Below are 72,089 nucleotides of genomic sequence, written 5' to 3' on the forward strand. Positions count from 1 at the left end.
ATATTAAAAAGGGATCCACATTTGAGGCAAATGTTACCTGGTCAGCCCAGATTAACTTTCAGGAGGGCCCAAACCCTTAAGAATGTTTTGGCCCCCAGTAGACTAAGGCTACTTTCACACTTGCGCTTGATCGGATCCGTTCTGAACGGATCCGATCATATTAATGCAGACGGAGGCTCCGTTCAGTACGGATCCGTCTGCATTAATAACTTAGAAAAAATTCTAAGTGTGAAAGCAGCCTGAGCGGATCCGTTCAGACTTTCAATGTAAAGTCAATGGGGGACGGATCCGCTTGAAGATTGAGCCATATGGTGACCTCTTCAAGCGGATCCGTTCCCATTGACTTACATTGTAAGTCTGAACGGATCCGCTCGCCTCCGCACGGCCAGGCGGACAGCTGAGCGCTGCAAGCAGCGTTCAGCTGTCCGCCTGTCCGTGCGGAGGCGAGCGGAGCGGAGGCTGAACGCCGCCAGACTGAGGCAGTCTGAGCGGATCCGCTCCATTCAGACTGCATCAGGGCTGGACGGAGGCGTTTGGGTCCGCTCGTGAGCTCCTTCAAACGGAGCTCACGAGCGGACCGACGAACGCTAGTGTGAAAGTAACCTTAGACGCATACCCTCACAACATGTGAAGCCGACTGTGAGCAATTTAGTCTCAAGACCTTTGGGGAGTTATAAATGCAATTTATCCAGGTGTTTATATTGTTTGACCATCAGTACGACATCGTCCTTTCGCAGTAAATCTACTGGGGATTCCTTTTCCATAAAAAAACATCTCAGTTGTGGCTCTCAGAATGTCATTTACCTGTTGGAATGCCCATGCGGCCTACAGTATGTAGGTTGCACCATCCAAACTCTACGTAATAGGCTTAACAAGCACAGATCTAATGTAAAAAAGAAATTTTTACAACATAGTATATCCCGCCATGCGACAGAACATCACGATGGGTGCTTTTCCGGGTTTAAGGTCACACCCATCGAACAGGTAAATGACAGCTGTCGTAATGCCATTCAGACCCTTCGTAAACGTGAAATGTATTGGATTTTTAAACTTGATTGCCTTAATCCAAACGGTCTGAATGAGGCTTTCGAAATAAATTTTTAGGGTCACATGATCTTTGTACGGAGAATGGATTGAGTGTATTATTGTCATTAATATTATATATTATCAATTTTTTAACCATCAATATTTCTATTTCTATTCTATTTATTTTTTATATTTATTTTTTTATAGATATGTATTTATTTCCATATATATATATATATTTATACATTATATTCTCTTATTGTGTCAGCTTTTAATTAATCACTGAATCAAGTAAATAGATTTTTTTTTATGTTAAGGAAGGACAGATCTGATACCTCCCACTCTGATTTATGGTAAAGTCCTGCAGGATTGATGACATTTTTTTATATACTATATATTTTATATTTATATCAAATATATTGCCTCTAGAGTGCATTTTTTGCATTCAATGAATTATTTACATTGAATTGATCATGCATATTATAGGTATATGTATAACTATGTACCTTGGACCCCATTGTCTATGTATTTATTTATCCATTTATTTATTTTCTCTTGATCTATTTGATAATGATGTTACTCTTAATATCTCTAGTTAAGTAGGGCGTCACAAGCTTCCCTCCGTAGCGCTGCCGATCGCATTATGAAGGCAGCAGGGCGCAGGATTCTTCAGTCTGCCGAGCCTCCTTTCATGCCGGCCTGTAAGCGTCACGTTACCCAGCAACAAGTACTGCATCATAAGTCACATGATCGGAGCTGCGATCATGTGACCCTGTGTGACGCCGTTCCTCCTCCCCAGCAATGGGCTGCATCTTAAAGCAATGTTCCTTCCTGCTAATGATTAAAAATACATTTATTGAGTAGCCTGTAAGCCCAATGGGCTAGTTTTTATATGTATATATCTTATTTCACCAGTTTGTGTATTGACCACTTTGATTCTAGTTTGGGGATTTTTTGAGGTGACGCCCACCTTCCCCCTGACCTTGTTTGCATGTGACCATTTTGTGTGTATATATATCCAGCATGTTTGTCCATCTGTTATGCAATATTCTTCACCTGATGAAGGGGACCCTTTCCCCGAAACGCGTTGTGTGATTGCAATAAATGTAAAATTGTAGTACAGGTCGGCTCACCCCTGATTCCAGATGGCAAGGTGCTCCACCCTGATGTCGTACCCCGATCACCAAAAATAAAGCAATAATGGTTGAAAGGGTGGGCACTCTAATATCTGGGTTACAGAGTAGGCATTGCCACAGTGTTTAATTAACAGTGATTTATTTAAGTAACAACCAAAACAGATCAAATCCTATTAAAACACGATGTATCTATAAAATTAATAAAAGGGTAAATATACTTGATAAAATATGCTGTGGTATGTCCACTGGTAATACTATAAAATGGCCTGAGTATACTGGCCAAGGATCATGAATATGGTAGCCGTAAGTTCTGATTATGTACAGGCTATGTTATCAAGTATATTTATTCTCTGGAACTATGAACTGCAATCTGATTTTGACTCCACATTATCGAATAAAATTTGAAAATATGGAAATAAGTGACAAGTGCATAAAATATAAAAAATAAATAAAAAATTAAGTGATAAACATACAAATGTTATATTTAAGTGCAATTTACTATAAGTGTTCAAATGGTTGCAATGATAAGCAACCGTGCAAGAATATCTGTGGAGATTTGTCCTCAAGCTCAATCTTTCTAGATGTAACAGAAAAGTTCCTGAGGATCGGCTTATTATTCCAGCATCTAATCCGAAATGTATACTCTGTTGTACAATGTATCAGTCCGGCAAATCTCTGGTTAGTACCGCTATAGAGCGCAGCAGCGATGATTAGTTATTTCAGCAGTGAAGCTATTGAGCGGTATTATATGCATATATAATCAGTTGGTTAATTATTTTGTTACTCACATGCGGGCTTTCTGCCGTCTTCACCGTGGCGTCCCACGTGGTGGAGATTCTAGGTAAAATGTATCACTGGGCCCCAGATAGCATACGGCCTGGCTGTTTTAAATGCAGGTTCCTCTGGTATATTACCGTGTTTTTACCAGGTCCGGCTATGAGTAACAGTGCTGGTGGTATTCGTTCAGCTCCGCTGCAGGTTCACCTAGGTGTCCTGAATTGGGATACGTGCTCCACCTCTCTTTTAGTGCGGTCACGTACATAGGTGTCTGCTCGATAGCCATAAAGCTTTAAAATCCTAGAAAGCGCTTTCTTCTGTCCAATATCAGATGGCAAACTGTTGCGGTTTATAGTCAGGTCCAATTGGTCCACGCCAGATGCGTTTCGAAGGATATCCACCTTCTTCCTCAGTGGCTCTGTTGGATCTGACTAGTTTGCCTACTTTTTATTCATTGTGGCTGACAAGGAATGTTCCATAGAAAACCTGGAGAGGATCAGGGGAATCTGAATGTCTCAGATCCAAGTAATCATCAGATGCGGTATTAATGCGGTTTATATGCGTTTTTTTGTATGGTCCTGCGTTTTCTTATCCAATAGAGGCCGAAGTTCTTCTCAGCCATTATCCATACTTAGTTTTATGCATAATTAGTTGCATTGTCCTTTTATATTAATAAAAATGCGTGATTTGCTGCAGTATGGAATTGCATAAAAGTGAACTATAGAATCCTATTATCACTTATTCTTATTGTGATTCTAATCATTATATCTTCATAAAATATCTTATAGATATATATAAAAATAAAAATAACATAAAAATAAGAATAAAAATAGAAATGAAACATTTAAAATATAAACATATAAAAAATTTTATTAAATCAGGTCCTATCTAGTGGACAGCTGTTTTGGATCAAATTATTAAAATATTAAATTATAAATTTTAAAATATCCTATAGTTTAGGATGTATGCTTCCATATCCAGCAAGGTCCATCCAGGGAGTGACACCAAAAGACCTTTTTGACACAAATTTTTTTTGGGGGGGAATTTTTTTTTTCTAGACAGAGGAGGGAACTGGAGATGGATAGCAACCTGGTTAAATAGTGCCAGAGGCCTGGTTGTAATGTGCGGGTTATGAGGTGACTAGATGGACCTTGCTGGATATGGAAGCATACATCCTAAACTATAGGATATTTTAAAATTTATAATTTAATATTTTAATAATTTGATCACTTAATTTTTTATTTATTTTTTATATTTTATGCACTTGTCACTTATTTCCATATTTTCACATTTTATTCGATAATGTGGAGTCAAAATCAGATTGCAGTTCATAGTTCCAGAGAATAAATATACTTGATAACATAGCCTGTACATAATCAGAACTTACGGCTACCATATTCATGATCCTTGGCCAGTATACTCAGGCCATTTTATAGTATTACCAGTGGACATACCACAGCATATTTTATCAAGTATATTTACCCTTTTATTAATTTTATAGATACATCGTGTTTTAATAGGATTTGATCTGTTTTGGTTGTTACTTAAATAAATCACTGTTAATTAAACACTGTGGCAATGCCTACTCTGTAACCCAGATATTAGAGTGCCCACCCTTTCAACCATGATTGCAATAAATACTTTTGAAGATTCATCATCTGCCTTTGGTTGGTTCCTTGCGCCGAGGGATGCTCCTTCTCTCCATTTCATTTCAATCCTCTGTGTGGGCCTAGGCACGCTTATCCGAGGACATCTGCATCCGTGGCTGCATACCAACCTCTATATTGGGGATTGAACTTATCTCCGACATGTCTACAATAGCGTTGTGCCTATAATTGCGCAACCCTATAAGGTGAGCCTCCTAAATTGGAGTAAAATCCGAATTTTCAAAAGTTTTTACCCTATGGTGCGCCCTTTTTCTCTGTTAATACAGTAAACAACTTGCCTCTATACGTAAATGGTTGGATGGAGACGTGCTTGTAAGGGGACATGTGTGCTCAACCACGGTGTCGCCACCAATGGAGTGGGGATAAAGGATTGTTCGGTTTGAACCCACTGTTTATGCGAACTAAGACGGTACCAGTCAATGATGTGCATTAGGTGTGAGGCTTTGTGATAGGCCACAAAGTTCGGTAGTCCCAGACCTCCACTGTGTTTAGGGCAGAACAGGAGGGAGCGGGCAATCCTTGGGGCTTTCCCGCCCATATGAACTGTGTGAGCATTTTTAACAGTGTATGAAAGAAAAGTCTGGGAATGTGTATAGGGAGTGTTTGAAAGAAATAGAGTATCCTAGGGAGGATGTTCAACTTCAAGATCGAAATTCTCCCGATCCAGGAGGAAAACGTACCTGTATGCCACTTATCAAGATCAGTTGGTATCTGGCAGAGCGGGGGGGGCGTAATTTTCTGTGTAAAGATCGGCCAATGTGGGGGTTAGGTGGATACCTAGATATTTTAGAGATGATCGCGCCCATTTAAAGGGAAAGCTGACTGACAGATCCCTAATCATTGCAGCAGGTAGTGTGATATTAAGCGCTTCTGACTTCTGTAAGTTGATTTTATAGTTCGACAAGTGGGCGTAAGTTTTGAGAACTTGCAAGAGGTTTGGGATAGAAATTCTGGGGTTAGAGAGGAAGAAAAGCAGATCGTCCGCATAAGCGGCAACTTTGTCGTGGGTTCCCCTTATTTGTACACCCGAGATATCCGGAATCTGATATGCCCTAATAATGGTTCTAGGCAGAGGATGAAGATTAGAGGAGAAAGGTAATGGGAAAACTGGCCGTTCACTTTAACCGAGTCAGAGGGGGTGGAATACAGGTTATGAATTCTTGCCATCATGGTGTCCCCTAGGCCTAAGTATCTCAGAGTTTCGAACATAAACCGCCAGTTCACCCTGTCAAATGCTTTGTTGGCGTCTGTTGAGAGCAAGAGCATGGGAAGTTTAGTTGATACTGCATGATATATTAGATTGATGGCTTTGGTGGTGTTATCCCTGGCTTCTCGCAAGGGTATGAAGCCAGTCTGATCTAAATGTATGATGTGCTGCAAGTATGGGATCATACGGGTAGCTAAAATTTTTGAGAATAATTTTAAATCCACGTTAATTAACTAGATCAGACGGTAGCTCTGGCATTGGGATAAGTCTTTGCCTTCTTTAGGGATTACCGAGATGTGCACTCTGAGGGTATATCTGGTGGGGTGGGGGGGGGGGGTCTGTATAGTATTAAAGCTGTTAAAAGCAGTTAGAAATTGAGGGGCCAATAGGTTATTGAACGTCTTGTAGTACGACAAGGGCAGGCCATCCGGTCCAGGGGCTGTTCCCGTGCGGGATTCCTTAATGGCTAAGGCTAGTTCTGTATCAGTTAATGGCAATTCCAATGCGTCAATCGCTTCAGGAGGGAGGCGAGACATGCCAGAAGCGGAGAGATAGGTTCGTATGTCCGTAGTGTGGCCGTTTGGATCAGTACGGGAAGCGTCAATGTTGTAAAGTGAATGGTAATATTGTCTGAAAGCATCAGCTAATTTTGAGGGCAAGGTGACTCGGTTACCTGAATTGTCAGTCAGAAATGGGACATATGTGCTCAGTCTGGATTTGTGCAGTGCCCGTGCCAGCGTCCTGCCTGGTTTATTCCCATGCTCATAATAATGTCTGCAGCATTTGACCATGGAAGCTCTCGCTTTTGATAGGCATAACAAACAGATTTGATCTCTTAAGAGACGTATTTCAGTTCCTATTTGATCAACCTGGGTGGCCTTGTGTTGTCTATCAAGGACATGTAGTTTAGAGATCAGTGCAGTCAGGGTGGCTTGTGTCCTCTTTTTTGAGGCGGGCCCCTAGCTTAATGAAGATCCCTCTGATAAAACATTTGTGCTTTATTGCTTCCCAAATAGTAATTGGGCTACTTTCCGGGGACACATTTATGGAGAAGTAGTCAGTCAGTTCCTTACGAATCTCCGTCTGCACCTGAATGTCATGTAAAAGGGCTGTGTTCAGACTCAATCGCCTGGTCCTAGGTTGATGAGTAGGCAAAGAGAGAGTGATGGAAATAAGGGCGTGGTCTGAGAACAATATTGGATCTATATGAGCCCCTGTCAAGACTTCCAAGTTGGAGTGTGAGATAAAAAAGTAATCGAGTCTAGAGTAAGTATCGTGAGGAATAGAGTAGAATGTGTAGTCCCTAGAAGATGGATGTAATGTCCTCCACGTGTCCAAGAGCTGATGTGTGTGTAGTAAGTCTTTAACCCTAGTCTGTGAGGAGCGGGAAAGGTAAGAGTGTCCCCTTGAAGAGTCCACAGTCGCCCCCCAAGATCAGGACCCCTTCTGTAAATCCTTCCAGGTCAGTGAGAGTCTTATCTAGGAAGGGCATCTGACCAGAATTGGGTGCATAAAGTGTGGCAAGTGTGACCTTTCTACCCGCTAAGATACCTTTCACGAAGAGGGAGTATCCTGCTCCACCAGCATGAACCTCAGTCAGGACCCACAGGATGGCACCGGAGACTAAAATGGAGACTCCCTTCGTCTTGGAGTCAGGAGAGGTACTGTGGTACACATATGTGGTACACAGGAATGTTCAGTCCCTGTGTGTTAAGAGAAATCAACAGGATATCAGACATGGCCACTGTAGCCAGTTGTAATTAGAAGACCCAAGAGTAAGAGAGCAAAGAAGAGAGAAGGGAGATCGGGGTGGTTGGGAAGGGAGAAGGAAGGAGAGTGGGGGGGGGGGAGGTTATAGGCAACTGGGAATTAGTGAGGGATAATCAAAAAGCAAAAACACTACTAGACGGTAGCAATATTGCTAATAAACTGATTCGCCCACTCCGGGAAACGACCAGAAGTGGTAGAGTACACAGTGCCCTAGTGGGGGAAATGGATCAACTGACAGCGGTAGTACAATTGTATAAACTCAATACATAAACATAGTGAGAGTAACCATAGGTCCCCCATCTTCAGAGTAAGAAAACAATGTGGGGAGGAAACACATGGTTCTGCAGAGTAAATCATAGCCAGCAGCCTCGTCTCTAGCAGAAAAGCCAAGGTAGCTAAATGGAGGTAACCAGGCTTGAGGGTAGAAGCGGTCACCCAGGTGGCTGACTGTAACTGCGGTCCAAGTCCAATCGAAGGTCCTGTGGGTGTCCGGCTAAATAAAGATCAGCCAGCCGTCAATCCAAGGCCATCAGCGGGGTGGAGTACGAGAGGATCTCGGCCGGGAGAGACGTTGGCGGTGGTCCCATGAGTTTTGAAGACGATCACCCGATGAACGTCGTGGGAGAGGGCGCTGAGGTCTTCCAGATGGGTCCCCTGGGAGGGACCGGGATTGGAACATGGGGAAGCAGTCCAGTCTGGGACAGAAACCGGCGGGATGCCTAGGAATGCAAAGACTTCCGGAAGATCCTCTGGAGAGCGGACAGGAAAGGATTGGCCTCCCAACTTCCTAATGATAATGTGGAACGGGTGGCCCCAGCGATATGTAGCTCCTGCCTGTTTGACGGCCTCCAGGAGTGGTCGGACAATGCGTCTCATGTACAGGGTTAGGCGGGAAACATCCGGCAGGATCAGCACCAAAGCGTCCTCAAAGAGTATTTCTTTTTTCTCCCAGGCTTTGTGTAAGATGTCCTCCTTTACTCTATAAAAATGGACCCGGCATATGACATCCCATGGTGTATTTGGATCCCGAGGTCCGGGACCTGCGGTCCTGTGGACCCTGTCTAATTCAATCTCACTGTGTAGCGTTCGGTCCAGGAAGGTGTTAAAGATAGACACCACTGCAGCGTAAAGGCGGTCGCCGGTAACGGATTCAGGTAGGTAACAGCGACCCCTGTTTTCAACGTCGTCTAGGTGGAGTGAAAAGTCTCTCATTCGAGAAGTATGTGTGGACAACACATACGAGAGAGAGGCCAGTTTAGATGAAGACGCCACAAATTGCTGTTCTAGAAACTATACACGCTCATCTATGGCTTGTACTGTGGCCTGGACAGCCTGCAAGGCCTGAGTTTGATTAGCTTCAATTCTGGCAACATGTGCCTCTAGGTCAGCTCTAGCGGGTAGAGCCTTCACCATCCCCCAAAATTCAGCCAGCGTGCAGTCTAGTGACGGCGGTGGAGGTGAGTCACCCGGTCTATCATCCGATATTTGCGGTGTGGAAGAGAATATGGCCGGCATGCCTTGGCTAAGGGAAGGGGTCTCAGCCACTACCTGAGGTGAGGGTGGTACCTGCATAGTTGAGGAGCAGGGGCCTGTCTGTGCGGATGGCTGTGCTGCAGAAGCCTTGTTGCTGTGTGGCAGGATCAGCGAGGATGAGGCCTCCAGATGTCTCCATATGACTGTGCGCCAGCGCTAGGTAAAAGGGCGGCGCAGTAGGCCACAGCTCTGGCGATGCATCCGCCATCTTGGGGATATCAGCGGCAGGGCCAGAGCGGAGGAATCGGCTCAGTGTGTGGCTTCACTGGTCTGAGGGAACTGTAGACTGGCTCCTGAACAGCCTGCCTATTGTCATGGCCCGTGGTGGAGTTGTTTATGTGCTTCCTCTGGCCAAGCTGCTGCCGTGACCACTAGGCTCTCCGTATGCACGTCCTCCTCTTTGTGGCCTCCTCAGGGCAGTGTGAACAAGGACGAAACTTTGTAGTGAAATCACTTTCACCAATCCTTACACAACCACACCAGAGAACCGTTATCTAACCTTCTTCACCAAAGGGTCGGGCAGATCGCTGCACCCGAAGGTCCCGCAAAGTAGACGGGTCCTCCACGGGGCGACCTGTACCCGCTCAAAAATTCTTCTCACATGAGTAGTGAGGAACCAGGTGTTACCCCAGCTCGTTATTTTCCTTACTCATTAGTTTAAGGCATACCGTCCTGCGGCCAGCCCCGCGATGTCGCTGTTAGCAGCCCCCTCATCTAGATCAGGGAGAGGGGCAGTGGTGCCGCTCCATCGGGCTGCCGATAGCTCTGCACTCTACTCGTCAGCCTGCCTGTGTGATCTGCGCGTTATCAAATCATTCTTGTCATTATTTGCTTTATTAAAACGCGAAGCGATATATGCAAAGTGCCAGCACGGCCGAGGTGCATGACGGTAGTAAACAAGCGCGACGGCTACCTAGCGTCGTGACGTCACTCCATAGCGGTTCCCCGCCCCCTTTCTTACGGTTGCTTCTGCGAAGGTGCGGGGTTTCTTCAGGAACATGGCCGACGTGTCGTTGGATGAACTGATCAGAAAAAGAGGAATGGCGGTGGGAATGGGCACGTTCAGCCGGTAGGTGGGCGCCGCTGTGTTAGGTGCTGCTCGCGACGCTCAGTAGTGCAGCCTAGTGACTGGACGAGGCCTGGTGTGCGAGGCAGTCATTTACTCCAGCTTGTTCACACTGCACACGAATGGCCTCGTGCGATCACCCGGCGTCTGTGCGGCTCGGTTCAGAATTGCCTGCGGTTTCTGATTCTGCCCCTTTCATTGGGAAATGTAGATGTGTTTGGCCCCTGAGAAGGGACGTGTCACTTCTCTATGCTGCACTGAGGACTCCAGAACCGGGAGCACACAGTGACGCGACTGTGAGGGGTTCACATTGAAGTCAATGGGAGGTGGAGTGCACGTTCCAGAATCCATGCCATTAAAACTCGGTGTGAACTCAGCCCTACTAGTTATTCACATCCATTCTAGTATCTTGACCAGAAATGTACTGATCTCCCCCAGAAGGTTGAAGTGTAGGTGAACTCTGAGGAAGAAGGTCCAAGTGACTAAACCCTTGGCCCTTGTAGTGACCCTTCTCTTCTGGCCCAGGGGTGCACAGCCTGCGGCCCCCAACCGCCCGGTGACAGGCGTATGTCTACGGCTTGTGGCTGCTCACATGCATTTTTCTTGTATCTCCCATTAGATTGAGGTGTAACCAGACCTTCATAGTGTATACCATATGTACAATATGCCATAAATACAGCATTTCAGTTGGTAATAATCTTTTTACTTTGGGCCCTTGGGATTCCCAACCGGCGCAGGTTGTGCACCCTGATCGAGATCTTCGGCACATTTGGCTTGTGGCCGCCTCCTTCACCCCATACAGAAGTTGGAAGATGGAAGGTCTGCATGGAAGTTGCTATTTCGGTCAATTCTTTCTGACCACATTACATCCGTCATCCATAGTAAACAGAAGCGGAATGAGAGCATTTCCTAGCTTCCATCAGTGCTTTCCCCATCTCTTCTGACCACATTACATCCGTCATCCATAGTAAACAGAAGCGGAGGAAGGAGAGCATTTCCTAGCTTCCATCAGTGCTTTCCCCATCTCTTCTGACCACATTACATCCGTCATCCATAGTAAACAAGCAGAGGAAGGAGAGCATTTCCTAGCTTCCATCAGTGCTTTCCCCATCTCTTCTGACCACATTACATCCGTCATCCATAGTAAACAGAAGCGGAGGAAGGAGAGCATTTCCTAGCTTCCATCAGTGCTTTCCCCATCTCTTCTGACCACATTACATCCGTCATCCATAGCAAACAGAAGCGGAGGAAGGAGAGCATTTCCTAGCTTCCATCAGTGCTTTCCTCATCTCTTCTGACCACATTACATCCGTCATCCATAGCAAACAGAAGCAGAATGAGAGCATTTCCTAGCTTCCATCAGTGCTTTTCCCATTTCTTCTGACCGCATTACATCCGTCATCCATAGTAAACAAGCAGGAGAATAAGAGCATTTCCTAGCTTCCATCAGTGCTTTCCCCATCTCTTCTGACCGCATTACATCCATAGTAAACAAGCGGAGGAAGGAGAGCATTTCCTAGCTTCCATCAGTGCTTTTCCCAATCTCTTCTGACCGCATTACATCCGTCATCCATAGTAAACAATCGGAGGAATGAGAGCATTTCCTAGCTTCCGTCAGTGCTTTCCCAATCTCTTCTGACCGCATTACATCCGTCATCCATAGTAAACAGAAGCGGAGGAATGATAGCATTTCCTAGCTTCCATCAGTGCTTTCCCCATCTCTTCTGACTGCATTACATCCATCATCCATAGTAAACAGAAGCGGAGGAATGAGGGCATTTCCTAGCTTCCATCAGTGCTTTCCCCATCTCTTCTGACTGCATTACATCCGTCATCCATAGTAAACAGAAGCGGAGGAAGGAGAGCATTTCTTAGCTTCCATCAGTGCTTTCCCCATTTTTTCATTGACTTGAATAGACCAGTCCTGCTGAAAACTGGGAGAAGATGGAACCTGCTGGGACAGAAAGTCGTGAAAATTAGTGCTCGTAGACATCGCATTGTGACGTATCGCTGTGGTTCTGCTGATAGCAAGTCAATCTGCACTAGTTAGAGGTTTTCTGGGATTTTTTTTTTTTATGCCCTATAGTTCGGTGGGGGTCTGACACCTAGCCCCCCCTCCCCATGTGCCAATCAGCTGGTTGAATAGAATGCTGAGCGCCATGCCATCGCAGCCTTCTCTTCGTTGTTTACCTGCTCACCATACAGTTTGCGACGGTCAGCAGGTGTAGTTACAAGAAGCCATTGGGACGGCTCCCCCGCCAGCCTGGTATTGATGATGGGTCATCTATAAAAATATCTTGGGGGAAAACCCCCATTAATAGGGTTGTCTGAACTGCGGATATTGATGACCTCCGACATCAGGCAGCTGAAGCGCTGGGAATTATACAGTGTACGGAGCCAGTTGAAGTGAATGGCAGTGGAGCTGTTGTATGCTGGCACTGGAAACTACACAGTATATACCTCTCCGTACACTATAGTTTCCTGAGACAGTTGATCAGTAGGGATATCCAGTGAAGGACCCTCACCAATGTCTTCTCGATGACCCATCCCATCAGTAATTGTAGCCCAGACAACCCCTCTAACAGCTTTGCTGAATGGGACCAACTGATCTTTGTATGATTTATTCAACCAGTCAACAACCGGTTTAGTCTCTGGTCCTCCCACTAGCCACCCGCAGAAGCTGTTAGGCCCCCACTATGGGAGAGGCAGTCGTGTAGACTATTGAAGGGTACCTGCACGCATCCTTCAGGTGGGATCCCTGCTCCTGGCATTGGAAGCATTCTGATGCATACTATTTGCTGGTAGATGTAGGGCCATATTATGGTTCAGTGTCACAGAGCTATATACTATATAATGGCCATATGTGAAAGCCATTAAAAGTGTTTCTGAGATTCGTTTATTAAATTTGCACCCCAGCCCTGAATACCTGTGTAGAAACCATACTTGCCTTCTCTGCTCTGTTCTGGTTCCCTTCGGTCAACCTCTGGTCGGATGGTTCATGTGCACATTGCAGCCTAGCAGTCACCTCCCGAAGACCAGTGAAGAGATGCAGGGAGCAGGCGAGTATTCATTTCTCCCCAAACCTGAACCGACCCCTTTAACATAATGGTCGTATATAACTTGTAACTCACTAGAATGACTTTGTATTACTTTTCTGTTCTCTAAACATCATCATATGAAGGACTACATTGTATATATTTACTGCCTCATATGTCTATTTTATGTTTGGGTTGATTTATATGTTCTATACGGCAAGGTTTACTAAACACTGCTGGTATTTTGTTCCTGTCTAGGGTGAATAATAGAGGGGCTATGGGAGGTATGAGATCCAGGATCCAACCTACAACGGTCAGTCGTGTACCGGCCCCCAATTTCCAGAGAACGTTTGATGCTCGTCAGAAAATAGGCGTTACAGATGCCCGATTAAAGCTAGGGATAAAAGATGCCCGTGAGAAATTGGTTGCAAAAGATGCTCGTTTCCGTATAAAGGGTAAAGTGCAAGATGCTCGTGAGATGCTGAATTCTAGAAAGCAGCAAGTTGTTGGAGGAAACTCTACCAAAGTGATGGATGCTCGGGAAAAGCTAAGTCTGAAGAGGCGTGCGCCGGCCATTACTATGAACTCGCCTCTGGCACAGGGTTCCTCAGCCATGAACATTACCAAGACCATCCAGGCAAGTGCTGCTGCATGACTACTTCAGTAAACCTGCAGTTTTTCCTAGTTGTATCAGTCACACAATGGAACTGGGCAACAATCTGAATTACTTTATAAAACGTTAGTACCTTGTAGGTCCATTGATGGCTTTTTAGCAATGATCTGAACACCCCACTGATGCATAGAGGGAAGGGGACATACTTTCTTATTGATATGCTGTAATGACTTGAATACCCGCCTGTAACAACCAGTAAATCTATGTGAGAATTCGCCTATGTAGAATGTTTTTGTGTTTTTGCAGGTTTCACAGCCAAAGTTAATGTCCTCAGGTCTAACGGACACAGTTAAAGGAATGCGAATAAATGTTGTCAACCACCAACTTGGGAAACAGGTAATTTTTTTAATCTGTTTTGGGGGTTTGTCACGTTAACCTCTTAACAACTGCAATTGCAGGGTGGTGATTAGGTATTATGGCATCCAAGGGCCTACGGAAAGTCTCCAGGCCTGCCATCTTACTTGTCCTATTACAGTCTGTCTCAGGCAGGTCGTAATAGGATGTTGGTAAAATTACTAAACACAACATTTTGGAAGTATTGCAGTGTATAGTACAAGCAAACTCAGTTGCAGGTTTGAGTCCCAAAAAATACATATTAGGGGTTGCCACGTCCTTAACAAAGAATCTCATGATATACCACATCAGGTGAGCGAAATAAAAAAATACCAGAACAGCCTTTATTTTTTTTATATTTTTTTTTTCAACCTCGCATAGTATTGAGCAATCAAGTCATGTACCCCAAGATGGTAAAGAAAAAAGGGGGGGGGGGGGTGGTGTCAGTCAGCACATCCCAAAGCACAGGGGCACGTTGCTACGGCTGAGAACAATACTGTAACCGTCATGGCACATAACGGGTAGAATTTAGTGTTAGGAACCAGTCTAACAGAGATCGCCTTGGTGTGCGGCAGACGGGCTCAAATAATTTTGTACAAAATGATTTTCCAAGCATCTCTTACTTATTAGTGTAGCACTTGCAATTATGATGCAATTTTGTACTTCATTTGGTTTGCAGAGAGCTGTTGCATTGCATGTTTTGTTTTACCCCAAGATGGTACCATTGAAAACATAGAAACAAGCCCTCAAAATGTCTGAACAATTAAAATAATATTTTTTATTACGCACAGTTTGAAAAATTGTCTAAACAATAGGGACTTCTTCATTAAAAAGTAATATTGTATCAAGATATAAAAATAATATACAGAGCCATTAAGTAAACCCCCACCCAATCCCCTCCACCCCCAGCGAAGAGATGGTCCGCCATTTGTAACAAAAGTATCACACCTCATCACACTTGTCATCTGATAATCAACAAAATCATATCCATCATAAGTAGTTACTCAATCAGGGCGCCTCACAGCCTCCTCCATCATCATTCCTCATTCATAAAAGATCTTTCTCCGCCTTTCACCATGTGACATCTTTCACGTGAGCGCTTCTAGCCTGTCACATGGTGAAAGGCGGAGAAAGATCTTTTATGAATGAGGAATGATGATGATGGAGGAGGCTGTGACTGGGGATTGGGATTGTTGTTCAATAGGAAAGAATCTGAAGATTGCGGTTGTGGGAAGTTACCAATGGTGTGTAGAAATAGATATATTTATGGATTAAGTGTCAGGTGGAATATAGGTGGAGAGATTTTATCTAGACAAGAGCCAGGGTATAGAAATGATAGGTGACAATAAGAAAAAATAGTGCCTTTTTATTTTATCGGATTGTTACAATAATATGGTGTATTACTCAGTATGAACTTTGTTTTATGATGTATTTTTATCGGTTTGTTTATAATGTATTATACACATTTTATGTATCCCTACTAACCGTTTTTGTGTTTGGACCATGACCATTGTGGTTGGCTGAACACGAAATATGGGTGGGAATTTTTGGGAATTTAAGACAGCCCGAAAGGGGTTTGACTAGCTGCCCCTGATGAAGTGCGAAAGCAAAACCTGGGTCGGGCAGGAGTAGGAGATGTGTTTTATGTTTGTGATGAGCTTTTAACCAAGATTGGCTTTGAGTATAATAAACCTTTTTATCTGACTGGAACTATCAGTGCTTCACTATTGGTGCGATCTCTAGATATCCCCCAGGAGTGTGTTGGAGGAGAGGAGTACATTTGTGGAGGGTGATTTGGTTCTCCATGTCCGAATATGCTGACAGTTCTGAGCTAGAATGAAGAATCCGACATTGCTAAAACAGCAGCGCGGTCCTACCCTGAAACCGCATTGACGGCATACTGAAAAGTCACTGTGTCATTGGATATAATAAGTACATGGAGGCAGTAGATTTCAACGACCAAATGATAAAGCCATACCTGCCACTACGAAAATCCAAGCACTGGTATAAAAAGGTGTCTCGGTGTCTGCTGCAGTTAGCAGGTGATATTCCTGTGAGCTCTGGGTCCTAGTCTGTCAATAGACATTTCCCTGTCACCATTCCGCATACCGGAAGCAAAACTACCCTAACAGACGAGGTGCAGGGTTTGTACAAAGCATGGCATTCCAGGACACACCAGATATGATTGTCCCCAGGTCCATCAAGCCCTGGCCACTGTATAAAACATTACTTCAAGGAATATCACGTCATTACACTATTAGCCTAAATGTAACTTACTTGCTCCAATTTTTCTCATATTGCCATAAAACAATACATCATTCCCTTTACTTGGCCCAAAACATTCTGTTCTGTCATAAATAGGTTGTGATGGAACTTGTATTTCTTGTTGTGCTTAAACGGTCGCAATAAATAGCTCTTTTACAATGAAGAGTGGCTTTTACATTTAAAGAAGCACTTCCATTGTTTTTTTTTTTTGTTTTTTTTTTCTCTAAACCTAAAGATATCTCCTAAAGTATGTGAAAACAGTTCTTATGGTGGCTTCATCCCTGCTACAAGTCTCCTTTCTCCTTCCTGTGCTGCCCTGCCATCTTTATCGGTCTTTTCCCTCTACTATGTTCATTACAAATGGCTGCTGCTGTGTGAGAATGCTGCAGTCTACATGTCCCCGAATACGGCTGTCCTAAGGGGGAGCGTGTAAATGAGTGGGCGTTTCCTCCATATATGCTGCTGAATCTCAGCACAATGCCTGTCCATCTTATCCCCTTCAACAACAGGTAACTTCCCTTCACTTTAGGCTTTATAGCTACGGAGACACACCGTTCATCACATGACAGCAACGTTTTACCATATGGTGGATAGATTGGGGGCATCGCTGGCTAAAATTTTAAACCGGTTAACAGCGACTGCTAGAATTGGGTCCCTTTGCCTACTGAATGGCTCAGTAGTAACATATCCCCAGCTGATTAAAAGTTAGCAAAGTTTTCTTAAATCTTAGTAGGGACACTCCTCAGCCTGACGTGTCCGATATCGCCTCTGTTTTTTTAACCACTTTCTCTGCCTGAACTTGCTGCTGATGGTCTTTCTATTTGAAATACTTTTGGCCCGATGGTTATGAAGCAGAGTATTACAAGACGTTCAACAGTATATTATTGCCATATATGAAAGGGGTTTTGAATCACTTTTTATTATCTGGTGAAGTTCCCAAAGGTATGTTAGGCCCCATTCACCCATATTTTTGGGCCGCATCCGATATGCATTTTTTGCGCATTGGATGAGGACCTATTGATTTCAACACACACAATAGTAAATAGTCTCCCACTACACAATGGTTGAGTGGTGGCAAATGGTGTATGCCACAAATGTTCTGGCTTGTAATAAGTAAATTCACTTGTAACAAAAGTTAGTGATAAGACAGCGACAAATAAAAGCGGTGGTTGTTGCCGTGAATATTCTGGCTTGCAATGAAAACATTTGTTTATTTGTGCCAATAGTTGCTTGCAGTGTTTCCACTAGATAATGGAGAGTAGTTGTGCCGTGGATGTTCTGACACAAATATGTGCGCTTATAAATGAAGTTTTTAGGGTTACTTACAGTTTATAGGTTATTGTGGCTAAGGGCGATTCCGGTGGCGTCCCACCCGGTAATCACGCTCCACCCGCCCTGTTTGTCCTCTGCCTCCAGTTAATGTTACGGGGGGTTGAAGTTTATAGGTGATTCTGGCTGCGGTGTATTAGCCTATAAGTCGGTGCCTCACGAGGGGTAGTGCTGGTCACGTGATGTAAATCGAATTGGTTGGCCTGTATGTTGGCGCCTCACGCGATGTTGTCCCGGTCACTTGTTTTAGATCCGCTACTTTGCCATTTACTTCTGTAAGATGATCATAACGTGGTTTAAACCTCCCGTTGTAATATATTGAAGTTCGGAGACAATGTATTTCCACAAAATGGATTGAAGTGGGTTTTTAGTGGGTAGTCGCTGGATACTTATTGCCAGACGTGTTTCGAGGTAGCAACCTCTTCATCAGTGGCTGTAGTATACACGGTCTGACTCTACACTTTTATACCCGCTCCTAGATTAATCCACTAAAAACCCGGAGAGGTGAGAGGAATCCCAAAATTTCAAGTGGTCCAATATAAATACCGGGATGGAGTAATGTTGAAAATATCTGGAGACAGTCTTAGGGAGAATGTTTCTAATCTACACCTCCGTATTTTTTTTTCTTTTTCTTTTATGTTGCGTCATTGAATAGCTTTCATTTTATGTGAAAAACGCACATGCGTTTTTAATGCGTTTCTCTTGCGTTTTTTGTGTGCAGATGCGTTTTTATCATATTTCTTTGCTTTTAGGTTAGAGATGTCTTTCCTATGACTAACAAGTGTTAAGAGTCTTTATATAATAAAAGATGATTAAAAATATATAAAAACTGTAAAATGTTGGTGGAAAGGTGATAGTCTTATAGAGTGAGGCATCTTCTTTCCTTATGATCACATATTTATATCATATTTAGTCTTAGATTTATGGAGATAATCACTGAGGATTTCCCATCGGAGCAATCACAATGCTGATGGACAGCTTGGCAGAGGAATAGGAAGACTACCTCCATATCTGCAATGCTGGGTCACCAACCGAGGGGCGATCGCAGTGCTGGTAGACAGCCGGACTGCGATTGCACGTCAGCAGGGGACAAAATCAGAATTTAGACCGTCTAAAAGTAATGTCTCAAAATCATATATGCGTCTGGATTCTTGTCTTGACATATTGGACACGTGATCTCCTCCTCTCCAATTTATTTCCACTTTTTCAAAAGCTATATAAATTAGCTGACTTGGGTCTTTGGTATGTTTTGAAGTGTTTTGATAGTGTTTTTCGTATCCATTTTTGATGTTGTTGAGGTGTTCGGATATCCTCTTTTTCAGGGTTCTCTTTGTGGATAGTTTTTTGCTAGAAATAGTTTTTCCATTTGAAGGGCCTCTTTTTCTAAGTCTCCGTCATTGGTACAGTTTCTCTTTATACGTCTGAACTGTCCAGTGGGTATATTCATAAGCCACCTTGGTAGGTGGCAGCTAGAATAGAATATGTAGCTGTTTAATGATAAACCAGCATAAAAAAACAGCTACATATTCTATTCTAGCTGCCACCTACCAAGGTGGCTTATGAATATCCCCACTGGACAGTTCAGATGTATAAAGAGAAACTGTACCAATGACGGAGTTTTTATATATTTTTAATCGTCTTTTATCATGTAAAGACTCTTAACACTTGTTAGTCATAGGAAAGACATCTCTAACCTAAAAGCAAAGAAATATAAAAACGTATCTGCACACAAAAAATGCAAGAGAAACGCATTAAAAACGCATTTGCGTTTTTCACATAAAATGAAAGCTATTCAATGACGCAACATAAAAGAAAAAGAAAAAAAAATACGGAGGTGTAGGTTAGAAACATTATTCTCCCTAAGACTGTCTCCAGATATTTTCTCCATCCCGGTATTTATATTGGACCACTTGAAATTTTGGGATTCCTCTCACCTCTCTGGGTTTTTAGTGGATTAATCTAGGAGCGGGTATAAAAGTGTAGAGTCAGACAGTGTATACTACAGCCACTGATGAAGAGGTTGCTACCTCGAAACACGTCTGGCAATAAGTATCCAGCGACTACCCACTAAAAACCCACTTCAATCCATTTTGTGGAAATACATTGTCTCCGAACTTCAATATATTACAACGGGAGGTTTAAACCACGTTATGATCATCTTACAGAAGTAAATGGCAAAGTAGCGGATCTAAAACAAGTGACCGGGACAACATCACGTGAGGCGCCAACATACAGGCCAACCAATTTGATTTACATCACGTGACCAGCACTACCCCTCGTGAGGCACCGACTTATAGGCTAATACACCGCAGCCAGAATCACCTATAAACTTCAACCCCCCGTAACATTAACTGGCGGCCAAAGACAAACAGGGCGAGTGGAGCGTGATTACCGGGTGGGACGCCACCAGAATCGCCCTTAGCCACAATAACCTATAAACTGTAAGTAACCCTAAAAACTTCATTTATAAGCGCACATATTTGTGTCAGAACATCCACGGCACAACTACTCTCCATTATCTAGTGGAAATACTGCAAGCAACTATTGGCACAAATAAACAAATGTTTTCATTGCAAGCCAGAATATTCACGGCAACAACCACCGCTTTTATTTGTCGCTGTCTTATCACTAACTTTTGTTACAAGTGAATTTACTTATTACAAGCCAGAACATTTGTGGCATACACCATTTGCCACCACTCAACCATTGTGTAGTGGGAGACTATTTACTATCTTTTCTGCATGAAGAGACAGTTACCCAACTCAGGATTGCGTTTTTCTTTCCTTACTTGCACACTGACATTTATTTTATATATATATATATATATTATTCTTGCTAGCAGACAGCATTATTGATATAACTTAACACCACTGTGAATTATCAATATATATCAATCTATATTTTTATTCTTTTTACCAATGTATCCCTTTTTTATACTGCCTATATTGATACGAATAAGCGCGTTTTTATGTGTCGTGCCAGTTGGTGAGTGCCTGACTAATACTATTTGTATATTCAAATCTATACGTTAATATATAAATCTATAATTTGATAATATTCATGTCTGTTATTATACATACAATAAATTGATCCGATATTTTTATTTTATTTCCTTGTACTGCGAACAATGTAAAAAAAATTGCAAAATTGCTGTTTTTGGTCATTGTGTGCGTGCAGCATCCTCTTTGTAGAAATATCTATTATTGTCCGCAGAACTGATAAGACTAGAACATGTTCTGTAATTTGCAGATTGGCCACACGGAAGCAGTCAGTGCGTTATAGCTGCCCATAGGAATGAATGGGTCCATGTGCGATCCGCAACAAATGTGGATTGGGTGCAGGCCTAACGTACGGTCATGTTCAAGAGGCCTTAGAAATCAGGTCGTATTGATGGCCCATTGTCACCTAGGTAACCTTTCTGTTTATCGACAGGTCTCCTCTCCACATGATGTAGATGATGATGGTATGGATGATGAGCTGGAACTTTCCCACGTCCCCACAAAACAGATGAAGATCACAGCTGCCAGCCCTGTGCAGAAAAGGGTAATAACTCCACTTGCCCAGAATGATCAGTCTGTAGGATATTCTGCTTCTGATAGTCTTGTTGAAGTGTTACAGAAAATGTAAGGGTTTAGTTTTTCTGCTGAACCTGAGTGGTTGACAGATGGCTGATGTGCCTGTTGGAGACAGAGCGGTGGGGGAGAGCTTCAGCTGTAGACTGATGCCTGACACCAGAGCTGGATTTGAGAGCAGGGGTGAACGGCTGGCACGTACATATTTCTCTATGGATTTTGTTCAGTTTTGATTGTAATAGGAGACTAGACAGGATTAAAAGAAAATACATTAACAAAAGAATTGCTTGGATTTTTATTTATTATTTATTGCATTTTTTGCATTCTGTTGCTTTAAGTGGAAATCCAGGGCAAAATGACAATTTACACAAAATCCGTGCACTGTATGTTTCGCAAGCAAATTACCATTGTCCCCCACTATCCTTTACAAGGCTGTTGCTAAAGCCTGTAATGATAATGCATGTGCCAACTATTGCCTAGCAGGTAAGTTCTGCTCAGATGTGTGGCTTCAGTAGGTAATTTATACAATCACTGTATTTAGAGTAGTATAATTTTTGAAAGATTTTGGGAGAGATTTACATATCCCTGCGTCAGTTTTTTGGTGATAAGTCGCAAACCCTGTGTTTGTGACTTTTTAAACACCCACCCTCACCACTGACTGGGGAAGGGGCCGGACCAGCGGATCCAACACATTTATTTTTATTTGCGCCAGTTTACAGGTGCAAATGAAGACAGACGTCTATGGCAGCTCAGAGTCCTGCCAGTAGTATTCTGTGGGTGCCATGTTTAGAATTTGTAATATGGCTGGTTATTCTACTCTACTATCACCAGTATACATACGGCTAAAGAAATTAGGGGTTCATTTATCAAACTGGTTTAAAGTAGAACTGACTTAGTTACCCATAGCAGCCAATCGGATTCCACCTTTCATTTTGGACAGCTCCTTTGAAAAATGAAAGAAGGAATCTGATTAGTTGCTATGGGCAACTAAGCTAGTTCTACTTTACACCAGTTTGATAAATGACCCTCCTTAGTGCTTTGTAGTCTGAAAACTGTGAAATACGAATAATAAGGTGTTATTTTATTATGCATTTGGTTTTTATTTCTGTTGTAGCCAGGAATATCTGGAAACTCATTCTCACTTGGGCAAACATTACCTCTCACTAAAGTGGTACAGAATGATGCATACACAGCTCCGATGGCTGCACAGTCCGCCTCTGCAGCACCTTTACTGCACACTAAGACGCTAACCAATGTGTCTCGTATACTTGTCACAAAGGAGGCTAATTCTTCAGTACAGCCATCGTCAACTGAGGTGAGAATTACATGCATCCTCTACCCTTGTGTTACCTAGCAGATAAACACTCTCAGAATTGTACTTTATAATGTTGGAGTGATGCACTCCGAATGAGCTAACTGTTCTGAGCAATTCAGTTTATTCCTTTTTATTGCATTTAACAATTCATCCTCTTTTCAGTCTGTTTTCAGCCCTTTAGAAGGCACCAAAATGACTGTTAATAATTTGCACCCAAGAGTCTCAGAGGAAGATATTGTGGTAAGTATCATCTGAACGCACCAGCATCCTGAAAGGCATGATTTTCATAAAGAATAATTTATCTGTGAATATCAGCCCCTCTTCTAATAAGATTACTCTGATCAGCGCTGGGATTGAAGCTGCTGCAATCGAGCAGGAGCAGGTCAGGTCCTGGCTGACGGACACAGCGGGGACCTTGAGGAGAAGACAGCAGCGGTTTATTACTGCTTCTACCTTTTCCTTTGCCGGGAGGACAGCGCTGCACAAGTGCAGGGGGGAGAGCAAGAAAAGGCAGAGCCGCTTCCTCTGCTAGTCCCGGCGGTCATGTGACTGCTGGAAGTGTCTGGGAGCAGAGCTGCAGGGTCAAAGGAGACTCTGATCCGGCTCTGCCTGTGTGTAATACACCCACAGGGGACTGTTTTCCTGTGGATGTCCTAGGGGACATATGTGCCAAAACTAAATTAAAATATAAGTAAAAACATTTATGAAAAATGCAGTCGCTAACAGTAACCGTCACCATAGTCGCCCCATTCTTTCAAACATATACAGTACAGACCAAAAGTTTGGACACACCTTCTCATTCAAAGAGTTTTCTTTATTTTCATGACTATGAAAATTGTAGATTCACACTGAAGGCATCAAAACTATGAATTAACACATGTGGAATTATATACATAACAAAAAAGTGTGACACAACTGAAAATGTCATTCTAGGTTCTTCAAAGTAGCCACCTTTTTGCTTTGATTACTGCTTTGTACGCTCTTGGCATTCTCTTGATGAGCTTCAAGAGGTAGTCACCTGAAATGGTTTTCACTTCACAGGTGTGCCCTGTCAGGTTTAATAAGTGGGATTTCTTGCCTTATAAATGGGTTTGGGACCATCAGTTGCGTTGTGGAGAAGTCAGGTGGATACACAGCTGATAGTCCTACTGAATAGACTGTTAGCTGCTTTTTTTCTTGCCATAATACAAATTCTAAGTAAAGAAAAACGAGTGGCCATCATTAATTTAAGAAATGAAGGTCAGTCAGTCCAAAAAATTGGGAAAACTTTGAAAGTGTCCCCAAGTGCAGTCACAAAAACCATCAAGCGCTACAAAGAAACTGGCTCACATGCAGACCTCCCCAGGAAAGGAAGACCAAGAGTCACCTCTGCTGCGGAGGATAAGTTCATCCGAGTCACCAGCCTCAGAAATTGCAGATAACAGCAGCTCAGATTAGAGACCAGGTCAATGCCACACAGAGTTCTAGCAGCAGACACATCTCTAGAACAACTGTTAAGAGGAGACTGTGTGAATCAGGCCTTCATGGTAGAATATCTGCTAGGAAACCACTGCTAAGGACAGGCAACAAGCAGAAGAGACTTGTTTGGGCTAAAGAACACAAGGAATGGACATTAGACCAGTGGAAATCTGTGCTTTAGTCTGATGAGTCCAAATTTGAGATCTTTGGTTCCAACCACCGTGTCTTTGTGCGATGCAGAAAAGGTGAACGGATGGACTCTACATGCCTGGTTCCCACCGTGAAGCATGGAGGAGGAGGTGTGATGGTGTGGGGGTGCTTTTCTGGTGACACTGTTGGGGATTTATTCAAAATTGAAGGCATACTGAACCAGCATGGCTACCACAGCATCTTGCAGCGGCATGCTATTCCATCCGGTTTGCGTTTAGTTGGACCATCATTTATTTTTCAACAGGACAATGACCCAAAACACACCTCCAGGCTGTGTAAGGGCTATTTGACCATGAAGGAGAGTGATGGGGTGCTGCGCCACATGACCTGGCCTCCAGTCACCGGACCTGAACCTAATCGAGATGGTTTGGGTTGAGCTGGACAGCAGAGTGAAGGCAAAAGGGCCAACAAGTGCTAAGCATCTCTGGGAACTCCTTCAAGACTGTTGGAAGACCATTTCAGGTGACTACCTCTTGAAGCTCATTAAGAGAATGCCAAGAGTGTGCAAAGCAGTAATCGAAGCAAAAGGTGGCTACTTTGAAGAACCTAGAATATGACATATTTTCAGTTTTCACACTTTTTTGTTAGGTATATAATTCCACATGTGTTAATTCATAGTTTTGATGCCTTCAGTGTGAATCTACAATTTCCATAGTCATGAAAATAAAGAAAACTCTTTGAATGAGAAGGTGTGTCCAAACTTTTGGTCTGTACTGTACATATTATATATGAAAACGACATTACAAAATAGGGAACCCCCATTGCATTAATTAGTATTTGTCAGTTTTAGTATTTAAGAAATAAAACAACCAAAAAAGTGGGGGGGGGGAAATTATTGTAATAGAAAGTCCTAAGTGTCAAGTAAAGAAAATCGCAAACATTATTTTGGTAGTCAAATAAAAAAAAGGCTGAGGTCTAAACCACCATGTGCACAAAATCACACAAAGTTGCCTGGACATTCAGGGCTTTTTTGGGCTCGGCCATGAAAGGGTTAACATTTATTTAAGCCATGCTACAATGTGTGTGTGAACTGTCAGTTCAGATATTTCACATGAGCTCCCTGATGGCACACACTGTGAACATAGAGCCTGCTAATACAGAAACTAAACGCTGTACAGGGAAAGGGGCTGACATTTTTTTAATAAAGACTAATTAAAAAAATTATTTTTAGCTCAAAATGAGTACAATGCATTAATAAAAAAACATGCTTCTAAAGGTGTCCGCCGCAGCCATTATAATGTAGACAAAATAACATTTTTTTTTTCCCCCAGGAGCTTTTCTGTGTATGTGGAGCCTTGAAACGTGCCCGCTTGTTGAGCCCAGGAGTTGCAGAAGTTGTGTTTGTGAGAAAGGAAGATGCAGTTGGTGCCTACAAAAAATATAACAACAGATACCTAGATGGTACGTTGAGTGTGCACAGCAGAGGGCACCAGTGATTCTTTTGTTACTTCTGTAGATTTTCATTTTGAGATAAAGCAGCATACTTTTTGACGACTTTATCCAAGAATGAGCACTAGATTTATTTTTATTTTTTTACTTTATTTGTGAACACAATTCTACTTTCACATGGCCCTTCTGACTGATCTACTGGATCGGTGTAGGACCGGAATTGGCAACCTCTGGAACTCCAGCTGTTCTGAAACTAAAGTGCCGGAGGTTGCTGATTCCTACCCTAGGGACATAATGACTTATTTTATGTGACTTTGCTTACAGAGCAAACATTCTGCAGTGCTTTTCAGACATTATCATCACTTGCTGTCCCCAGTGGGGCTCAAAATCTACATTCCTTATCAGCATGTGTTTGGAGTGAGGGAGAAAACCAGAGTACCTCATGCAAACATAGTGATAACATACAAACTCCATGCAGATATGGAACCCTGGTGCTGCAAGACACCAATGCTCACGACTAAGCCACAATGCTGCCTCTTTTATTCAAAAATAAGTAACATTTACATATTCCTCAGCTGGCGTACCTTTTAAGGGGTTTTCCAAGATTTTCATAGTGATACCCTATCAATATCAGATCGGGGGTGAGCACCACACCCCTTTCCTAGGTCAGTGACGTCATCATCGGTCCCATAGCCTAGTGATTCCCAACATACAGCCCTCCAGCTTTTGCAAAACTACAACTCCCACCATTCCTGGACAGCCTACAGCTATTAGGGCATGCTGGGAGTTGTAGTTTTGCAACAGCTGGAGGGCTGCAGGTTGAGCATCCCTGGTCTAAGCCAAGAGAATGGTGCTGAGCTGCAACAGCAAGCACAACCAGTATCCAGTGGATGGTGTTATGCTTGGTAAGCTGCACAGATGTGTGGTGCTCTCCGGAGTGCTGTGGCCTCATCAAACAGCTGATCTGTGGGGGGGCCAGATCTTGGGCCTCACCAATCTAATATTGATGACCTATCCAGAGAACACTAGCAGTTTATACTTTGCAACTCGATTGCATTAAAGGGGTTGTCTCTTCATAGACAATAGGGGCATATTGCTAGGATATGCCCCCATTGTCTTATAGGTGTGGTTCCCACCGCTGGGACCCGTACCTATATAGAGAACGTAGCCCCGAAAGTGAAGGAGGGCGCACTGCGCGTGCAAAAACGCCGGCCATTCATTTTCTATGGGGCCAGCGAACTACATATATTGAAATGACTTGAATTTTGTTGTTGTGAAATTAGCAAACAACTTTAAAGGGGTTTTCCAAGATTTTAATACTGATTTAGCTATCCTCCAACAGCTGATCGGTATGGGTCCCAGGTGTAGGACCGCCACTGATTATCAGTATCTAATCTATCCAGTTACGTTTCACAGACTGGTCGCAAAACCGTAGCAGTGGTTTTGTGTCCGGTCACAATACAGAACAAACCAGAACGGAACGCATGCTGATCTGTTTTGTCCCCATGGGGAAAAAACTGAAGCGTTTTACTCCGGTTTTGAGTTCCTCTGCCGGAATACAAAGCGCAGATGTGAAAGTTGCATACTATAGGTACATGTGGCTAAACTATTGTTACATTTTTCTGACATTCATTTTTATTGACATCTAACCAATTCTATATACTTGAAATTTCAGGACAACCAATGAAATGCAATCTTCATTTGAATGGCAATGTGATTACATCAGACCAGCCCATCCTTTTGTAAGTGTTGACTTTCTTAAGGTTGCAAAGGAGAAAATCTTAAATTGTTTCTTATGTAATAGAGGAAATTTGTCATCACACACAGTACATGTGAGTTCAGTACAAGAGATCCACAATCAGAAGTTACTGCGTTATAAAACCCTAAGATAGTCAGTTCAGGGGAGCCGCTGTTGGTCCACGAGATCTGGCAGACACATGGACCGTGTTTTCATGGGCCAGTTACGGTTGTGTATATGAGCCCTTATGTACAATTTTTGCCTCATCCTGAAAACCCACCTCTTCAGAAAAGTGGGTAGTCTGCTTCACTGCACTACCGTCACCATCTGTCACTGAATCACCTTGTGTTTATTGTACTAGCTTGTTTTTATTATTAATTTTGTTTATGAAAACCCTTATGTATCTCATATGGTAGAGTGCCTTTAAGTTTGTACACCTTAATATGACATAGTATCTTCTGTTATCACAAAGACCAGGTGAGCATTGTGGATGAATGCAATTTTAAAATCTCCAAATGGCTATCCTGTAGCAACCAACCACAGCACAGCCTTCATTCCTCAATGTCACAAAGTAAGCTGCACTGTGATTGCTTGCTATGGGTAAGATACTTTAGTGGGATAACCCCTTTAAAATAAAAACCATCATACACTAAATAGGGCATTTCAAATCAACTATTATTGCTATATACAGTCAGTTCCATAAATATTGGGCACAATTCTAAAATTTGTGGCTCTATACACCACCACCATGGCTTTGAAATGAAACAAATTCGATGTGCTTTAACCGCAGACTGTCGCCTTTAATTTGAGGGTATTTAGATCCAAATCAGGTGAACGGTGTAGGAATTACAACGGTTTGCATATGTGCCTCCCACTTGTTAAGGGACCAAAAGTAATGGGACAATTGGCTTCTCTGCTGTTCCATAGCCAGGTGTGTGTTATTCCTTTATTATCCCAATTACAATGAGCAGATAAAAGGTCCATTTCATGAGCAGATAAGAGTTCATTTCAAGTGTGCTATTTGTATTTGGAATCTGTTGCTGTCAACTCTCAAGATGCGATCCAAAGAGCTGTCACTATCGGTGAAGCAAGCCATCATTAGGCTGAAAAAACATAACATAAACCCATCAGAGAGATGGCAAAAACATTAGGCGTGGCCAAAACAACTCATTGGAACGTTCTTGAGAAGGAACGCACCGGTGAGCTTAGCAACTCTAAAAGACCTGGAAGACCACAGAAAACAACTGTGGTGGATGACCGAAGAATTCTTTCCCTGGTGAAGAAAAAACCCTTCACAACGGTTGGCCAGATTAAGAACACTCTCCAGGAGGTAGGTGTATGTGCGTCAAAGGTGACAATCAAGAAAAGACTTCACCAGAGTGACTACAAAGGGTTCACCACAAGATGTAAACCATTGGTGAGCTTCAAAAACAGGAAGGCCAGATTAGAGTTTGCCAAACAACATCTAAAAAAAGCCTTCACAGTTCTGGTACAACATCCTATGGACAGATGAGACCAAGATCAACTTGTACCAGAGTGATGGGAAGAGAAGAGTATGGAGAAGGAAAGGAACTGCTCATGATCCTAAGCATACCACCTCATCAGTGAAGCATGGTGGTGGTAGTGTCATGGCGTGGGCATATATGGATGCCAATCGAACTGGTTCTCTTGTATTTATTAATGATGTGACTGCTGACAAAAGCAGCAGGATGAATTCTGAAGTGTTTCGGGCAATATTATCTGCTCATATTCAGCCAAATGCTTGAGAACTCATTGGACGGCGCTTCACAGTGCACATGGACAAAGCCAAATGCCAAAGCATACTGCAAAGCAACCAAAGAGTTTTTTAAGGGAAAGAAGTGGAATGTTATGCACTGGCCAAGTCAGTCACCTGCCCTGAATCCGATTGAGCATGCATTTCACTTGCTGAAGGGAAAATGCCCCCAAAACAAGCAGGAACTGAAGACCGTTGCAGTAGACCATTGCAGTAGAGGCCTGGCAGAGCATCACCAGGGATTAAACCCAGCGTCTGGTGATGTCTATGCGTTCCAGACTTCAGGCTGTAATTGACTGCAAAGGATTTGCAACCAAGTATTAAAAAATGAAAGTTTGATTTATGATTATTATTCTGTCACATTACTTTTGGTCCCTTAACAAGTGGGGGCACATGCCAACTGTTTTAATTCCTACATCGTTCACCTGATTTGAATCTAAATGCCCTCAAATTAAAGCTGACAGTCTGCGGTTAAAGCACATCTAATTTGTTTCATTTCAAATCCATTGTGGTGGTGTATAGAGCCAAAAATTTTACAATTGTGTCGATGTCCCAATATTTATGGACCTGACTGTACATGCAATAGGATATTGTTTTTTGTAATGATTATTACGTTTTCACCTGCTGTTCATTCTTCTGATCCATCTTCTGCATTCAGAGGTGGGCTAATATGCTGGATAACTTCCCTGCCCTCATTGCTGGTTTATTAACCACTTCAACCCCCCTAGCTGAAACCCCCTTAACCCCTTAAGGACCGGGCTCATTTTCACCTTAAGGACCAGGCCATTTTTTGCAAATCTGACCAGTGTCACTTTAAGTGGTGATAACTTTAAAACGCTTTGACTTATCCAGGCCATTCTGAGATTGTTTTTTCGTCACATATTGTACTTCATGATACTAGTAAAAAAAAGTCAAAAAAATTAATTTTTTTGCATAATAAAATACCTAATTTACCAAAAATTTGGAAAAATTAGCAAATTTCAAAGTTTCAGTTTCTCTACTTCTGTAATACATAGTAATACCCCAAAAAATTGTGATGACTTAACATTCCCCATATGTCTACTTCATGTTTGAATTATTTTGGGAATGATATTTTATTTTTTGGGGATGTTACAAGGCTTAGAAGTTTAGAAGCAAATCTTGAAATTTTTCAGAAATTTACAAAAACCCAATTTTTAGGGACCACTACAGCTCTGAAGTCACTTTGCGAGGCTTACATAATAGAAACCGCCCAAAAATGACCCCATTCTATAAACTACACCCCTCAAGGTATTCAAAACTGATTTTACAAACTCCGTTAACCCTTTAGGTGTTGCACAAGAGTTATTGGCAAATGGGGATGAAATTTGAGAATTTCATTTTTTTGCCTAATTTTCCATTTTAACCCATTTTTTCCACTAACAAAGCAAGGGTTAACAGCCAAACAAGACTGTATCTTTATTGCCCTGACTCTGCTGTTTACAGAAACACCCCATATGTGGCCATAAACTACTGTACGGCCACACAGCGGGGCGTAGAGTGAAAGGTGCGCCGTATGGTTTTTGGAAGCCAGATTTTGCTGGACAGTTTTTTTGACACCATGTCCCATTTGAAGCCCCCTGATGCACCCCTAGAGTAGAAACTCCATAAAAGTGACCCCATCTAAGAAACTACACCCCTCAAGGTATTCAAAACTGATTTTACAAACTCCGTTAACCCTTTAGGTGTTGCACAAGAGTTATTGGCAAATGGGGATGAAATTTGAGAATTTCATTTTTTTGCCTAATTTTCCATTTTAACCCATTTTTTCCACTAACAAAGCAAGGGTTAACAGCCAAACAAGACTGTATCTTTATTGCCCTGACTCTACTGTTTACAGAAACACCCCATATGTGGCCATAAACTACTGTACGGCCACACAGCGGGGCGTAGAGTGAAAGGTGCGCCGTATGGTTTTTGGAAGCCAGATTGTGCTGGACAGTTTTTTTGACACCATGTCCCATTTGAAGCCCCCCTGATGCCCCCCTAGAGTAGAAACTCCATAAAAGTGACCCCATCTAAGAAACTACACCCCTCAAGGTATTCAAAACTGATTTTACAAACTTTGTTAACCCTTTAGGTGTTGCACAAGATTCAATGGAAAATAGAGATATAATTTCAAAATTTCACTTTTTTGGCAGATTTTCCATTTTAATATTTTTTTTCCAGTAACAAAGCAAGGGTTAACAGCCAAACAAAACTCATTATTTATGGCCCTGATTCTGTAGTTTACAGAAACACCCCATATGTGGTCGTAAACTACTGTACGGGCACACGGCAGGGCGCAGAAGGAAAGGAATGCCATACGGTTTTTGGAAGGCAGATTTTGCTGGACTGGTTTTTTGACACCATGTCCCATTTGGAGCCCCCCTGATGCCCCCCTAGAGTAGAAACTCCATAAAAGTGACCCCATCTAAGAAACTACACCCCTCAAGGTATTCAAAACTGATTTTACAAACTTTGTTAACCCTTTAGGTGTTGCACAAGATTCAATGGAAAATAGAGATACAATTTCAAAATTTCACTTTTTTGGCAGATTTTCCATTTTAATATTTTTTTTCCTGTAACAAAGCAAGGGTTAACAGCCAAACAAAACTCATTATTTATGGCCCTGATTCTGTAGTTTACAGAAACACCCCATATGTGGTCGTAAACTACTGTACGGGCACACGGCAGGGCGCAGAAGAAAAGGAATGCCATACGGTTTTTGGAAGGCAGATTTTGCTGGACTGGTTTTTTGACACCATGTCCCATTTGAAGCCCCCCTGATGCACCCCTAGAGTAGAAACTCCAAAAAAAGTGACCCCATTTTAGAAAGTACGGAATAGGGTGGCAGTATTGTTGGTACTAGTTTAGGGTACATATGATTTTTGGTTGCTCTATATTACACTTTTTGTGCGGCAAGGTAACAAGAAATAGCTTTTTTGGCATTTTTTTTTTTTTGTTATTTACAACATTCATCTGACAGGTTAGATCACGTGGTAATTTTATAGAGCAGGTTGTCACGGACGCGGCGATACCTAATATGTATACAATTTTTTTTATTTATGTAAGTTTTATACAATAACTTCATTTTGAAAACCAAAAAATTGTTTAGTGTCTCCATAGTCTAAGAGCCATAGTTTTTTCAGTTTTTGGGTGATTATCTTGAGTAGGGTCTAATTTTTTGCGGGGTGAGATGACAGTTTGATTGGCACTATTTTGGGGTGCATATGACTTTTTGATCGCTTGCTATTACACTTTTTGTGACGTAAGATGGCAAAAAATTGCTTTTTTTACAGTTTTTTTTTTTTTTTTTTACGGTGGTCATCTGAGGGGTTAGGTCATGTAATATTTATATAGAGCCGGTCGATACGGACGCGGCGATACCTAATATGTATACTTTATTTTTATTTATGTACATTTTACACAATGATTTTATTTTTGAAACCAAAAAAAATCATGTTTTAGTGTTTCCATAGTCTAAGAGCCATAGTTTTTTCAGTTTTTGGGCGATTATCTTGAGTAGGGTCTCATTTTTTGCGGGATGAGATGACGGTTTGATTGGTACTATTTTGGCGTACATGCGACTTTTTTGATCACTTTTATTACCTTTTTTGGGAAGTAAGGTGGGCAAAATTTCAATTTTCTCATAGTTTTTATTTTTTTATTTTTATGGCGTTCACTGTGCGGGGAAAGTAACATGACCATTTTATAGATCAGGTCGTTACGGACGCGGCGATACCTAATATGTGTAGTGTATTTTATTTTTTTAATTTTTATTCAGTGATAAATGTTTTTTTTTTTTATCTTAACTTTTTTCACTTTTTATTTGATTTTTTTGACCCAGACCCACTTGGTTCTTGAAGATCCAGTGGGTCTGATGTCTGTAAAATACAGAACAGAACCTATATAGGGTTCTGCACTGTATTTTACTTACACTGAACAGATCTATGCTTTCAGCACAGATCTGTTCAGCACCATGGACAGCAGGACGCCTGAGCAGGCGTCCTGTTGCCATGGGAACCTTCCCCGTCTGCTCAGTTATGGTCAGAACTGCGCAGACGGGGAAGGGTAAGGACAGGGTTCTGGGGGGGCTGTCTGGGGGCTCTCTCCTTCTCCCATCGGGGGGCTGCAAAGGCACAGCAGCCCCCCGATCGGAGAGGGAGGGAGCTCCCTCTTACTGTTAACCTTTTCCATACAGCGGTCCGTACGGACCGCTGTATGGAAAGGGTTAAACGGCTGACATCGCATCAACGATGTCAGCCGTTTATACCAGGGTGCCAGCAATGTGCTGGCACCCTGGTATACCCACTGTACACCAACGATTATGCAATGGGAGGCGGGCGGGGGATCGCGATCCCGCCTGCCGCACCGCCCGCCTCCCGCAACGCCCCCACTGCATGCGACACCCCCCCTGCACCTCCCGCCGCCATCAAATCATACAGGGGTGCAGGGGGGGGTTAACAATATTGATTTCGGGCACTCTGAAGTTTCTGATCCCCGCGGTCAGGGACCGCGGGGATCAGAAACGGCAAAAAGCGCAGCAAACCGCAGGTCTGAATTGACCTGCGGTTTTCTGCGATCGCCGATACGGGGGGGTCAAATGACCCCCCCCTGCGTTGTTACGGGATGCCGGCTGAATGATTTCAGCCGAAATCCCGTTCCGATTAACCCCCGCGGCGCCGGAGTTACGGTTTTAAGTCAGGACGTACCGGTACGTCCTCGGTCCTTAAGGACTCGGGAAATAGGGCGTACCGGTACGTCCTCGGTCCTTAAGGGGTTAATGACCAGGCCACATTTTACACTTCTGCACTACACTACTTTCACCGTTTATTGCTCGGTCAAGCAACTTACCACCCAAATGAATTTTACCTCCTTTTCTTCTCACTAATAGAGCTTTCATTTGGTGGTATTTCATTGCTGCTGACATTTTTACTTTTTTTGTTATTAATCGAAATAAAAATTCACTTTCAGCTGTAAAATTTAGCAAAAAAAACGACATCCATATATAAATTTTTCACTAAAATTTATTGTTCTACATGTCTTTGATAAAAAAAAAAGTTTGGGCAAAAAAAATAATGGTTTGGGTAAAAGTTATAGCGTTTACAAACTATGGTACAAAAATGTGAATTTCCGCTTTTTGAAGCAGCTCTGACTTTCTGAGCACCTGTCATGTTTCCTGAGGTTCTACAATGCCCAGACAGTAGAAAACCCCCACAAATGACCCCATTTCGGAAAGTAGACACCCTAAGGTATTCGCTGATGGGCATAGTGAGTTCCTAGAACTTTTTATTTTTTGTCACAAGTTAGCGGAAAATGATGATTTTATTTTTTATTTTTATTTTTTTCCTTACAAAGTCTCATATTCCACTAACTTGTGACAAAAAATAGAAAACTTCCATGAACTCACTATGCCCATCACAAAATACCTTGGGGTGTCTTCTTTCCAAAATAGTATTTATACTGCCCTGGCAATTTAGGGGCCCTAATGCGTGCAAAGTAGTTTGCAATCAAAATCTGTAAAAAATGACCGGTGAAATCCGAAAGGTGCACTTTGGAATGTGGGTCCCTTTGCCCACCTAGGCTGCAAAAAAGAAGTTGGGGAATGTGTTTTGGGGTGTCATTTTACATATACCCATGCTGGGTGAGAGAAATATCTTGGCAAAAGACAACTTTCCCTTTTTTTTTAATACAAAGTTGGCATTTGACCAAGATATTTATCTCACCCAGCATGGGTATATGTAAAATGACACCCCAAAACACATTCCCCAACTTCTCCTGAGTACGGCGATACCACATGTGTGACACTTTTTTGCAGCCTAGATGCGCAAAGGTGCCCAAATTCCTTTTAGGAGGGCATTTTTAGACATTTGGATCCCAGACTTCTTCTCACGCTTTAGGGCCCCTAAAAAGCCAGCCAGGGCAGTATAAATACCCATGTGACCAAACTTTGGAAAGAAGACACCCCAAGGTATTCAATGGGGGGCCTGGCGAGTTCATAGAAAACATTTTTGGGGCATAAGTTAGCGGAAATTGATGATTTTTTTTTTTTTTTTCTCTTCTCACAAAGTCTCACTTTCCGCTAACTTGAGACAAAAATTTCAATCTCTCATGGACTCAATATGCCCCTCAGCGAATACCTTGGGGTGTCTTCTTTCCAAAATGGGGTCATTTGTGGGGTGTTTGTACTGCCCTCGCATTTGAGGGTCTCCGCAATCATTACATGTATGGCCAGCATTAGGAGTTTCTGCTATTCTCCTTATATTGAGCATACAGGTAATGAGATTTTTTTTTTCCGTTCAGCCTCTGGGCTGAAAGAAAAAAAATGAACGGCACAGATTTCTTAATTCGCATCGATCAATGTGGATGAAAAAAATCTCTGCCCAAAAAAAAAAAGGGGAAAGGTGTCTGCCAGGACCTAGGAGCTCCACCCAACATCCTTACCCACTTAGCTCGTATGCCCTGGCAAACCAGATTTCTCCATTCACATCAATCGATGTGGATGAATAAATCATTGCCTGGATATTTTTATTTATTTTTCTATATACAAAGTGTTTGCCAAAGCATAGGAACACCGCCACCTCCTCAGCTCATATGCCTTGGCAAACGTTTCTTTTACTGCAGAGGAGAAATCTAGTCTTGCAGCGCCGCATACACCGACTTGTGTGTAATCTGACAGCAGCGCAATGTCAGAATGCACCTCAGTGCTGCAGCTAGTCGATCGGTTGGTCCACCTGGAAGGTAAAAAAGAAAAGAAAAAACCAGACCGCAACGCAACAATTTTATTAACTTTTGAACAGAACATATAAACTTTAACTTTTTGAACTGAACATTAACCTTTTTGCGTACTGGTGATTATTATTATTTTATTTTTATTTTATTTTTTTTACCTTTTATAGGATAAACCTCTCCTTCCCCATGGGACAATGTGCAAAGCGCAAATCGCCCAAAGATGTGGCGAAGTACATTATGCACTTTATCCCAGGTGAAAGGAGAGGTTTGCAGCAGCTGTATGTGAATGGGCCCTAATAGCCCTGTGTGCCTGTCCTGGTGAGATGTGATCCCTATGCTAGGTGTACCTGTGTGTGGTATTTCTGGAAACACTCTCCAAAGCATAGGGCAGGGTGGTCAGGACAGAAATAGCGGGTGTGACGCCTTATTCCACTCCTGCTACAGACACAACATCTTTTTCGGGGTGACGGTTGGGTTGAGGTACCAGGAACGCCATTGGGGAAATGTCGCTCGTGTAGACGGCTAACTACACTGGTGGATGGGGCCACGGAACCTCCTGGATACAGGAGGTTCTCGATGATCTCTTCCTGAAATTTGAGGAAGGATCCTGTTCTCCCAGCCTTACTGTAGAGAACAAAACTATTATACAGAGCCAATTGAATCAAATATACAGACACCTTCTTATACCAGCGTCTGGTTCTGCGGGAAACTAAATACGGAGACAACATCTGGTCATTGAAGTCCACCCCTCCCATGAGCGCATTATAGTCTTGGACACAGAGGGGCTTTTCAATGACACGGGTTGCTCGCTCAATTTGTATTGTCGTGTCTGCGTAAATGGAGGAGAGATGTAAACGTCACGCTTGTCTTTCCATTTCACCGCAAGCAGTTCTTCGTTACACAAGGCAGCCCTCTCCCCCCTTGCAAGACGTGTGGTAACGAGCCGACTAGTTCGTGCGGTGCCACAGGCGCCAATCTGTTCTAGAAACAAATGCCTAAAGTGGGCCACACTTGTGTAGAAATTGTCCACATAAAGATGGTACCCCTTGCTGAATAAGGGTGACACCAAGTCCCAGACTGTCTTCCCACTGCTCCCCAGGTAGTCAGGGCAACCGACCGGCTCCAGGGTCTGATCTTTTCCCTCATAGACACGAAATTTGTGGGTATAGCCTGTGGCCCTTTCACAGAGCTTATACAATTTGACCCCATACTGGGCGCGCTTGCTTGGGATGTATTGTTTGAAGCCAAGGCGCCCGGTAAAATGTATAAGGGACTCGTCTACGCAGATGTTCTGCTCAGGGGTATACAAATCAGCAAATTTCTGGTTGAAGTGGTCTATGAGGGGCCGAATTTTGTGGAGCCGGTCAAAAGCTGGGTGGCCTCTGGGAAGAGAGGTGCTATTGTCACTAAAGTGCAGGAAACGCAGGATGGCCTCAAATTGTGCCCTGGACATGGCAGCAGAGAACATGGGCATGTGATTAATTGGGTTCATGGACCAATATGACCGCATGCTTTTTGGTTAGACCCATGTTGAGGAGAAGGCCCAGAAAAATGTTAATTTCGGAAACTTGGACTGGTTTCCACCGGAAAGGCTGGGCATAATAGCTTCCCGGGTTGGCGGATATAAATTGAGTGGCATACCGGTTTGTTTCTGCCACGACTAAGTCCAAGAGCTCCGCAGTCAAGAACAGCTCAAAAAATCCCAGGGCCGAACCGATCTGAGCTGTCTCAACCTGAACTCCAGACTGGGCGGTGAAAGGGGGAACTACAGGTGCGGCTGAAGTTGTGGACTGCCAATCAGGGTTTGCCAGCACCTCTGGGATTCTAGGGGCTCTACGGGCCTGTCTGTGCGGTGGCTGCGACGGGGTAACTACTGCACGTGCCACCGTACCAGCTTCAACTGCCCTTCTGGTGCTCGCCACTTCACCATGTTCTACGGCAGTGCTGGTACTAGGTCCAGGGAGGGCTGCGCTGCTGGTGTATGCCTCACCACGTAATCCGACAGCGCCAGCCCCACTCTGCTGCTCTTGAAGCGGATCCTGCGCAACCTGTGGTCTAGCGACACTGGGCCGGGTACGCCTGGTGCTATCAGGGACCTCAACCTCCTCGTCCGAACTTTGGGTCAGAGAGCCACTGCTTTCTACAGGTTCATATTCTGACCCGCTAGATTCATCAGATGAGGGTTCCCATTCCTCATCCGACTGGGTCAGAAGCCTGTAGGCCTCTTCAGAAGAATACCCCCTGTTTGACATTTGGGCAACTAAATTTAGGGGTATTCCCTGAGACTACCCAAGAAAAAAAGCAAGCCTGTCTTACAAAAGGAAGGCTAGCGAAGTACCGGAGGCTACTGCGGTTGATAAAAAAATATCAAAACTGATTTCTTTTTTAATCTCCGCAGCGCGTGTAAAGTGATTGTGCAGTGATAGCGGCGGGGCGGGCGTGGGCGAACGCACGTGTGGGCTACCGATCAGGCCTGATCGGGCAAACACTGCGTTTTTGGGTGGAGGATGAGCTAAGATGACACTAATACTATTATAGATCTGACCGTGATCAGTTTTGATCACTTCCAGATACTATAAAAGTACAAATGCTGATTAGCGATACACTAATCAGCGAATAAGTGACTGCGGTGGGCTGGGCGCTAACTGATCTCTAAACTACCTAACCAAGGGGCCTAAACTATCCCTAAAACCTAACAGTCAATACCAGTGAGAAAAAAAGTGACAGTTTGCACTGATCACTTTTTTCACTTTCACTAGTGATTGACAGGGGTGATCAAAGGGTTAATTGGGGTGCAGGGGGTGATCTGGGGCTAAAGTGTAAAATTCTAAAATTTTATCACCACTTGCCATTAACTCTTGTGGAACACCTAAAGGGTTAACGACGTTTGTAAAATCAGTTTTGAATACCTTTAGGGGTGTAGTTTCTAGAATGGGGTCATTTTTGGGTGGTTTCTATTATGTAAGCCTCACAAAGTGACTTCAGACCTGAATTGCTCCCTAAAAAGTGGGGTTTTTTAAATTTTCTTTAAAGATTTTTTTCTAAGCCTTGTAACATCCCCTAAAAAATAAAATATCATTCCCAAATTGATCCAAACATGAAGTAGACATATGGAGAATATAAAGTATTTTTGTTGGTATTACTAAGTAGTAGAGAAATTGAAACTTGCATTTTTTTTTACAAATTTTTTGTAAATTATAATTTTTTTTTTATAAATAAAAATGATTTTTTACTTCAGTTTACCAGTGTAATGAAGTACAATATGTGACGGAAAAAACAATCTCAGAATGGCCTGTATAAGTCAGTGTTTTAAAGTTATCAGCACTTAAAGTGACACTGGTCAGATTTCCAAAAGATGGCCTGGTCCTTAAGGTGAAATAAGGCTGTGTCCTTACTTACTCATCAGGCGACAGGTAAAAACGTTTGGGAGCCTGTTTGTGTGATGTCACAACGTTCCTATGGATGCTTCCTTCGTCAGGGAACCCGCTGGCTCCGAAACGCGTTGGTTGAATTTTGTCCCTTGGAAGCATCCATAGGAACGTTGTGACCTAACACGAACAGGCTCCCAAACTTTTTTACCTGACAGCTCCTTCATGTGCGCGTCAGCCACTGGCTGGAGCAGCGCATGATGAGTAAGTAGAGCCAGAAGCGCTAAGAGAAGAAACCTCATCGCTTCACTGGAAAATAATAAGTAATAACAGTCACTCTCCATCTACTATACAGGTAGAAACCTGATTTAAATATAAACATTTGGGTGTATATAGTTAGAACATTATATCTTCCACAACAGTTAATCTCTTAACCAGCGCGGTTATTATAATTATAGTATCTATATATTTCAGTTTGGATTTGATTAATCACAATTTCGGTGAGTATTGGGCAGCACAGAAACTGTGGGAGGCCAGCACTTGTGAAATGCTACAGTGCCTTGAAAAGTATTCATACTCCCTAAACTTTTCTATACTTGTTCCACATTACACCCACACACTTAAAGGTATTTTAAGTGATAGACCAACACAAAGTAGCAAGTGAATGGATGGAGAATGTCTGTGAACAGCAATTTTTAAGTCTTGCCTCAGATTCTCAATGGGATTTAAGTCTGGACGTTGACTGGACCATTTTAGCACATGCATATGCTTTAATGTAAACCATTCTATTCTGATGTGCAATGTTAGTTTCCCATCACACAGTGTTTTGCATTTAGGCCAAAAAGTTAAACTTTGGTTTCATCTGACCAGAGCACCTTCTTCCTGCTGTGTCCCCTACATGACTTGTGGCAAACTGCAATCGGGACTTCGTTTATGGCTTGCTTTATTCTTGCCACTCTTCCATAAAGGCCAAATTTGTGGAGTACACGACTAATAGTTGTCCCACCTGAGCTGTGCAGCTCCTCTAGAGTGACTTTGGGCTCCTTACCTGGGCTGTCAGTTTAGGTTGACAGCCATGTCTTGGTAGGTTTGCAGTTGTGCCATACTCCTTCCATTTTTTGATGATGGATTGAACTGTGCTATGGGAGATGTTCAGAGCTTTGAATATTTTTTATAACCCTGTTTTCCACAACCTGAAGTTATACTGATAATAAATTACACACAAGGGGCTGACTACAAATGCATGCCTTTCTTTTCAGATTTTTATTTATTAAAATTTGAAAACCATGTATCATTTTCTTTTCTCTTCGCACATACTTGCTACTTTGTGTTCGTCCACCACATAAAATCCCAATAAAATACATTGAAGTTTGTCGGTGTAAGGTAAAAAAAAGGTGAAAAGTTCAAGGGGTACTTTTTCAAGGCACTGTATAGTGACTGCATCACATCCCTGGTTCAGCTCAATGAATGCATTGCATTGTACGGATGAGGCACCATGAAGTGGGGGGAAGATACAAGAGCTGTCTTTTCCATTGCTTTGTTTCCCATCTGAGGCATAGTTACTGTAGTAATTGTAACTGAATATTGAGTGTTTCCTAAAGCACCCCCTTATGGGGAAAAAATAACATTGCCTTTTCTTTTTAGAAGATTAAGTGACACACCCTCAACAACAAAGAAGGAAGGTGAATCTAGAAGAAATGCCACATCGTCCTCCAGTGCTGCTTCTAATCCTTCAGCTGAAGTTGACCCCGATACTATCCTAAAAGCACTCTTCAAATCCTCAGGGTCAACAGCAATTGTCCAGCCAACTGCATTCAAGATTAAGCTCTGAAACCAACGCATGTTGGAAACAGTAATGGCAGACATTTCAGAGAATACTCTGACCAGTTCTCGGATGTGCCCAGAGATTGTAGAACAAAGACTTTATTTTGCTTCCTGAGGTTTTGTTTAGCGCTGATCACCAGCAGGTAGTTATTGTTGGAAGGATTCTGGTAGAAATTGGACAATCATTCCTCTTCCCAGTATTGTAGTACAGTCTGTGGGGGCAGTTGTATTAAAAATTTCAGTTTTCCCTTTGTTCTAGTATTCTGATACAGCACGGTTCTGGTTCTACTGTTTCTGTTATGGGAAACTAAATGCTAAATGTACAGTAAGCTGCATAACTTGTTTGAAATTCTTCAATCTGTTTTTACTTCTTAAAAGGAAATCTGTTGATGTTTTGTAGTTATTGTTATCTATTTAGATCGCTACAAGAGGATTTGATATTGAAGTTGGCATGACAAGAGTTCAATCCATATGGACGTCATATGTCTTTTTTTTTTTGCATACCTATGTGCTTGAATTGATGAAAACCGAGGAGTAATGCACACTGTGAGTTTTTGTACAGACCAACAGTCTGATGTGTGAAACAAACCATTGACTTTAATGGGTCCTTGTGTAGTCTGTTACACACAGACTGAAAATATGCCTGTCTGAATCATGCCTAAATATCTATACTGAAACGTTCATATTTTTTTTTCCTCCACAAACTCATTTGGATGGTCTTACTCTTTAAAAAGTATATCCATCTTAAATCTACTTATATATTTTTTCATGATCTGTTGTGAGTGGTTTTTGGTGATTGTACTATTCCTATGTATCTACATAATAACTTTTATTTGTGACTTGCTCCAAATTAGAATTTACTCTGAATTGTATTGGTTGCTTCCCTTGGAACATATAATCTGGCACCAAATTTGAATGAAAGGATTGCAGCACTCCAGATAGTGACAACAAATTCCACGTTTTATTCACTTGAACAGCAGTTTCTGGCTGCCACCAGCGATGGGGACTGTGCAGTGGAAGTCTGTCCACGGTGTAGTTTTGGGCGCTTGCTTTCTTGCAGCTCACCTGACATTCACTTGAATGGGAGCTGCACTGCAGCACCACACAACCACAACTATATAGTGGACAGAACCTGCTGCCTCTAGTTCTGTCCGTGGTGTACAGGTGCATCTGAATACATTTCATATTATTGAAAAGTAAATATTTCCGTAATTCAAAAAGTGAAACTCGGATCACTCTGTGTAATGAATCTATATAATATATTTCAAGCATTTATTTTAATATTGAAGATTATGGCTTACAGCTAATGAAAACCCAAGTCAGGATCTCAGAAAATTGGAATATTGCATAAGACCAAAGATTTTTAATACAGAAATGTTGGCCTCCTGAAAAGTTGTACAGTATATGCACTCAATACTTGGTTGGGGCTCCTTCTGCATGAATTACTGCATCAGTGCGCCGTGGCGTGGAAGTGATCATCCTGTGGCATGGCTGAGATGTTATGAAGCCCAGGTTGGGGTTTAGGTCAGGTGAGTTTGCTGGCCAGTCCAGCACAGTGATACCATGGTTATTAAACCAAGTATTGATACTGTTGGCAGTGCGGGCGGGTGCCAAGTCCTGCTGGAAAATTAAATAATCTCTATAAGGGTTTGGCTACACAACATTTGTCGAGTTTAAAAACGAGTACAGCTACACTGCGACGTGTCGTAATGATAGTACTGCAATGACTGTGACATGACAGGTGCACAAAAATTCTACTTGCATGATTTTTTTGAGAATTGTTGTGGCATAGCATGTCGCAGTGTGACTCCATTGACTATCCTTACAAAAAATGTTGTGTGACAAATGTTGTTGAGCCCTTAAAGGGGTTGTTGGGTTCAGAGCTAAACCCAGATATACCCCTGTTTTCACCCCTCCGGCCTCCTGATATGAGCATTGGAGCATGTGAAAAATCTAACACAAATCCAACAAAAAGTACAATTTTTGTGCTTCTGTCAAGTCCCAGTCGTCGCAGTGCGACACTGTTGACTATCATGTGATCAGGCAAATGGCCTCCATTCGATTGCTCATCTATTTAACACTGCACCTGCCTCCTGCACTGGTTCTGTTTGGATTTCAAAGCAGGTGTAGTATGTTTGAATGAAGGAGGCGTCACATGGATGTGATTCGCCTAGTCGTTTGACTCTCCATCAGCAGCTATTTTATGGACAGGACATCTATGTGAGTAGCATAAAATATTTTGTGTACAAGGAGACATGCCATATAAAATGGTGCAGAATTTCAACAAAGGCTATATTAGTAAGTGACATATAATCATCTCACCAACACATTGGTAACAAAATGTACTTTCATCTGAGAACAGAACTTTGGACCACTGGGCAACAGTGCAGTCCTTTTTCTCCTTAGCCTAGGTAAGGCTACTTTCACACTAGCGTTTTGGCTTTCCGTCATGGGCTCTCACAAGCAGTCCAAAACAGATCAGTTTTGCCCTAATGCATTCTGAATGGAAAAGGATCTGCTCAGAATGCATCAGTTTTCCTCCGTTCAGTCACCATTCTGCTCTGGAGGCGGACACCAAAATGCTGCCATGAGTCTAAAAGACTGAACTTTTTCACAATAGTCTAATTTTTGGAGCTATTGAGATGCTTGGATACAGCACCCTCTGAACAGCTGGTTTCTTTAGCAATGACTTTTTGTGGCTTACCCTCCTTGTGGAGAGTGTCAATGACTGTCTTCTGGACAACTGTCAAGTCGGCAGTCTTCCCCCTGATTATGTAGCCTATTGAACTAGACTGAGGCACAATTTAAAGGATTAGGAAACCTTTTGCAAGTGTGTTGTGTTGATTATATAATTACAATGTGACACTGAGTCTACAATATTGAACTTTATTGAACAATATTCAAATTTTCTGAGACACTGACTTTTGGGTTTTCATTCAGCGGTAAGCCATAATCGTGAATCAATCTAATATACAAGATTAACTTTTTTTTTTATATTCAATTACTGAAATAAATGAACTTTTTGATAATCTAATTTATTTTGAGGCACCTGCAGTTTCTTTTGGCTGCCTGAAACAGCTGATTGGTTGCCCCCCAAAGTTTATTGATAAACTATCCTGAGGATAGGCCATCAATATTAAAGTATCTGAAAACGCCCTTAAAGGATAACTGTCACACTTAGACCCTAATTTCAATTTTCATATATGTAGTTACTAATAACATGATATTCCAGAATCAGTTACTATTAGACTGACTTACCCCTTATTTAATAAGATTCAGCCCTTAGCATCCAGTCTGCATAAAACTGCAATTTCACTATTCAGTTAAGATGGCCGCCACTGCCCTTGCCCTGAGGCTAATCCTGCCTGCCCTCACTAGCCAGTAACAATAGCCCCCCAAAAGTGTCAGTAACCAGAGCCCTCCCCCCTAAAGGGTTAGTCTCTTGCAGCACAAAGGGGTCCTCTTACCACATGTTGCTTTCATTTATACACTGAGCAGATGGCAGATCTCCCTTCCCTGGTCTGCGCTGCTTCAGCTCTGCATTCGCCAAGTCTGCTGAGTGAGGGAGCGTCTGCCAAGCGCAGGGACAGGGATAAGTGCACACAGCCCAGGCACTGTTATCATCTGCTGGGGAGGACCTGGCTTTAATCATTTACTTACAGTCCCTGGCTGTCAGTACTGTGACCCTGCACGCTGGTGCTCTGTCTTTTGACCATGCCTAGCAACCCTATTTTAAGCACAGGTAAAAGTAGGCTGTACAGGGAACAAAAATGTGGAATTAAGGGGTAATTGAATACACAGTGAAAAGCTGAAATAGGGCGACCAAGGTGATATTAATCACCACAATCCAATACTCCCAAAAAATAAAAATATGTGACAGTTATACTTTAAATCGAGGGTGCTGTACATGTGTAGGTAAACCCTTAAAAAAAAAAATCGGGCACACTAAACATGAACTAATGGAGCAACAGATTGGTACAAAGAATGAGAGAGCCCTGACTGTGAAGGTTTGCAGTCTACAGTGAAGCAGGAAAGAGACAGTAGGTGGGAATAAGTCTACAGAAAAAAAAAAATCTGATATTTTCATTTCTATGGGGCTGAGCTGCGTCTAGGCCTCGTTACCAACGAACGTGTGTACCCTAAGAAAAGCTGCAAGACGGCCGTGGCGCTCACAGGAGTGCTGCTGCCTTCTCAAACAGCTAATCTGCATGGGTGCCGGGTGTTAGACCCCCACCCATTAGATACTGATGATGAAGCCAGAGGATAGGTCATCAGTATTAAAATCTCAGAAATATGTAAACTCACCCGTACCTTGGGGAATATTACAAACAATTACATATGGGCCTAGTACTGCAATAAACACAACCTATACTGAACTGAACCAATAGCCCCCAAAAAATATAGGACGACTAATATGTATAAAATATACAACGTTTATTAGTACAAAATATCAAAAATAATTAGACATAAGCTGGAACTCCCAACAGAAAGGAGACACCAACAAAGAAACCCCTGTGTATCAGAGACCAACCAGGTAAGTCACCGGATGACATGCCTAGCATGGAGTTGCATAACCATGAATTCCATATAGAGTGTCTGTCCTCAGGGCAGTATACTATCAGCTGTGCAAGTTACATTACTAATAGAAGGCATAATAAAAGCCAAATACAATAGCCAAGGCCCTGATAGGGAAGCCCATAAGGAAGACAAGACCAATATTAAAACTAGTGATCATTACCCATGGTAGGCAAGTTACCCGATGCTACTGGCCCAGAACGCTACCTCGACGCACGTTTTCCCACACCCACTGGCTTTGTTAGGAGGCTGAATCACATAATAACTGGGGCAAATATATATTTTGGAAAACACCTGTGGACTATTATGGTCGCATACCTCGCATGATGAGTGGCCGCATCATCATGGCGCGCCGCCCGGTCCCACGTGACCCGTGTCAGGCGCGTCATTGCGCTGCGCACTGAAGCACAATATGTGGTCACCATGGGAGCAAGCTGAAAGGAGCACCACATGATGTGCCAGTCCAATGCATAAGGGACGCTGAACTACATTCTAAATACAATGTAAGACCCTAAAGTGCATACATCAATGTGCGTGATAAAACAGTGATAAGATCCAATTATCAAATATAAAAAAGAAACATAATAGATGCAAAACAGGAGTCAAAAGGTGCACATGATTAGTGTAGAAAGTGAAAATCAATGGCATGATTTGTCAATATAAAATAAAACAAAATTATACAAAAGAGTGAAAAGTGCAATTAAATACATGTACATCAATCAGTTCATAAACAAATAAGTGAGTGAACTTAAAAATATATCCAAAACATAATCACAATCGTGCATGGTAGAGCAGCGTCTAAATGTCTTGAGCTATGAGGATGAATTTGAACCAATGCATTTCAAAGTATCAGTCTCATAGGTGCTATAAAGAAAATAGGAATAAAAGGAGTATGTGTTAGACACAATAAAAGCATAAATACCCCGAAAAAAATAAACAATAAAAGAGCGCCTTCATAAAAAGGACCCGAAACTAACCGCATCATTTAAACCCTGAGGGATCTCTGTTTTCAAAACGGTGAAACATCTGGTCTCCCTTTGTAGGAGTGATTTTTTTATATCCCCTCCTCGGTTACCCAAAATTATCATGTCAATGCCCCTCACTCTCAGGCCTCTTGGGTCACAGTCATGATGTTCCTTAAGGTGTAAGGCTAGAGGTTGTAATTTAGCCAGATCTTCAGCCTTCATCTTACTTGCCAATCTACTTTTACTGGCATGCTCTAAAATCCATATCCAGAGCTCCCTGGTCGTCATGCCAACGTAGCACAAACCACAAGGACATGTCGCAAGGTAGATAACTGCCGTAGATCTGCAAGCAATGTGATGAACGATCTGATATTGTTTAACGCCATCTGAGTCCTGAAAGGTTGTGGTTCTCATAACATATCTACAGGTCTGACAATTACCATACGAAAAAGAACCCCAACTTGGGCCTTTGTTCCCAAAGATGTACTGTGTATTCGATGAAATATAGTGACTTCTAGTTAGAATGTCACCCAAATTTTTGGCCTTTTTCCATGTCATAAGGGGCTAATCCAAAAGAGCTTCCTTCAAATCCCTATCAGATAGCAAGATAGGCCAATATTTCGTCATAATCTGCCAAATTTGACCCCATTGAGTGTTTAAAAGGCTAATAAAACGGGGTTTATTATCATTGATTTTTGGTTTACTCACCAAAAGAGAATCAAGTGAGGATGATTTAGCTCTCAGGTAGCCCCTTCTAATGTCACGTCGATTGTATCCTCTGCTACGGAATCTGTTAAAAAGATCTTCTGATCGGGTCTCAAAGCACTCCTCACCGGAGCAGATCCGTCGAAGCCTCCAGAACTGTCCAGTATGGATAGCCCTGATGGTCTGTGGGTAATGAGAAGAGCTAGCATGTAAGAGAGCATTAGTGGAGGTGGGTTTTCAATAGAGGTCTGTAGAGACCCCACCATCATCATCCCTGATCAACAGGATGTCCAGAAACTCCACATTTGTACTGCTGTATTTCCATGTTAATCTAATATTTTGATCATTGGTATTAAGCCACTGGAGAAAGACATCTAGGTTGGATGTTGAGCCCTGCCAAATAAACAAAATATCGTCGATATATTTTGATCACGAGATCACAGAGCTATAGCCAAGCAGATTATGGACAATTTCCCTCTCCCACAGCCCCAGGAACAGATTGGCGTATGAGGGTGCACAAGTCTCCCCCATCGCCGTCCCCCAGAGCTGTTGGAAGAGGCTGTCCTTAAACACAAAAAAATTATGTGTTAATACAAAGGTCAACAGATCAATGATGAACTGGATTAAATCCTTATCCAAATCTGTCATCTGCAAAAAATATATGGCTGCTCTGATCCCGTGGTCATAACATATCGACGTATACAGGGACTCGACATCACAAGTTACAAGGATCATGTTGTCCTCCAACCAGACCCCATTCTCGTGGTCCAGATATATTGACGATATTTTGTTTATTTGGCAGGGCTCGACATCCAACCTAGATGTCTTCCTCCAGTGGCTTAATACCAATGATCAAAATATTAGATTAACATGGAAATAAAGCAGTACAAATGTGGAGTTTCTGGACATCCTGTTGATCAGGGATGATGATGGTGGGGTCTCTACCGACCTCTATAGAAAACCCACCTTCACCAATGCTCTCTTACATGCCAGCTCCTCTCATTACCCACAGATCATCAGGGCTATCCCTACTGGACAGTTCCTGAGGCTTCGACGGATCTGCTCCGGTGATGAGTGCTTTGAGACCCGATCAGAAGATCTTTTTAACAGATTCCGTAGCAGAGGATACAATCGACGTGACATTAGAAGGGGCTACCTGAGAGAGAAATCGTCCTCACGCAATTCTCTTTTGGAAAGTAAACCGAAAATCAATGATGATAAACCCCATTTTATTACCCCTTTTAACAATTAATGGGGTAATATTCATGAGATTATGATGAAATATTGGCCTATCTTGCTATCTGATAGGGATTTGAAGGACGCTCTTTTGGATTACCCCCTTATCACATGGAAAAAGGCCAAAAATGTGGGTGACATTTATAACTAGAATAGTTTAGTGCTCTCATTAAGAGAAACAAAATAAGAGTATTGCAGGTTTGATACCTTTTAATGGCTAACCAAAATAGAAGTAATGATGTTACATAGCGAGCTTTCGAGACATCACCAGTCTCTTCATCAGGCGTACTACAAGAATATATGAAGAAACAGCAATATATATACAATAAGAACAGAGGCATGGGGGGAATGAATGGACATTTGAAAAAAAAAAAGAAAAAGAACAACATATTAAAGATCTTGAGAATGAGTCCTTAATTATCTTACAGATAAGGGCTGTGAAAGTTTTATGGTCTCTAAATTAATGTTATCTCAGAGACCTGGTGCCCCGACTATGTCTTCAGAAGACTCTTTAGATCTTGTAGTGTGTCATAAATCCCAGGACACATTCAGTCCAGTATTCAAAGTGTCAAGCAGTGTTATAAATTTGTATTCCCAAATTCTTCTAGCTTTTTGGGATTTGAAGTTACCTTTTAATATGAGAACTTTCATATGGTCTACATTGTGTCCTGGGCTACAGAAATGCTTAGCCACAGGAAAGTGTAGCTTCTTCTCTTTAATTGTGTGGCGGTGGGACCTCATCCTTGCATTGAGTCTCTGTCCTGTTTCTCCAACGTAGAGGCCTCTAACAGGACATTTAGTGCAGAGAATCAGATAAACAACATTAGATGTAGAACATGTGAATGTCCCAGGGATCCTATATTCCTGCTGTGTTTTGGGGATCCGTATCTTATCTGCTGTCATTATATGGGAACAGGTTTTGCATCTGCTTATATTACAGGGATGGGTTCCTTTTTCTGTGGTACCTGGCCTTGAATTTGATCTGATCAAAATGTTCCTTAGATTTGGAGGTTGTCGGTAAGCTAGTAAGGGGGGGGGGGGGGGGGGCTGGGAAGATTATTTTTAGTCGTTCATCCTTACATAGGACATGATGTAATTTTTTTGCAGTTTTCCTCAGTACCTCTAGTTGTGGGTTGTAGGTGACAACCAGAGGTATGCGCTGGTTTTTCATTGTATTGGAGAAGTTGAATTCCTGGGATCTTGGTGGCTCTTGTGATCTGATCTTCAATTGAAGCAGGATGGTAGCCCTGGTGTAAAAATGTCCTTTTCAGATATTGTAAATGCTCATCCCTGTCCAATGGGCTGGAGCAGATTTGGTTATATCTGACGGCTTGACTATAGATGATGGACTTTTTAATATGTTTGGGGTGGAAGCTGTCCCATTTGAGGTATGTAGGCCGATCAATAGGTTTCCAATACAGGGATGTCTGTATTGAGCTGTCTTGAAGTTTTATGGTGGTGTCCCGAAAGCTGACTTCTGTGTGGGAATAGTTGAGGGTCAGGTTTATAGTGGGATGGAATTTGTTGAATTGTTCATAAAATGTTATCAGTTCATGTTCAGAGTCGGCCCAGATTATTAGGATGTCATCAATGAAACGGAAGTAGGCCAAGGGTTTTTTGAGACAGGATACCAAAAAATCATTTTTTCCAGTTTTGCCATGAACAGATTTGCATATTGCGGTGCCATTCTACTGCCCATGGCGGTCCCAGTGCACTGTAAATATATCTCCTTGTCAAAAGAGAAATAGTTATGGGTGAGGATGAATTTGGTCAGTTGTAGTACAGACTCTGAGACGATCCCATTCGCCTCGCAAGTATACTCTGCAAGCAGTTAATCCATCATTGTGCGGGATATTCGAATACAAGGATTCCACATCCATGGTTGCCAAGATTGTGCCTTTAGGGAGGGGACCTATGGCTGACAGTTTGTTCAATAAGTCAGTGGTGTCCTGTAGATAACCTTTTGTGTTCCTCACTAATGTTTTGAGGATGCCCTCTATCCAACCTGAGATTTTTTCAGTGAGGGTTCCCACACCTGAAATGATCGGCCTCCCTGGATTCCCTGCTTTGTGTATTTTGGGAAGCATGTAGAATACTCCAATCCTCGGATTGTCAGGTACCAAGTCTAAAAGTTGCGTGGATCCTGCAGGAAGACCTCTGATGACCTTTTTCAACTCTTTTAAATATTTCTGAGTTGGGTCTCCCTCCATTTTGATATAGTATTGTGTGTCTGTGAGTTGTCGGTGTGCTTCTTCTATATAGTCCAAAGTGTTCAAAAGGACTATAGCGCCACCTTTATCTGCAGGTTTTATGGTGATTCCTTTGTTGTTTTTTAAGGTTTGAATCACCCTCCTTTCCTGTATGTTGATGTTGAATGTTTCTTTTATATGTTTGTCCAGTATTGTAGACTGCACTACATTTCTAAAGGAGTCAATGTACTGGTCCAAAATGGTATTGCGGCCAGGGGGAGGGGTCCAGTCAGACTGTTTTTTTGTCCACCAGTGCCAATTGTGTTTGGCTGTTTCAGTATGCTCTCTCCTGTTTGTCATGGAAGAACTCTTTTAGTCTTAATCTCCTAAAATATTCCTCCATGTCACTACAGAGTTCTGTTTCTAACTAGAAGTCACTATATTCTATCGAACACACAGTACATCTTTGGGAACAAAGGCCCAAGTTGGGGTTCTTTTTCGTGTGGTAATTGTCAGGCCTGTAGATATGTTATGAGAACCACAACTTTTCAGGACTCAGATGGGGTTAAAGGGCTTCTGTCAGCCCACTAAACCGTTTTTTTTTTTTTTTTTTTTTTTTTGTTTACTAATAATCCCTATACTGCGAGCTCTGCATACATAAGTTAAATAATCATTTTGGTTCAGTAGAATTTGATAAAAAGCTATTTTTGAAATATGCAAATTACCTTGCTACCAGCAAGTAGGGCGGCTACTTGCTGGTAGCAGCCGCATCCTCTGATCCTTATGATGCCCCCTCTGCATTGTGATTGACAGGGCCAGGGAACGGAATCATTCTCTGCTGGCCCTGCCTTGCATTCAATATCTGGCGTCTGTGCCGCGGCCGTACCTATCTTGAATCTGCGCAGGCGCACTGAGAGGCGGACGCTCGCTCGGCCGCTCCATCCTCAATGCGCCTGTGCCAGGTACCTCTCAGTGTGCCAGGTGCCTCTCAGTGTGCCTGCGCAGATTGAGGATAGGTGCGGCGCAGGCGCCAGATTTTGAATGCAAACAGGCAGGGCCAACAGAGAACGATTCCGTTCCCTGGCCCTGTCGATCACAATGCGGAGGGGGCGTCATTAGGATCGGAGGATGCGGCGGCTACCAGCAAGTAGCCGCCCTACTTGCTGGTAGCAAGGTAATTTGCATATTTTAAAAATATCTTTTTATCAAATTCTACTGAACCAAAATGATTATTTAATTTATGTATGCAGAGCTCGCAGTATAGGGATTATTAGTAAACAAAACAAAAAAAAACGGTTTAGTGGGCTGAGAGAAGCCCTTTAAACAATATCAGATAGTTCATCACATCATTTGCAGATCTATGGCAGTTATCTACCTTGCAACATGTCTTTGTGGTTTTTGCTACGTTGGCATGATGACTAGGGAGCTCTGGATATGGATTTTGGAGCATGCCAGTAAAATTACAGGGAGTGCAGAATTATTAGGCAAGTTGTATTTTTGAGGATTAATTTTATTATTGAACAACAACCATGTTCTCAATGAACCCAAAAAACTCATTAATATCAAAGCTGAATATTTTTGGAAGTAGTTTTTAGTTTGTTTTTAGTTTTAGCTATTTTAGGGGGATATCTGTGTATGCAGGTGACTATTACTGTGCATAATTATTAGTCAACTTAACAAAAAACAAATATATACCCATTTCAAATAATTATTTTTACCAGTGAAACCAATATAACATCTCAACATTCACAAATATACATTTCTGACATTCAAAAACAAAACAAAAACAAATCAGTGACCAATATAGCCACCTTTCTTTGCAAGGACACTCAAAAGCCTGCCATCCATGGATTCTGTCAGTGTTTTGATCTGTTCACCATCAACATTGCGTGCAGCAGCAACCATAGCCTCCCAGACACTGTTCAGAGAGGTGTACTGTTTTCCCTCCTTGTAAATCTCACATTTGATGATGGACCACAGGTTCTCAATGGGGTTCAGATCAGGTGAACAAGGAGGCCATGTCATTAGATTTTCTTCTTTTATACCCTTTCTTGCCAGCCACGCTGTGGAGTACTTGGACGCGTGTGATGGAGCATTGTCCTGCATGAAAATCATGTTTTTCTTGAAGGATGCAGACTTCTTCCTGTACCACTGCTTGAAGAAGGTGTCTTCCAGAAACTGGCAGTAGGACTGGAAGTTGAGCTTGACTCCATCCTCAACCCGAAAAGGCCCCACAAGCTCATCTTTGATGATACCAGCCCAAACCAGTACTCCACCTCCACCTTGCTGGTGTCTGAGTCGGACTGGAGCTCTCTGCCCTTTACCAATCCAGCCACGGGCCCATCCATCTGGCCCATCAAGACTCAATCTCATTTCATCAGTCCATAAAACCTTAGAAAAATCAGTCTTGAGATATTTCTTGGCCCAGTCTTGACGTTTCAGCTTGTGTGTCTTGTTCAGTGGTGGTCGTCTTTCAGCCTTTCTTACCTTGGCCATGTCTCTGAGTATTGCACACCTTGTGCTTTTGGGCACTCCAGTGATGTTGCAGCTCTGAAATATGGCCAAACTGGTGGCAAATGGCATCTGCACACTTGACTTTTCTCAGTTCATGGGCAGTTATTTTGCGCCTTGGTTTTTCCACACGCTTCTTGCAACCCTGTTAACTATTTTGAATGAAACGCTTGATTGTTCGATGATCACGCTTCAGAAGCTTTGCAATTTTAAGAGTGCTGCATCCCTCTGCAAGATATCTCACTATTTTTGACTTTTCTGAGCCTGTCAAGTCCTTCTTTTGACCCATTTTGCCAAAGGAAAGGAAGTTGCCTAATAATTATGCACACCTGATATAGGGTGTTGATGTCATTAGACCACACCCCTTCTCATTACAGAGATGCACATCACCTAATATGCTTAATTGGTAGTAGGCTTTCGAGCCTATACAGCTTGGAGTAAGACAACATGCATAAAGGGGATGATGTGGTCAAAATACTCATTTGCCTAATAATTCTGCACTCCCTGTAGATTGGCAAGTAAGATGAAGGCTGAAGATCTGGCTAAATTACAACCTATAGCCTTACACTTTAAGGAACATCATGACTGTGACCCAAGAGGCCTGAAAGTGAGGGGCGTGGACAAGATCATACTGAGTAACCGAGGAGGGGATATAAAAAAAATCACTCCTACAAAGGGAAACCATATGGATCACCATTTTGAAAACCGAGATCCCTCAGGGTTTAAATGAAGCTGTTAGTTTCTGGTCCTTTTATAAAAGCGCTCTTTGTGATTCAGCCTCTTGACAAAGCCAGTGGGTGTGGCGAAACACACCAGGATGGAGGTTTAGTAGTCCCATTACCAATCCTGGCACATATAACAAACAGGAAGAAAGGGTACATTACTCCCCTAGCCGTTCCCGAAGCAGAAGGGTTACCCTTGTAGTTGCTGGACCTGCCTGGGATTTACCACTTGTCCTTCCTGGGTACCCGGGATATATGACACCAGATGTAGGCCATTAGTATTAAGTGTCCGCAGAGGCAGTCCGTATAAAGAGAACAGAGCTATTAGGGTCCATTCACACGTCCGTTGTTTCTTTCCTGATCTGTTCCGTTTTTTGCGGAACAGATCTGGTCCAGATCTGTTCCGCGAAAAACGGAACAGATCAGGAAAGAAACAACGGACGTGTGAATGGACCCTAAAGCAAAGTGACACAAGATGCTACTGATCTGGCTAAAGGCAAAAGTTAAGTGTAATTTCACACAAAAAAGTGCATAGATTCACATTGCGGCACCTAGAAAAGAATACACACAATGGGCATAAGTACTTGAACGTTGCTTAACCTGTAAACATGTTGGGAAAAACAGTGCAAAACATGATGCATTTATTAGTGCAATCAATATTCAATAATACGCTCAAATGTGAAGTGCTGTAAGATTGGAATCCTCTGGAAACAAAATTCACTTGTAAGCCACGGGAAACAATAGAGTCAATTGTAATCCAATAAGGGGTGTATTTGTAATCCAAGGAACATTATAAAACAGTAGATAAAAGCATATAAAATAGTAGTAAAAGTGAGAACCATAGCTCCATGAGGCTCTCAAATAACCTGAGAAAAGGGGTAAAACAATGTGCAAGCTTGGTATAAAAAGTTATTGGAGATGGGGGGAGTCATCACAAACCATGTCCATCCTGGTGAAGAACAAACAAGGGCAACACACAGAACAAATGACCAACAGATCTTCACCCATCAAGTGTAGTCCGTGTTGTGTCTCCCAGTAGTCTTTATTTGTAGTAAAGAGGCATTTAGAGAAGAACTTGCAGGTCCTCCTCACTACTGGAGCTACTAAAGTTCATCAGGGGGCGCTCCTGCTTCTGATAATTAAAAGTTGCGGCTGTTGTGGTGCGCCACTGCCCTCTTGTGGGGGTCTTTGGTACTGACTGAGCAGTCAGCCTGGTAAATGCTGTGGTAACCTGCTGCAAACCTGAATCCCTAGCCGGTGCAGAGATGGACAAAACCTCCTGCTGGAGAGGCTCTGGGGGTGCCTGTGGGATCTTCCAGGGCAGGATGTACGGTTGTACCCTGGGATTACATGTTAATACAGAGTTATTGATCTGGCCCACCCATAGTGTTGGGGGTGCAGCCAGGTCAGGGATGAGGGGCTTTGGCTCAGGTTGTGCCCATTCACTGAACCGCAATTTGCCATCTGGGGTCTCTTGCAAACAACAGACCCTCCCTGCAGAGCCTGGTTCTTCCTGCCAGGTCTCCGGGGTAAAAGCAGGGGTTAACGGTTTAGCCAAAAGAGTCACTCCTGCGGCAAAAGGTCCTTGAATTAACCGCATTGGAGTATATTCAATCTGGTCTCCCACATACAAGTTGTGTCGGGCCTGAGCCAGGTAGGTCAGCTTGACAGAGCGGCGGCCCACAAACAGTTCCTCCCCACTGTGGTTACCCTGGAGGAACCCAACGCCTCTCTCTACTGAGAACCAGAGTACAATTCCAGTGCGTCTGGTAAGTTTGGGGTCCCCTGGCTCGGGGTCATCCAGGACCTGTTCCACCCACTCTTCTACCACCATCTTATACTCCCACTGACTCTGAGCGTGGCTGATAATCTCGAGGGGGACCTCGGGGTTGAGGTGATTTGTCCTGCTGGGCGGCGGAGTGGAAACACCGGCTGCCTCCGCCGCGCCAGCGAGCGTGCGGAGCAGGGCCTCTCTGGGCCTCACAGAGGTGTCGGGGACCACTGGGTGCGGTGCAGGGGCAGCTACGGGCTGGACTGGGGCCTCAGAGAGTGGGACTGCCACAACCTGTTGTTGCGGCCGGTTCTGGTGCCTCCTGCTGGTACTCGGCGGTGGTCGCGGCTGTCTCTGGAGCTGGGACGTCGGTTGCTGGAGGAGTAGATGCGGTCTGCGATGCAGAGACCTCCAGGGCCTGGACAGCTTCGCGGGTAGCGGGCATGTTGTCAGTGGCCATCTTGTTCTCAGCACTGGCAGCAATCTCAGTGTCGGGGGAGGAATCCACGACCTCCGTAGGTAATCCAAAGATGCTGGGGCCAGTCTTCTTCACCACCTGGGAAATACAAATCTCCTGTAGTGGTATCTCATAGACTGGTTCATCTCCAATGACCATCTGGTCCCATTTTGGTGTTGGGAGACGTGCCATCTTCTTTGCTTCTCCTGCCATGACGAGTGCAAGAAGTGAGGGTGAAGCCCATGGGGAGAAGTCTTCACTCCCTTCGCTCACATTACAAAGTTCTTGGTAGGCAGCCTTTAGTTTTCTGGCTTCTAGGAGGGCGCAGTCATCATTTTCGCGCTCCTGAGAGGGTGTTCCTGTGTTTTCCCACTTCCAAAGGGCATGAAGAAGCAGCGCCATTACAAAAATATGGCGGATTAACCTCTGGAGTGCTGTTGCTCACGGTTTAACGGTTTCTGGCACTAGCAGAGATAGGTACACAATCCAATCCTGTTCGTGACGCCAAAATCAAAAATCCAATGGCCCAGGATACGGGTATTTAAAGTTCTGTATTTGTCGTGATGCCAATTGCAGCATGCACCGGATACTACCCCAGGGCCCTTCCAAGGTGTTATAACTCACATCCCAGATTAGGATTACCAGAGTGGTGTAATGGCCTATAATATCTCTATAGGGTGGTGATACACGCGGGTTGTCAAAACAACAGTGGGCACTGACCAGCCAGGGAGATCACCTCTTAAACACCTTCTAGTCAATCACAGAGTGCCATGTGTCTTTTCCTCATAGGCCATATGATTATCCCAATCCCTGACACTTGTGCGGCCTTGGCTGGTCTTTGAACACTTAACCCATGCCTGCCCTCTAATATACTAGAGTTTATGTAAAGGTATATTCCCCGTCAGCGGCCGGCATAGCGAATAAGATTTGCGTATGTTCGGCCGCGTAACCCTTTGCGAACCTCCTCTCAAGTGTGCACGCCGACGCTCAAGCAGCCCAGCATAGATCGCATCGGCATGGACGCCGGAACCACGTCCTTCAGCGAAAGAGTCGGAACCGAAGATTCCACAGGCACATGCGTGACCTGTTCCGCTGCTCCAATGGGGTGCCCCGCAGGCTGAGCCCCACGAGAATTCCTGGGGGCCCCAGTGGACTGCAAAACAGGAGAGTGTCTTTTTCAAATCAAAACAGGAAGAAAAATATATCAAATTTGAAAAGTGAATATTAGACTGTTCCAAAAAAAATAGCAGTGTTTGTATTCTTTAGGCCTCTTTCACACTTGCGTTGTCCGGATCCGGCGTGTACTCCACTTGCCGGAATTACACGCCGGATCCGGAAAAACGCAAGTGTACTGAAAGCATTTGAAGACGGATCCGTCTTCAAAATGCTTTCAGTGTTACTATGGCACCCAGGACGCTATTAAAGTCCTGGTTGCCATAGTAGTAGTGGGGAGCGGGGGAGCAGCATACTTACCATCCGTGCGGCTCCCGGGGCGCTCCAGAATGACGTCAGAGCGCCCCATGCGCATGGATGACGTGTCCATGCGATCACGTGATCCATGCGCTTGGGGCGCCCTGACGTCACTCTGGAGCGCCCCGGGAGCCGCACGGATGGTAAGTATGCTGCTCCCCGCTCCCCACTGCACTTTACCATGGCTGCCAGGACTTTTGCGTCCCGGCAGCCATGGTAACCATTGAGAAAAAGCTAAACGTCGCATCCGGCAATGCGCCGAAACGACGTTTAGCTTAAGTCCGGATCAATGCCTTTCAACGGGCATTCATTCCGGATCCGGCCTTGCGGCAAGTGTTCCGGATTTTTGGCCGGAGCAAAAAGCGCAGCATGCTGCGCTATTTGCTGCGCTATTTGCTGCGGCCAAAAAACGTTCCGTTCCGGAACGGAAGACATCCTGATGCATCCTGAAGGACAGACTGTCCATTCAGAATGCATTAGGAAAATCCTGATCAGTATTCTTCCGGCATAGAGCCCCGACGACGGAACTCTATGCCGGAAGACTATAACGCAGATGTGAAAGAGCCCTAACAAACTCAAACATTCACTATATAAACTGAAAAATGTTTGAAGATTTTGCTTTCCTTTGAATCACTTAACTAATATTTAGTTGTATAACCACTGTTTCTGAGAACTGGTGTACATCTGTGTTGCATAGAGTCAACCAACTTCTGGCACCTGTGAACAGGTATTCCAGCCCAGGATGATTGGTCTACATTGCACAGTTCTTCTCTATTTCTTGGTTTTGCCTCAGAAACTGCATTTTTTATGTCACCCCACAAGTTTTCAATTGGATTAAGATCCGGGGATTGGGCTGACCACTCCATAACGTCAATCTTGTTGGTCTGGAACCAAGATGTTGCACGTTTACTGGTGTGTTTGGGGTCATTGTCTTGTTGGAACACCCATTTCAAGGGAATTTTCTCTTCAGCATAAGGCAGCATGACCTCTTTAAGTATTCGGATGTATTCAAACTGACCCATGATCCCTGGTATGCGATAAATAGGCCCAACACTTTAGTATGAGAAACATCTCCATATGATGATGCTTGCGCCACTATGCTTCACTGTCTTCACAGTGTACTATGGCTTGAATTCAGTGTTTGGGCTCTTTGAAAAATTGTAACCTCTTCGGCACGTCTTTTTTTCAACAGTGTGACTTTGCGGGGGCTTCTTGCAGATAGTTTGGCTTCACATAGGCGTCTTCTAATTGTAGCAGTAGTCACATCACTGGGCTCGGCGCATGCCCAGTGAGACTTTTGAGGCTGTTGCCCTCAGGAGGTTGATGATCACGCAGGCGGTACTGCGTCTGCGCGAGTTTTCTGGCCGCAGACAGGAAGAAGGACGGGGCATTTCTATAAGGTAGACTATGACGTGGGGAGGGGGCGTGAACCGTTTGCCGGGCTGTGGGAGGTTATTTGATGATCAGGAGGCATTCTTGGGCACTGCAGGGGGGCATCACTGGGCACCGGAGAGTGAAAAAAACGTCAACATAGCGATGGTGCCAGCTTAAAATGGTAAAAGCAGGTGACAGATTCCCTTTAAGGACACATGACGTACTGGTACGTCATGTGTATTTCCGATCACCGACGCCCGGTGGGCGGTGATCGGAACCCGGTGCCTCCTCAAATCATTGAATTCAGACCTGCAGTTTGCGGCTTTACCTGCGGTTTGCGGCGGCGATCGGCGGTGCCATCGGGTCCCCATGCGGCTGTGGGTGGGGGCCTAATGGCATGGAAGGCAGCGCGATGCCTAAGGAAGGCATTGCGCTGCCTTCCGGTGACGAGCCTGTGAGATCTAGCCCCCTGGATCTCACAGGCCGGAAGCTGTATGAGTAATGTATTACTCACTGTATTACTCATACAGCCAATGCATTCCAATACAGAAGTATTGGAATGCATTGTAAAGGATTAGACCCCCAAAAGTTCAAGTCCCAAAGTGAAACAAAAAAATAAAGTGAAAAATAAAGTTGAAAACATAAAGTTTTCCCCCCAAAAAATTAAAAGTTTGAAGTAAAAGTAAACAAAAACGTCATTTTCCCCAAATAAAGTAAAAAAATTGGTAAAAAATAGGGAAAAAAGTTAAGTATACATATTAGGTATCGCTGCGTCCATATCGACTGGCTCTATAAACATATCACATGACCTATCCCCTCAGATGAACACCATAAAAAATAAAAACTGTGCTAAATAAACAATTTTTTTGTCACCTTACATCACAAAAAGTACAACAGCAAGCGATCAAAAAGCCGTTTGCCCACCAAAATAGTACCAATCTAACCGTCACCTCATCCCGCAAAAAATGAGCCCCGAACTGAGACAATCGCCCAAAAAATAAAAAAAAACTATGGCTCAGAATATGGAGACACTAAAACATCATTTTTTTGGTTTTAAAAAAGCTGTTATTGTGTAAAACTTACATAAATAAAAAAAAGTATACATATTAGGCTTTGCCGCATCCGTATCGACCGGCTCTATAAAAATATCACATGACATAACCCCTCAGATGAACACCGTAAAAAAATTTAAATAAAAACTGTGCTAAATAAACAATTTTTTGTCACCTTACATCACAAGAAGTGTAATAGCAAGCGATCAAAAAGTCACACGCACCCCAATATAGTGCCAATAAAACCGTCATCTCATCCCGCAAAAATCATACCCTACCCAAGGTAATCGCTCAAATACTGAAAAAATTATGGCTCTCAGACTATGGAAACACTAAAACATTATTTTTTTTGCTTCAAAAATGAAATCATTGTGTAAAACTTACATTAAAAAAAAAAGTATACATATTAGGTATCGCAGCGTCCGTAATAAGTTGCTCTATAAAAATATCACATGATCTAACCCCTCAGGTGAATACCGTAAAAAGATTAAAGCGGTGTAAAAAAAGCTATTTTTTGTCACCTTACATCACAAAAAGTGTATAAAAGTGTAAGATAACCAGCGATGCTTCTCCAACTGACATAAATCCTTCAAAGTTGTTATTCCTCCTTCCCTCCACTTCACAAGCATTCTATTTGCATATCCTTGAGGGAACCCCAGGTTCCACCATAATGGAACACACTTAGAAATCTGATATGGCATCTTGAATGTCTCCCGGAAGTTCTGAATATGGGAGATGCAAAAGTGATGCCAAATCCCAGGGATAAGAGGTCTTTTCCCTCTCCATATGAAGGCTGAAAATGCACCCTGTAGGCTAGATAGATCTTTATGTGTGAGAAGCAAAGGAATCGTCTGGAGAGGGTACAGCAGACAGGCGAAGGAGGTCTTAATTAAATAGATTCTTCCCAGAAATGACAATAGCAAATTATGCCAGCCCCTAAGTTCCGTCACTATCTTGATCAAGGGGGGATAATTGAGATGATAAATGGGCTCCGACTTTTTGCCCACATTTATCCCCAAGTATCTAATATGATTCTTATCTAGAGAGACAGAAATTCCCGTCTGTGACATTTTAGTTGCTGTAAACCTACCACCGGCCTGGAAATATCTAGAATCGAGAAGACCTTTCCCAAGTCAGTTGCAGGGTCCTCCAGAAATAAAAGGATATCATCGGCGAAAATCGGATGGTTGGACCATCTGCCTCCTGACCATCACACCCGATATAGCAACCTCCTGAAGCAGACACTCCCAGGACGCAATCTCACCTCATCCAACACAGTCAGCACTTTTCTAATGTTATTAAGAGCAGACCTTCCTTGTACAAATCCTACTTAGTGAGGTCCAATTAGGGAAGGGAGGATAGGCGCGAGACGATTTCCCATTATCATAGAGACTATTTATATGTCCACATTAATCAAGGAAATCGGATGGTATGACCCTGGGAATAGCAAATCTGATTTGGGTAACAACTGAATATGTGCCATGCTAACTGCTTCTGAGGGAGGCTGACCCTGTATTAGGTAATTGTACGAGTTCACTAAGCTAGGGACAATTTGTTCCTTAAAGATTTTGTAGTACTCCCCTGAGAACCCATCTGGGCCCGATGCCTTGCCTGCGGGTAGTGATTTGATTACCCTTTGTACCTCTTTCAGTGTTATCAGTTTATTCAAGGATGCTTCTTTTCATTAAATTTTTTTTTATTGTAATTTTCAATAAGAAAACAGGGGGGGGGGGGTAACAGGATACCAAGGCATAGGCACGCAGGCCATGGTGATATACTAGTAAGTACATTGCGAGTATAAATCGAATACAATGTTGATACATGTCAGCATGATGGAAATAAGTAAACAAATAAGTGAGTAAGTTGGTGAGGCATCCAGAGAGAATGCAATAAAAAGGTGTTACATAATAATATTAAAGTACAGGCTAGCTTCATGTTGTACAGCTAATTACCAGCAGATGGAGGTGTAGGCCGGAGCTCCTGTGTTCTGCTAGCTGGCAATGGCCGTGAAAGGCCTGAGTGCAATGTGTTGAAAAGGAAGCAGGACTGGACTGCTGTTATCTAACTCATGATGAGTGAGGGTTAAGTGTGTTTCTGGGAATTCTATGGGCAGACCAAGGGAGCCATTTTTTGAGGAATGCAACGTGTGTGAGCGCTTCCCAAGAGGACAACTCCTCAAACCTATGGAGTTGATCCATTTTCTGGTACCATTGTTCCATCGGGGGGGGGTTAGACTCTGCAACCAAAATTTAGGAAGCAAGAGGCGAGTAGCTATCAGCATTTGAGAGAAGATAAATTGTGGTTGGGTATGTCCCTTTCCCTGGGATAGGGACAGCAGGGCTAGCTGTGGGGAGGGTTGGATGGAAGTGTGGAAAATCTTGTTGGCCAAAGAAAATATCTCAGACCACCATTTATAGATAAGGGGGCAAGTCCACCATATGTGGAGAAAAGTCCCCTTCTCCCAGAGGCACCTCCAGCAGGTGTCCAAAGCAGTCTCAGAGAAAAGTGACGGCTTGTCCGGCGTATTGTACCACCGGGTGAGAATTTTGTAACCGTTCTCTTGGAATCGGACACAACGGGAGGCCCTATGGGGGGATTCAAGGAGTCTATGGAGAGAAGCGAACGGGACTGTAGTATATAAGTCCAGCTCCCATTGCTTTATAAAAGATGGTTTGACTAGGATAGGTGGGAGACGCAACCTGCTGTAGATTTCCGAGATAAGTCTTTTAGGGGTAGTGGGCTGAGAGATTACTGATTCAAGCCAGACCAGGGGTCGTTGTAGGTCACCCAATTGGACATGCTGATTTATATAAGCTCTGAGGTATGAGACTGAGAAGAGGTCACGTGGATGTGGGTTAAGTATCGTGTTTGTAGCTTCTAAGTCCATCAGATTACCAGTGGGGCTTACCAGTGAGATCAGAGAAGTTAGTGAGGATTTTATCCCTTGGGAAGTAGACGCTCTCAGGGTAGGGGGGCCGTGCCCAGAACATCTTTTACCGTTAGAAGTGGGGAGTGAAAGGGAATGGAGCAGTGAGATGTGGAAAGCCACTTCCAAGCCTCTAGAGTGGCTTTAACAATTGGGTAGTGGGTCAACGGCCCAGGCAGAACAGTTTGATGCCCAAGCAAGAGTGCTCTGACTGGTCTATTTAATATATCAAGTTCAATTTCTACTGCTGCAGAATGTGTGGTGGGGGGGGGGGGGGGGCGTAGCCAGGTTACCGCTCGGGAGAGGAGGATAGCTTTACCATAAAGCTCTGGGTTTGGGAGAGCTATACCCCCAGCGATAGGGAGAACTTGTTGTAAGTAAGTGAAGCGGGGGAGGATTAGGGTTGAGAGTAAATTTTTGCGACCAAACCAAGACAATGTCGGATTGGTAAGATTGTCTATGGCGTTAAAAATTGTGGATCTCAAAGGAATGTAGTTAAAGGGAACCTGTCATGTGGATATTTGATTATAATCTAACTAATTATATACAATCATTAACTACTAAAAAGTACCTTAGATGTATTCACTTACTGGTGTGACAGATGGTTACCTCATAATATACACACAAAGATGCCACATGCCGCATGCTAATGAGCTGATTCGAGTCCGGCGTGATGTCATTGAGTCTAGCGTATATTTAATTTAATGCTATAGCCACTCCCCTGCCCACCTGCTGCTGATTCCTATGGATGACAAACAGTCATTCAGCAGCAGGTGGGCGGGGAGAGTCAGGAGCTCATGAATATTCAGGACTCATCATTATCAGCTGTAGCTTTTCAATACAAGATGTTGGCAGATTGACTGGGTCAATTAAAGAAAGTGACCCAGCATTTTGCTAAGCGAATCAGTCCCTTATTTATGTTGCCCTTAGTTAGGACACCATAAAACTGGTGACAGGTTCCCTTTAAAAGAAAAGAGGTCTGTTATATTTGGGCTAATTTTGACTCCTAAGTACGTGATGGTGGGAGAGGACCAATTAAAACATGAGTTCTCCATTAATTGTCGTTTGGTTGAGTGGGGAATACCCGAGCAGAGGACTAGGGATTTGTTGGCATTGATCTTGAAGTTTGAAACTATTCTGTAAAGGCTAAGGTGAGTCTGGATGCAAGGCAAAGAGACTTCACTGTCATCATAAGAACATCATCTGCAAATGCTGCAAGTATAGACCTTCAATCCCCGGATCCAACCTTATGATGGATAAGAGTGGCTCCAATGCTAATATGAATAAAAGTGGGGAGAGGGGACAGCCCTGGCGAGTCCCATTACTTATAGCGAATGGAGAGGATAGATTCCCATTAACTAGAACCAGGACTGTTGCCTGCTCATACATGGCAAAGGTAGCGTGGACAAAGGGACCAGGAAGGCCAAACCGCAACATCACATGCTTTAGATATGTCCAGGTGACTCTATTGAATGCTTTCTCAGCATCAGTGCTGAGGAGGAGCAGAGGGGAAGAAATACGCCTGGCATGACATAGAGTATTGATCACTCTAGAAGTGTTATCTTTGCCCTCTCTGTTGCAGATAAAGCCAACCTGATCCCCGTGAACAAGATGGGGGAGGAGATTTGCCAGCCTATTAGCTAACATTTTGGCCAGGAGCTTGAGGTCTATATTTAGGAGGGATATGGGCCTATAATTAGAGCATTGTTTGGAGTCTTTCCCTTCTTTAGGGATGAGTGTGATGTGGGCTGCTGTCATGTCTCTAGATAGTGGGACTCCATGAAGCGCATGGTTGCAGACATCAAGAAGATAAGGGAGGAGGAGTTCATGGAAGGTTTTATAATATGAGACCGGGAGGCCGTCTGGGCCGGGACTTTTCCCTGGTGGCATTTGGCGTAAAGCTTTACTGAGTTCAGTTAAGGTGAAGGGGGCTTCCAATTTTGTTTTCTGTTCGGGGGATATGGAGGGGATATTGGATGAATCTAAAATAGAAATAATGGGTGCACGCGTTTCTGAAGTTATACTGGAGGTGAGGTTGTAAAGGTTTTCATAGAAGGAACGAAACTGGGCGGCAATCTGGTGTTCGGAGAAGATTGGTTTACCCTCAGGTGAGGTTAGTTGATGTATGTAGTTTGCAGTTCTCCTCCCTTTGATCATGTGCATTAGGAATTTAGTGGCCTTGTCGCCATGAGCGAAAAATTTGTGCTGTAAGTTCATATAATATTTAGCAGCTTTAGCTCGCAAAAGAGCCTTAAGTTTTGCCCGATGACTCGACAGTTCCTGTAATTGGGAGTCGGAAGGTTTTTTTTTCATGGCAGGATTCTAGTCTTTGGATGCTTTTGAGAGCTTTGTCTATTGCCCTTTCCCTCAACCTCTTTTGGTAAGAACAGAAAAGTATAGGACGGCTCACCCCTGTGCTGGTGATGTATAGGTGCTCCAAACTAGTGCGACACCCTACTCACCAGGTTTAGACAAATGTATATAAAGTGAATGGGCACTCTGATAGATGGAGTCATATACAGAATTAATACCAGATTTATCCAATTTAATAATACAAGTATAAAATCCTAGCATAGATTACCATAAAAAATATATAAAATACATATATAAAATACACAACTTAAAATATTGGCACTGTATGGTACTGTAATATACTGAATAATATTGACTGATGTTAGTCCGACAATTAATATCCTCACGATTGTTCGATGGACTTATACAATGTTCATATGGAAAAGGAGAAAAAAGGAAGAAAAAAGAAAAAAGAAAATCCGGAGTTCCTCAATATGGTTATAAATGAAGATTATTATACAGACTCATAGTGATCTTTGCAGAAAAATGATGATGGTAGCAATTGATATTGTTATTTTCAATATACGATGGTATATGTTAGTGATACCGCACTCAGACGGTTTCTATATAGATCTTTCCCAAAGAAAAAGGATGACAGCAAGCAATGCTTGCACAAATTTTGCTCAGCTCTCGGTATGAGCAGCTATTACTCACAATTAGCAGCTTCGGTTCGTGGAGTCCCACGAGCTGTCCTTAAGTGGTGAGATTGCTTCTTTCTTGGAAATTTTTCATACAGTTAGTATACCGAGTCTTTGTTCTTTCTATTGGAACACGACTGTGTGGAACTATAACACACGCGGTCTCAATATTTGAGCTGACTTCCCTTGGCGTTCCACGTGTCTCCGAATATATGGAGCTTCAGTGTTTGCTGAAATACCTGCTGTAGACCGGTAGTTTGCAGGCTGTGGATACCGCCAATGGATTTCTTTAGTGAAGCGCTTCACTTGTGGGCCATCTAGTCGATGTTATCCAACATATGTCCGGCTATTTGAGTCTGATGACCGAAGGTTACCGCCAGACGCGTTTCGGGGACTATACTCGTCTCCTCATAGCCACTGAGGAAGGAGACGAGTATAGTCCCCGAAACGCGTCTGGCGGTAACCTTCGGTCATCAGACTCAAATAGCCGGACATATGTTGGATAACATCGACTAGATGGCCCACAAGTGAAGCGCTTCACTAAAGAAATCCATTGGCGGTATCCACAGCCTGCAAACTACCGGTCTACAGCAGGTATTTCAGCAAACACTGAAGCTCCATATATTCGGAGACACGTGGAACGCCAAGGGAAGTCAGCTCAAATATTGAGACCGCGTGTGTTATAGTTCCACACAGTCGTGTTCCAATAGAAAGAACAAAGACTCGGTATACTAACTGTATGAAAAATTTCCAAGAAAGAAGCAATCTCACCACTTAAGGACAGCTCGTGGGACGCCACGAACCGAAGCTGCTAATTGTGAGTAATAGCTGCTCATACCGAGAGCTGAGCAAAATTTGTGCAAGCATTGCTTGCTGTCATCCTTTTTCTTTGGGAAAGATCTATATAGAAACCGTCTGAGTGCGGTATCACTAACATATACCATCGTATATTGAAAATAACAATATCAATTGCTACCATCATCATTTTTCTGCAAAGATCACTATGAGTCTGTATAATAATCTTCATTTATAACCATATTGAGGAACTCCGGATTTTCTTTTTTCTTTTTTCTTCCTTTTTTCTCCTTTTCCATATGAACATTGTATAAGTCCATCGAACAATCGTGAGGATATTAATTGTCGGACTAACATCAGTCAATATTATTCAGTATATTACAGTACCATACAGTGCCAATATTTTAAGTTGTGTATTTTATATATGTATTTTATATATTTTTTATGGTAATCTATGCTAGGATTTTATACTTGTATTATTAAATTGGATAAATCTGGTATTAATTCTGTATATGACTCCATCTATCAGAGTGCCCATTCACTTTATATACTCTTTTGGTAAGAACCAATATTAATGAATTGACCCCTAATTAAGGGTTTGTGTGCGTCCCATAGGGTGTTGGCGGAGAGGTCGGGGCATTTGTTCAGGGAAAAGTATTCCTTGATATGTTTGGAGACCAAATCAATCGTGTCTTGGTGTTCCAAAAGGGATTCATTTAGTCGCCAATTATAGCATGTGGGGTTGCCATTGGGGGCTATTACTGAAAGGAAGATTGGGGAGTGGTCAGAGAGATGCATGGAACCTATTAAGGCCTCACTACAGAGGTGTAGGTGTTCTTTGGCGATAAACAAGTAGTCTAGGCGATGATAAGTACCATGCATAGGAGAATAGAACGTGTAGTCCAATGTATTTGGGTGATAAGATCGCCACACATCTATCAGTTAAAGGTTCCAGAAATTATCGCATATGGCTTTAAGGGACTTGCAGGAGTGGGTTGATTTCTGGGACGATATGTCCATTTGTGGGGATAGAGCAATATTTAAGTCTCCTCCCAAGATCACTATCCCCTTTTTAAAGGAGTCAATGGTTGGGTGAACCTGAGAACCAATAGGATTGGTTGGAGTTGGGGGCGTATAAGTTTATGAAGGTGTAGGTTTGTTGGCCTATGGTACCTTTAACCAGGATAAATCTTCCATCGGGGTCTTGGATGTGATTTACATATATAAAGGGAATCTTTCCCTGAAAACCTATACTAACCCCGCCTGAGGCTGAAGTACTACTCCCACAGTGATACCAGAGTGGGAGAGTTGCATATTGGGGCAGTGGTTGAAACTAAAGTGCGTCTCCTGAAGGAACAGGGAAGCAGGTCTATAGCTTTTAGGCAGGTAGGGTAGATTCAGACATACCCATCATTAAAGTATCAGAGTGCGGTCCCCTTCCCCCAATGGGGAGGATATGAATGCACATGTGAAATACGCATCAGCAGCAGATTCATTCACCTTAGAATCTACCCAGACCTGATAGTTTTAAATGTTTGTCCCTAAGTGTACATTATACATTTGTGTAATCTAAGGATTTCAATAAAGAATTATTATTAGATTTAGTTTAAGTTATATTATCAGAGAGGTTGCAGACACACGCTTCAGGTCCAAGAGACCATTTAAATATTTTCTGTTTATCAAAAATTAGCGTGGTAACCTCCTGCGGGATTTTTTTGTTTGTTAATAATATCATTATCCTGAAGGAACACAACTCCTTCACCGGCTTTCCTTAGAATAGTAAAGATTTCACTCCGTTTTGAAGGGGAGTGAAAACCTTTAACATTATAAGAAACTATGTGGAGGTCAGCCATTGTAAGTGGTGAGTGTGAGGGTACCTTGTGGCCATTGACACGTCCTCCAGGAGAGTGCACTGACAGTAGGGGACTCCGTCGTCTGACTTTTGGATATGAATCGCAGTGTTGGGGGTCTCCCATGGTACTAAGCATGAGGTCAAGTACCTTGGAAAAAAAATAGGGTGAAGAACAAATGCATAACAGATTAGAACATCAAAACAAAAATAAACATGCATACCAAAATATGCGTTAGACATTTGGGGGGTAATTGGTCAGATGACCGAGTGGGAGATCGTATAGCACCTTGAGGAGGCTATAGGGTAGGAAGCAAGGATGGGACTAGCATTTTGTAAACAACGTGTCAGGGAAAACAGTAGGTTATACTCATTTTATGTCTGGATACACCAGTTGATGACTGGAACATAACCGATGATGTGATAACCGATGAAAGGAGGTCCAGGACTTGGATCCATACAAGGATCCTGAGAAAGGCTCCTGGGGGTGAGCTGGTGTCCTATTTTCTTGGATCTTGATGAGTTCGGGGTTCGCTGAATTTCAAATGGAGCCACTTTAGGAAGGTCTGGTAAGTCACCTAAATCTTGATAGAGTTCCCAATTTTCTATGCGCATAGTGGAAACTTCCAGATGATCAAAAACAGGCGCAAGGTCAGAGTATGACGAGATGTTGAACAGCTTGCCTGCAAATGAAAATCGAGACCAAATGGGTAGGACCAGCGGTACAGAACCTTGTTGGACCGGAGCCAATCGGTCAGTTGCTTTAATGCTCTATGCTTTTTGAGAGTAGAGGGGGCTAGGTCCTGGTAGATGTCCAATCTGGAGTCCTCATAGGAGAGGTCAGTGTGATTGGGTGCAGCATCTAAAATGGCGGATTTGACAGGAAAGTTCAAGAACTTACATATGATATCACGGGGTGGCTTAGATGGCTTGGGTTTAGGGCGTAGCACCCTGTGAGCGCGTTCGATGATAACGTCTTGAGGGAAATCGGGACCCAGTAGAGAGCCGCATATGGTGAGTATAGCTGTGGTGATTTTTCCGGGTGGCACTGATTCTTGGATCCCTCTGAACCTTAAATTGTTGCGGTGCCCTCTATTCTCCTGGTCTTCCAGGGTATTGTGCAGATTGTTAAGGTGCGCAGTGCATCGGCGGAGGGAGACCGACACCGCAGATTGATGGCTCAGGGTTGAAGTCTGATGGGATTCCAGGGTTTCCACCCATCCCCAATGTGCTTCACCTCTTGTCTGAAAGCGGAAAGTTCAGATAAAATAGGCTCCATGACTTTGCTGAGGGCTCGATCCAAGTATCGCCTGTTGAGCGGTAAGTCAGAGTTGGGTTGGCGGTCTTCTGAATCGCTGTCCCCCTCGGATTGTGCAGGGACGCGCCTCAGGGCCTTGGGCTGCTGGGCCGGCGCCATCTTAGGTTCTCATGGCGCGACCGTTGCGGCTGCTGTTTTGAAAAATTTCTCCATGTCGCTGCTTGGAATCTGGCCTTTGAGGATCGGAGGGTGTTCTCCTTGCTTGGGGTTCCCAATTTTAACCATCCTCACTTGTTAAGGCTGATTAAAGCTGATGCTAGGGACGATCTTCTCAGCAGAGCAGGGAACTAAGCGTCCATCTCAGTCCGGTGCTAGCTCCGCCCCCCTCATAGAGGCTTCTTGCTCCGGGGTAATCGCCGCGAGGGAGAGATGATCTAGAAAGTTGGTTTCCCTCTGTGAGTCAAAAGAGTCTCCTGAGTAAAGGACCTGAATATAAGAGTGACAGATGTTATTAATCTCTTTAGGATTAGAGGTCAGGTGTTCCCCTTCCGAAGTCAAGCGGGTCACCAGTTTAATGCCAGATACTCCCTTCACCAATCTCCCCATTGTATCTCCCGAAGTGGAAATATTTTGCGTTTCTGAGAGAACCCTTATACTGCTCTTTATCTGTCAGAATCTGTTCAAATATTGACCTTGCCATAACCCATGATGTTTTTTTTGTTTTGAACTTTCAGATTTTTATTAGGTTGTTCAGTACAAATAAACACATATGACCATTCACTTAAGATGTCATCAGAACAAGGAAGGAGCGTCTGACATCCTTAAAAGTTTGTACATGATTTTCATATGTTATAAACAATTAGTATCTGCTAACATAAAACAGAACATTTGATCCGTAAATAAAGAGCAATATTAACTATATGCCCTATAGCATAAAAGCCAGAAGGCTAAATCAGTAGTCATGTGTCACAGTGCGGTTCACTTTGACTGGCTGCATGCTCCCTAGTGTACTGGCTGCAGGTTGCCTCCTGTGCAGGCTGGTTGCTGGGAGCTGCGTGCTAGCTGCGGTGTCTGTTGGGAACTGCCTGTGAGTGTTTTGCTAGCCTCCTGTCTGTTTCTGTGGTTTTCAGGTTCGTTGTGCTCTGGCGTACTGGCTGCTGTGTTTCTGTGGATGATGGTTGCCAGGGACAATGACCTGCACCCCTGCCTGTAGTTTTGTGCCTGCTCCTTTTGGGTTAACTCCCCTGTTCTGTGGAAGGGTGTCCTCGTTATGCAGCCTTAAGTTGCCTCGTTATGCAGCCTCTCAGATGCCTCGTTATGCAGCCTTAAGTTCCTGTGAGCTGTGGGGCTTGGGATCAGTCTGTCCTGTTTTATTCTAGTTGTACCTCCTCGCTGATGACCCAATGGGTCTTACCATCTGCCCATTTGTATGGTTTTGCCTGGTTTTATATTGTTGTATTCTGTATCTTGTATCTTGTTTATCCTCGCCTGATCTGTAGCTGTCCTTATTATGCTAGTTTCCTGCTCTGTTTCTTGTTTGTTATCTATTTCTTGTCCATTTTCGCCTAGCAGTGCGTAACAGCACCGGAGAGCCTGGCAGTGCTTAACTGCTTCCGATGTATCCTGTTCCATGTCTGTCCTGTTGTGCCTTTGGCTTCTGTCCCTGTTCTGTTCATGTCTGTCCTATGTCCTGCCTTCTGAAGAGGGCCATCGTGTGCAGCATTGCCTGGGGCCGCCTAGCTGCTATTTGCTTGCAGCACAGGTAACTGCTTATACCTTTGCTATGCCTTGCCTGTTCTTGCCTGTATTCTGTTCATGCCTGTCTGCTCAATTGTCATGGTCCCTTCTGTGACAGATGTCAGGAGATCAAGGAGACTGGCGGAGCGTGGAGGAATCTAACAGCCTCTTTGATTACTCTTTATTCAGTGTTTGTTTGTGACCTCATCCCCTGTTTCAGGTGTAGCTTAGTACTGATTACTCTGCCCTATTTAGTGTTGCCCCACCCTTCTGACTGCGCAGTAGTGAGGTCGTCTCTGGTGTTCCGCTC

The 72,089-nt window shown here is 43.2% G+C and overlaps 1 protein-coding gene and 1 non-coding gene across 2 annotated transcripts; one reads left to right on the forward strand and one right to left on the reverse strand.

The window, feature by feature from the left end:
- Positions 1-9,632: 9,632 nt before the first annotated feature.
- On the reverse strand, positions 9,633-9,782 carry LOC122944317. The gene has a single exon (XR_006390981.1). It is a non-coding gene; the product is annotated as a U12 minor spliceosomal RNA (small nuclear RNA).
- A 278-nt stretch (positions 9,783-10,060) lies between these two features.
- POLDIP3 (DNA polymerase delta interacting protein 3) lies at positions 10,061-42,041 on the forward strand. Its single transcript, XM_044301666.1, has 9 exons — positions 10,061-10,185; positions 13,476-13,854; positions 14,137-14,226; positions 21,250-21,360; positions 22,504-22,704; positions 22,867-22,944; positions 25,644-25,773; positions 27,437-27,503; positions 41,018-42,041. The coding sequence occupies exons 1-9, from the start codon at positions 10,115-10,117 to the stop codon at positions 41,202-41,204; spliced, it is 1,314 nt and encodes a 437-aa protein (XP_044157601.1). The 5' UTR covers positions 10,061-10,114; the 3' UTR covers positions 41,205-42,041.
- Positions 42,042-72,089: the final 30,048 nt, after the last annotated feature.

This window comes from Bufo gargarizans, chromosome 7 (assembly GCF_014858855.1).
Source record: "Bufo gargarizans isolate SCDJY-AF-19 chromosome 7, ASM1485885v1, whole genome shotgun sequence".
Lineage (NCBI taxonomy): Eukaryota > Metazoa > Chordata > Amphibia > Anura > Bufonidae > Bufo > Bufo gargarizans.

Coding starts and splice junctions, on each gene's coding strand:
- POLDIP3 (XM_044301666.1), top strand. CDS start 10,115: ATGGCCGACGTGTCGTTGGATGAACTGATCAGAAAAAGAGGAATGGCG. Junction 13,855..14,136: donor ACATTACCAAGACCATCCAG/GCAAGTGCTGCT, acceptor GTGTTTTTGCAG/GTTTCACAGCCAAAGTTAAT. Junction 25,774..27,436: donor TAACAACAGATACCTAGATG/GTACGTTGAGTG, acceptor TTGAAATTTCAG/GACAACCAATGAAATGCAAT.